The 60948-nt window shown below is 41.9% G+C and overlaps 3 protein-coding genes across 3 annotated transcripts; all 3 read left to right on the plus strand.

Moving 5' to 3' along the window:
- The first annotated feature begins 5453 nt into the window (after positions 1-5453).
- On the plus strand, positions 5454-12170 carry pyya (peptide YYa). Its single transcript, XM_076264864.1, has 4 exons — positions 5454-5543; positions 6290-6477; positions 10058-10141; positions 11867-12170. The coding sequence occupies exons 2-4, from the start codon at positions 6290-6292 to the stop codon at positions 11889-11891; spliced, it is 297 nt and encodes a 98-aa protein (XP_076120979.1). The 5' UTR covers positions 5454-5543; the 3' UTR covers positions 11892-12170.
- A 2593-nt stretch (positions 12171-14763) lies between these two features.
- Positions 14764-43798, plus strand: mpp2a (MAGUK p55 scaffold protein 2a). Its single transcript, XM_076264865.1, has 13 exons — positions 14764-14805; positions 21883-21931; positions 26899-27002; positions 30267-30419; positions 32201-32359; positions 34515-34742; positions 36607-36738; positions 37444-37543; positions 38326-38394; positions 38678-38839; positions 39146-39348; positions 39962-40090; positions 40245-43798. Exons 2-13 carry the CDS (start codon positions 21901-21903, stop codon positions 40419-40421), a joined length of 1647 nt encoding a protein of 548 aa, XP_076120980.1. The 5' UTR covers positions 14764-14805; positions 21883-21900; the 3' UTR covers positions 40422-43798.
- Positions 43799-45178: 1380 nt separating this feature from the next.
- LOC143102331 (inactive all-trans-retinol 13,14-reductase-like) lies at positions 45179-59477 on the plus strand. Its single transcript, XM_076265845.1, has 11 exons — positions 45179-45344; positions 49206-49388; positions 50533-50774; positions 51167-51362; positions 54254-54451; positions 54736-54855; positions 55109-55247; positions 55462-55571; positions 57095-57261; positions 58192-58351; positions 59329-59477. The coding sequence occupies exons 1-11, from the start codon at positions 45179-45181 to the stop codon at positions 59475-59477; spliced, it is 1830 nt and encodes a 609-aa protein (XP_076121960.1).
- The last annotated feature ends 1471 nt before the right edge of the window (positions 59478-60948 follow it).

Raw genomic sequence — 60948 nt, forward strand, 5'->3', positions numbered from 1 at the left:
ATATAAAATGATACGTACATATATATACAATGATACGTACATATATATAAAATGATACGTACATATATATACAATGATACGTACATATATATAAAATGATACGTACATATATATAAAATGATACGTACATATATATAAAATGATACGTACATATATATAAAATGATACGTACATATATATAAAAAGATACACAGTAAAATTCCAAGAGTTAAAATGACAGAGTAGACTGTTATTGACTCTAATAGAGTTACATTTACTACAGTTGGAGTAAAATGTACTCTAGCATATTAGTTAAAAAACAGAGTTAAAATCACAAGAGTTAATCATCCACCCCATTTTCTCATTTGGACGCCATTTTAGAAATTTCTTGGGAGATGTTTGCCTAATTATTATTTGGATATTATTAATAAAAAATAGTGTTTTTCTTCTGGTTAATTCCAAAGTCATTCGGTAGCTTTAAGATTTTTTTCTGGACTAGGCTACTAAAAAATTACTTGCAAGTTTGTAGGCTAGCATGTGCTACAGTAAAATAGGCAAATACTGCTAAGCTATCACCCATAAACCAGGCTATAAACGGAGTCTCTGTTATCAAGCCATAGCTGTTCACAAAGAATAGTCAAAGCGAACAAACATTATAATAATTATTATTATTATTATTGTATGTTTGTTACATGCAATTGTGTAAGGGCTCAGACAAATTACTAACTGGCGAAACGTGCCCTCTGGCATCTCACGTCAGAGACGAACGTTAGTAGCTTATCACCCACTTCCTTCCATTTGAGACTGCAGCGACGCGACGGAGCCTGATTAGAAGAATGAATCTCTCTGTTGCAGTTGAAGGTGAGTAGATGTTCATCTAAAATACACTTACTAGAGATTTATTTCACATGTTCCGTAGTATGCCGCGAAAATGATAAACGATAAGTGGTGACGCGAAAGAGGAGTGTAACTGAACGTAAATGTATGGTCAAGATATCGTTCTGAAATGTGTTGACCTTCAGGAGCTAACGTTAACGTTAAGTTAACTGCTAACGAAGGTTGAAAGTTAACATGAACGTTAACGTTACCTCTGTGTAACATGAGGTACATGTCAATTCGTGCTCCTGTATTGTACAATGCTATACGTTTTTTTATCATGTTAATATTTACTCAACCAAATATGATACCAGTATAATCGTCTTTAATGGTTAACATTGACTTGGTTAGCCTATCAGCCAACGTAGCTCTCATTGGCAGCTTAGCATAATGCAAATCAGATATCAAATAAAGGCTATGGTTAGCTTAATGAGGTAACAGTTACTGTTGTTAGCTACTTAACATTAACAGTCATTAATAGGGCAAATTAGCTTAAAGGTCATGCTCTACTAAAAAGCTTGTTTCACGTAAAGCAGGCATCCATAAGCATGAATTTGGCCTTCACAAGTTGGTTATTTCAAAACTAGCTGCATTAATTTACTATCAAGGACATGTGTTGATTGCTGAATGTGCATCATTGATAGCATAGAAGACACGTGTTCAGTGCAAAGTGCCAACAGGTGCACGTGCCACATTTACTAGTTTAGTCAGTGTCACTGAGATAGTTGTTACCTGGTTTGTTTTAAGAAAGTGTTTTAAAAGTAGTGTTGATTTTGTCTGAATGTTTGATTTTATGTTTTTTCAGGATGTTGGTGAAAGTTAAATACCAGGCAGACCAGATACATTAAAATGGTGGAAACTGATGCCACTCTAGAGGATTTCTTTAACCAAGGTACTGATTTATTCAATTGTTGCATTGTTTAAGTCTATTGTCAGGTTTTTTTTGTAATGTTCTGTTAATTTTTATTTTAGTGTTCATGAAATTTGATATTGAAGCCAAACACCAAGCTGGGCTAAAATGTATGATGAGTTTGGTACAGAAGATTGACAACTATGTGTCTGAAGATGTGGTGAAGGATCCAAATTGTGGTGTATTAAAGCTGAAGCCTGCAGAAGATGATGGTGAGTTGTATTATGGAATGTAGTTAAAACTTGGTACAAGTTTTGTGAATATATCAACAGCGGTTGCAACACATTGTTTTGATGGAATGCCACTCTGTGGGGTTTGTGGATGTTGATTATGTCCGTCTATGAGCCTTTTTAGTGTTTAAAAATCTCAGTCATCAAAGACTACATGACATACAGCCGTCACAGGTACTGGACATGACTATATTACTGATTTATTCTGTCCTCTGCTTTGTAGTAGATGCATTATGTGATTCAGATGACACCACTGCCTTGTCTCCAAATAAGCCCAAGGGAGATGATGGGGTAGAGCAAGTAAGTGGCATTTTTTCCCTAGTTAAATATTGGTAAAATCTTTATGCTGCCTATTAACACAAAGGTAACCTAAACTGAAACCCACACTGAGGTATTTTTTTTTTCTTCAAAAAAATTCCACACACTCAGATCTGTGCAAAATGATCTTTTTACTCTAGATTTCGGTCATAGACCCTCTTCAGGAATCCTGAAAAAGGCCTATGACCAAAAGCTATATAAAAAGATAATTTTGCACAGATGCGAGTGTGTGGATTTGTCATGCTGTGCTTGACTTTTGACTTTAAATCCCAGTATCTCAACCACCAGATGAACAGTATTTTTTGTTTCTTTTAAATGATTGAACTTGAAATGAAACCATTTCATAAGTATTTCTGCATACAAATTGTAATGAATCTGTTTAAGATCAAATACATTGTTTACAGTGCACTGAATTTCACATTGATCTCCATTTCTCAAGGTCACCGAGAACTGTCGGTACAGGGAAAAAACAAAAAACAAAAAAACAATCGGATTCACTTAGCTCGAGATGCTGCAGCCAGGAAGCTACTGCGCTACACTCTAGCCCCAATGTTCATGACCCCAGAGTGTAGCGCTGTAGCTGCACAGTCGCTTTAGCTGCTGGCTGTAGCAACTCGAGCTATGTAAAACCGATTGTTTTCGTTTTACATACTCGGTGATCCAAGAAATGGAGATCTATTTGGAAAATCGCTGGATTTCCCCTTAATGCTGTAACTCACCCTACTTTATACTGTTTTATAGGAACATTTCTATGATCCAGCCAGCGGATCAGGGTACCTGGCCTGACGCATTAAAACAATTCAGAGGAAAGCCTCAGGAACCACAAAGTCCAGCACACAATGAATATAATGGAGGACCAGCTTCTGAAGATGTGCCCGAGCCAGTCCTGAATGAAGAACAGCTGAGAGAGGCGGTATCTCTAATGAAGCATTCTTCTGATGAAGAAGTTGTGCGGCTGAAGGTGAACGTTTGATTATCGTCAGAAAAAATGGTCCATGACCCTCAATCACCTCATATGCTTGCAACATTCTCTCGATTTGTGGATGTAATGGATCAGATTGAGCAAGACTGTTACTGTTTGGTGAGATTTCAGCGAAGCTTCTTGAGAGGTGGTCAACTATGTTCAAAGAGAAGACTATTAAACAGAGTAAAGGTCTTTCTTCCTCCAGCATCGAACTGCAAAAAAGGATCCAGGTAGCAGAATCACCACATGGGCTGTGTCCCGGTAGAACACTCAGGTTAAAGTATGGTGAGACTGGGTGTTTCAGGGACATTTTCTGGCTTTTAGAAAACATTTGGAAAGGTTACATGAGTATAGCGTTAATAATGTTCATGTTTTGGAAAATAACTGTAGTGAACACACAAGTAATGATTTGGCGGTAGATTTTGATACAGTGGTTCCTGTTATGCATTCTGCTGTACATGAGATACAGGTTGAGGAAACTATTCAGTTTTTTGAGTGATAAGCAAAGTGTTGAGGAAATGAATCATACTTTAAGTCATCTTAAATCTCTTCTAGGCCCCATCCATTGGATCATGCCTTAGGTATGAGCTACACCAGGCGCGTAACTGAAGCGATCTGTTCGCGACGCGTAAAATTCATTTTAAATGAATGGTCTATTTTTTTCAAACGTACGCGCCGCTATCACATCTGGTGTAGCTACCTCCATTGATTATAGTGGCAGCTAATTGTTGCAGCAGACGCTATGCGAACGTAAAGCTTCAGTTACACGCCTGGTGTAGCTTCACTGTTAGAATGTGTGGACTTAAACATGTCGGTGATGCTAGAATGTTTCAGTACAGACTGTAGAGTGAGTAAAATTGGTATGTAAGCTAATGTATCACTAACAACAACTTGATATTATGTTCTAGTGGCTTTGTTCCATTTGATGCCAAATGTGTTGTACTGTACATGCATTTACAAAAGGAAAAAAAAAAAAAAACTTTTTATATTGTATATTGATACATTAACATAATATTTTGTAATAAATATTTTTTCAATAATTTGTCTATGTCCTTCAGATTTTGTAGAACTTGATAAAGGGTAAATAAAGACAAGCAAAATGGTGACTCTAGCAAGAGTAGCTGGGAATAAACTCTGAATAGAGATAAACTAAGATTACCCCATTAAGAGTTAAGATGACTCTGGAAAGAGTTGTTGGCTTATAGAGTAGATTTTTCTTTACTCCCTGTGGAGTTTATCTTGGTGATTTTCCAACTCTCTATAGAGTAAATTTAACTCTGAAAAATGTGCTCTAGGAGAAGAGTCAAATTTACTCTCTGTGGGGTGGGACCAATGGGTCTCTATGACAGAGTCAGAATCGACTCTATTAGAGTCGAAAACAACTCTGTCAATTTTACTGTGTACGTACATATATATAAAATGATACGTACATATATATAAAATGATACGCACATATATATAAAATGATACGTACATATATATAAAATGATACGTACATATATATAAAATGATACGTACATATATATAAAATGATACGTACATATATATAAAATGATACGTACATATATATAAAATGATACGTACATATATATACAATGATACGTACATATATATAAAATGATACGTACATATATATAAAAACAACGAAACAAAGTACAGACTAACTGACGGAAATCTGCGGGATTTGTGCTGTGCGCAACAAATGTCCGACAGATCGTGAAGCTCATTATAACTGCGCTAGTGGATGATAATGCGTAAAGTGCACGTACAACCAGTTGCCGAAGTTTTGTAGCACTGTGTTGCCAGCTTCGTCACGACGCAAGAGTGGCTTCACAAAGGAAATCAATCCACAAGAGAGGCAGTGAGTCATCGTGCCGTCCAAAAGTCTGCGAAGTTACAGGTCGTCATAGGCCAAAGTGTCACGGTCCATAAAAGACCCCATCAAATTGGAATGCGATTTACTGTCAGCAAGGAAGGTTTCGTTTGTACCACCACTGACTTAATCATCAGGTGACGTGAAACTCATTTGGAGGCGGAGTTGCGTCGTCTGTGCGCACCTCTGCCACGGATAGTGGTCCCCCCAGACACTTCTGCCTATATATACCTCTTAAGCGGCAGGTGGAAGAAGACATACCAACACTTGGCAAACAAATCCAAGTTGGACAACATCCCTATAGACGTGTGGCAGAGCCGTCAGACAACCTTACCGGGGAGACAACACCTAACGCAACTTTAAGCAACAACTTGAGACGCTTCATTTAGAAAAGTAAGTGATGCATGTGTTTAAAATGTGCAAATGTATGGCAACGTTGTTATGGGATTAACAACGTACGTATAATTTAACAGACATCTAGGATGACAATAATTTACAAATATCTATTTAGCTATTTATGTCGGTTTTGTTGGTGTAATCGGACCTTTGTATCAGACAGCAGTCGGACAATCTAATTCGAGTAAAAACTGATGTCTGAATCTACCCACTGTTTAAATATACCTGACATAAGATGTTCAACTCGCTTTCTCGCTTTTACTCTTTGGAGTAAAAAGTTCAAAGTTGTGGTTTGCTGTGCGCATTCAGATTCAGCACCAAGGAGAGCGACTGTTTGGAAATGCCCCACTTTTGACGCTTTGCTATTAGATATATGTTAAACAATTTCTGTCAGTTTCTGCCTCTTCAGTCTAGTTGGTTCCAGAAAGAGAATGCAATTATAGAAAATGGTAGTGGTTCTGATAAAGCAAAATGCATTTGGTGCGTATCACAAATAGCCCGTGCGCTAGGTGTGAGTTCAGCGAAGGTTCTAAGTCAAGACTGTTTAGTAAAGCGCATCAACCCATATGGGGAAAGAACGTGAGTGGTAAATTTTGCTAATTTCACAAATTTGAATTGGTATGGATAGCTTTTCCTCATCAAATCTCTTAACAAACCCAAATAGCTAAAAATGTTTAATTTCAGAAGGTAGGCTATGTTATCTGTCGATATGTGTTAACCATAACCTCTGAATTAACTCGCAGATGGCCATAATCCTGAAGCCCTGGACAGTCCTGGTCGCAGTTGTCCTGTGCGTATTAATCTGTCTCGGTACCTTTGTGGACGCGTATCCACCCAAGCCAGAGAACCCCGGCGAGGACGCGCCACCCGAGGAATTGGCCAAGTACTACACGGCACTGAGGCATTACATCAACCTTATCACAAGGCAACGGTAAGCGCTGGCGTTCTGCCATCATAATAGATTGAAGATTTCACTCACTCCATTTTTTGGAAACTGACTGACTTTTTTTGTGAAAAACATAACTTTCTTATGTGTGTCTCGTACTAAATAACTAAATAACTTGGAACTACTGTAGCAACGGCGATTTAACACTTATAACTGAAGCTTCATTCTTCCTAAAAACAATTTGAACTGTAATTAAATCAGACAAAGACCATCACTCACAGAATCACAAGCTCTTAAGTTAAATGCGTAAGAGGAGACTCGGAATTGTATTGATGAAGACTCCAAAATGTGTTCTAGCCGGTGCATCCTGGGGCCCTTAACGTTTGGTGAAATTTGAGTAGGACGCTCATCTTAGTTGAAATTATGTATAGTTATTTTGTGCTCTCTCCGATGTTCAAGTAAAACTACAACGGACTTCCAAATGGTAGACTATCCGTGAAACATTTCTGGATCGCCATTTTGACACTTCAAGTGTAGGCTTTCTTGTAATTTGGTGTCTAAAAGGACTTTTATAATGGAGTGGCCTCTTCAAAGACTCATATGATGATCTGTATAAACATTTTGATGTCGGGTTGAGGATCTGATTCCGTTATTATTTTTAACAGAGTTATATGTCCCGAATAGTCTCGTGTGGCTGCTGAGGTACCTTACAGAATGACGCATTTGTCATGAAAGCAAAAAATGAAGCAGTTTTTTTTACCTAGAAAAGAACACTACAGCTGGGTCACAGCATGAAAGAAACAAATGAACTCATCCAGAAATATGGATTCTAAATTGACATTTACGCTCGCCGTGGAGGGTCATCAGTGAATCATGACCAGAGTAACAAAGTATGATGCTTCTATACGATGTGATACTCCCAGGTAGCAGGTGCAAGCAACGTCTTTCATCGCTATAACCGGTCAGGCGCTCAAGCGCAAACGGAAAGCGGTAAATTGTCTAGCCACTGGGAGCGCCGCATGGACACATGCGGAATGGCGCGCCGCGCGGCGCCCTATCTAGCGAAGCAATTCCGGTAGGAGGTATGGCAATTTAGGAAAGGCTAAAGGACACGCTCGAATGGAAATCTGAGTTGGTCTGTAAGTGGAGCCAGTGATCGTTGTCGGAGTGCAATGTTCTGTATTAGTTGCTGCCCCCTTTTATGCAACTACTGGTTGAGTGGTAATCGGGCTGAAAGTCAAGTGCTCACAGCGCGTTAAAGTATTTCTGAACAATTATGCACAATTTGGGTGCAGCATATATGTTCTAATTTCTACCAACCGATTGGATTAGGGGGGTATATTACACAATTACATGCTGTGGTGCTAGCCTGCTGATAGGTGCTCTGAAACCATCCAGTTTTCAAGTATTAACTTTCACTGTAATAAACACTTGTCCAATGTAACCCAAAGTACCCAACGCCTCCTCACAGGGTCCACCTTTTCATATACTAGCTGTGCACTTTTAGCTAAATATGGCTATACTGAGGCAAGAGATTTAAATCAACAGTTCCTAATGTGTTACTTGTTTTTGGGACAGAAAGAAACAGAAAAGATACAGACTACAGCAGACTGTCAGAACAGTTACGCTCATTTTATGCCAGACAGATGCATATGTTTCTAGCAGTTCACCTTTCAAGGCATTTAACTGGCCATTGGGTCAGATAAATTAAACATGAACTTTTCTAGCATTTAAGATGCATGTCATTGACCTGTTTCAAATTTAACGTTGACAAAAAGGCTTTAATTTGCACCAAGCTGTTAAAAAAAGGTCAGATGTAACCACTAGCGCATTCATAATAATTTGCATTAAAAGATTACAAAAAAAGAGTCCAGCGTCTGCATGCTCCACTTCCCAGTCATGGGGTCAGATGTGGCAGTGAGAAAAAGCATTTAAAATACAGAAGTGAATGCCACCCACCCAGTTAATTACACAGAATAAAGGAGAGAATTGCAAGGCTCTACGAGGCTCTGTTGACAGAGGCAACGATATCCCACCAGGAATTATTTCTTTCAGACAGGCCAAGGGTTAAGTGGAGTATGGAGCTGGCAGTTACACTTGGGGTTAATTGCAAACCCTGTGACACTAATATGTTCCTCTGGCAACAGAAATTGCCCTGGTGTTTCTTATTAATGCTGCTTAGTGAGAGTTTGCGTCCTCATTACTAACAAAACCTCTACCTGAACTGACTGTGGCACTCCACTACAGGTCTTTTATCTGATATTATGAAACTTTTCAATCTCAACAGAAAACAGAATTTTAGTTTTCTCTCCTTACCAGAGTTGTAATGAATTTGCCGTTGTGTGGAACAAACAGGTTTAGTATAAGTATAAGTATATACACTCTTTTGATCCCGTGAGGGAAATTTGGTCTCTGCATTTATCCCAATCCGTTAATTAGTGAAACACACATTGGTAGAGAGTATCTGATTTTGTAAGATATCTATTTATCTCCCAGCATCATGTGTCAGTGTCAGGGATATGTCTGTGTATTATAAAACAAAAATGTTGTGTTTGTGTGTGTGTGTGTGTGTGTGTGTGTGTGTGTGTGTGTATGTGTGTGTGTCTTTGTCCGACACTACCCAACAAAGACATTCTGTAATAATGAAAATAATGGCATATGATTGATTGAAAGGGGGGAAATGAGTTCTAATGGCCGATTTGGCACACCCCTCTCCATTTCCATGACAAAGCTACCTTATAGTGGCACAGGCCCCTGCCAAATTAAAGACTCTTGTATTTACCCGACTTTGAAGTTAGAAATGGCAGAACAAGGATATGAAAGGCTTGTGTTCCTCAGCTGAGCGAGCAGAGCAGAGGAGTGTTGTGGATCTGGTGTCGTTAGATTACCTTCTCTGAAGATCAGAGAACAGCCTGAGAACTGATGGGGGGGGGGGGGGTCTAACTTCCTTTATCCATGGCATCAAGAAAAACGTGATCTGTCAGATAGAAGTTACTGGATAAATAGATAATGCATACCAATAGGAGACACACACACTCTTACACACACACACACACACGCAAACACGCACACACACACACACATACACACACACACTCAAGAAGAAAAAGGAAGGCACTCGATTAGGCAAGAAGAAGGAAGGCACTCGATTAGTAAACATTTTCCTTTGAAAAACATTTTTGACCCTCTTGTGTGTTATAAGCAAAACAATCAGAAAATCACACAGCAAATGTCATGAGAGAGACATGAGTTATGTGTAGAAGAAGCATGTAATTCCTTTCCTTATCGCCCTGGTGTGCTGTGCGGCCTGCAGGTTATCTTCCCTTGTCAAAGGATCCCATGTTGTCTATTTGGCATTCAAAAGCACACATAAAGGATGAAGAGAAGACAGGGTGGGGATTCTGAGAAGCCTACCAGATGGCTCGATGTGCTGCCGTTGACTTGTCAGTGAGACATGTTTATCAAAGACAGCACAAGGACGGGAAGGGAAGGGCAGGGAAGCTGGGCAAAGTCTCAGCGTGGGAATCAAACCCCATTGTTTGTCACAGTGTTGCTCACAACTTGATCTACAGATAGAGTCGCTTCAAAGAATCACAGCGCATTCTTTTGGTGTCTCCTTCTCCAGGTATGGCAAGCGGTCGACACCAGCTGAGGGCATGCTCTCAGAGCTTCTGTTTGGAGACAGCACGGAGCACAACCAGAGATCAAGGTGAGCGGAGAAAAACTCAAACTTTAAGACGAAAACTCAAAATTGCATTTTCCTTTCAAAAATTGGTTTACATAAAAAGCAAAAATTGTTTTGCAATAAAAATGCGGGTGTCGATGAAAATGTGTGATTGAGTTTAGACTCAGATTGTGAATGTGTTGGAGCACCCTGCTGTAATTCGTTTTGGAGAGCCAATATTTCATTATGTTGTTTATGGAAGAGGGGACAGAATAAGTGCTTAAGCATCACAATGGTAAAAACAACAACAAAGAAGTGTTGATGGAGGTTCGGTGAGAACGCAGAACTCAGAGTAACTTATTGGGAAAATCAGACACTCAAACACCCTCAAATGTCTCTTCATCGTGACATTTAAAATAATCCCACTTTTTCGACCTCCCAGCTCCCATATTCCAAAAAAGGCACACCTACGCCTCCCACTCTTTTTCCGTGCACGATTCGAGCTGGTAGGAGAACATGTCAAGTTTGCTCATTGCCAGGGGATGTGCCATACCGCTCCCTCTGTTAATGGGAAAAACAGAGTAGCTCATGAATGTTTCACACTTTCGGAGGATGCTGGGGATAGACAGCATCCCAACCTTGCTCACTTCCTGTCTGGGGAGAGATGTGTGCAGCTGGAACATGACTCATTCAGAATATCTAAACGTGCACAACATTCCACCGTCTACCTGTCCTCAGAGAGGCAGGCATATAGCCTTTTAAAAAGTTTGAGTGAAGGCATAAATAGACACCTACATTTCCATAAATCACTTGGAACTGACTTGGAGAACATGTTGAAGAAAGCATTGAAGAAAATGAAAGCACTCTAGGTGAATCTGCAAGCTAAAACTTAAAATTGTTACCATGTTGTAAGTTGCTTTGGCTAAAAATGCGTCAGCCAAATGTAATGTAATGTAATGTAATGTAATGTAATGTAATGTAATGTAAAGGCTTACGTTCTCATTCAGCTAGAACGACAACCTTTGAACTCTACCCTCAGACCTTGTAAGATATATACAGTAGGAGAGAATCCTTAATGAGCATTCACATGGTGGAGGTTGGCCACATCCCTTGGCCATAACCCAGCTACACCTGAATGACCCATGCAAAACAGTCCAGACATTGTCCAAATCTGACTATACAGTCCCTTACTTAATTCATTCGACTGACGCTTTTACCCAAAGCGACGGACATATGTCGATCATTACCAGGGCCAGTCTCTCCAGAGCAACTCTGGGTTAAAGGCGCTCTAAGCGATGCTGGGTAATGTCACTTCTGTTGACTTTCAAACTAAACAGAGACCCGTGCTGCTCCCGTGCAATTGAAACTCTCAAACATCTCGTCTGTGATTTGCTGGAACAGTTTGTTATGTTTTTATGGGCTAGGTTTGCCCAGGTTGTTTTTGTTGCCGTTTTTGGAGCCTGGGCTGTCCACAGAGATCACATTTTTTTACAGTGTATTCAGGACACAGACAGCCAGCGTTTGGTTAGGTGATGTTTGCAGTAAGTGACATAAAATTTTTAGCCTAAAAAACGCGTGGCATCGCTTAGAACACCTTTAAGTGCCTTGCTCAAGGGCTCAATTATAGCAGCCCTGAATCGAACCTACAACTTCTCTGACTACTGTACACTCGTCCAGCTCCTTAGCCACTACCACCTGCCAAGTATAGAGCCAGTTGATACGGCTTCTTTTTTTCAACCCATTGTTGGATGTTTGTTTTCTGTGTTCCAGATACGACGACTCCAACATGTGGTGACTCCCCCATCCCATCGTTCTGTCGACTGATCTTCACCATGACGATGAGTGAAGTCCACCTGTGCCTCACACCGCAACCCTCCACTGCTGTCCAACAACACATGGCTGTCTGAGAACATTCGTCCTGGAGTTTTACAACAAAAACCTCTCTCTCTCTTCTCTCTCTCTCTCTATCTCCCTCTCTTCCTGCCCTTCCTCCTCCTTTTGTCTTTTCTATCTCTCTTGGTATCATATTCTTTAAATATCTTCATGCCATTCCATTTCATTTCTTTCACATAGAAAATTGTACATAATTTATTATTGAATAGAGAGTTAAAACAAATAATGTAACTGTATCTGTCAACATCTCTATGTCTGACATGTAATCTTTTTTGTTTGTACTGTACAAAATTACTATATTGTGTGTGAATTAAAGTTTATTGGATGAGTCGAACTGGCTTAAGTTTGTACATTCGTGTTCTTTTAACACAACACCATAGCATAACATATACATATAAAATCCAACATTTTTAAAGAGAATTCTCTGTGGCTGCTAACAGTAATGGACTATTAGGGATGGTGACGGTGTTGTCTGTGACATGACAGAACTATACAACAAAACTAATGGGAAACACTAATAGATTGATTGCACAGTCAGATTAAAGTAATATAATATTATTGGTGTGGTGTGACAGACTAAACGGATATTTACAGAGAGTGTGTCCACAGACACAAACACATTCTGCATTCCACATGTGTGCTGTATCACAATCCATACACATCTGAAAGCAAATAATTTGGACTGAAATGAAATAAGATGATTAAATGGATGGTTGCTGTTTCTTCTCCATTGTAATGGCCATTTTAATAGCTGAGCTTTTTATCCTGTTCTTCACACTGCAGCACTCTGCAACCCACGAGGTATAAAGAGGTGCTATTGAACAGAAATGTAGGCTGGAGAACTGGCAATTACAGGGTCGTGATTTTATGGTTTGGGGATTGGCTTTTGCCAGATTGAGAGCTGGCTTGCTGAGGCACTCAAATATGAAAACATAACCACCTCTGTTTCTCATCTATATCTCTCTGCCTTTGAATACTTAAGAGAGATGCAACAACATTATCACATCGAACATAGGTATGGTCTTTTTCAACAAAAAAAAAAAAAACATACCAAAAACAATCTTAGATCGGATCCAGCGAGAATGGAACCCCCCTGGCTCCCTTGATGCTTGTGTTGTCCTGCCTTCCCTCATCTATTCATTCTCACCTCCCCTCTTCTCCACTCTGGCTTTGCCTCCCCTGATGGGCTCATCATATTAAGTTTGTTTGAGCCTCTATTTCCTCTCATCACCAGAAGATGGCAGTCTTGTTGCATTTAATGTCGGATGCCCATTTTAGTGTCGTAGTAGAATATCTTAATGTATGACCTAGTTGCTGTGGTCATGAAATAGAAAGAGAGGAGACAATGACTCATAGAGCCAATTAATATCTATCTATCTATCTATCTATCTATCTATCTATCTATCTATTTGATTGATAGAGGGCCAGTTGTTATTACGTGAGAAGTAGTCAGCAGGTACCTAAAAAACAATTCTGACTAATTGAACTAACCTAACACAGAAGCCACAGATCAAAGCAGTGCTACTAATATCTCCATAGATTCATAACCCCAGTATTAGCATTTTATACATTCTACAAGGCATGAAGAGAGACACTGGCTTTGACTATATACTGAAAAAAGAGCACATCCAGATAAGTATGGACGCTAAAGCCTAATGAATGTGGAGATAGCAGCCAGACCTTGGGAAACCTTTCCACTACTTTAAATCACATTTGGGTTACACCAATACTAGGGAAATATTCACAGAATATCTCTGAACTACAGGTTGATCTCTCTAAAGATTATTTTTAGTTTATGAGGTTCTTATCTCTGAATGAGTTGCGAGTTTGTGACTTCTTATTATAATCTGCTCCATACAAACGTGTCTGTAAGAGTCTCATTGCACTGAAACATCTCTGTTGTCTAGGAGAACTGCACAGATATTGATTAATATCTTGCTCAACCTGTCAGAAATATTTAACAAACTGAATCCAAATTTTCCTAGTCATTTGGTTTAATTATGCTGGGAGTCTGCATCAAGATGCCACACTAACTTCTCAATGGGCCCATGGTGATAGTCCTATTATTAATGATAATCAGTTATTCTTGTTTACTATGATTAAGCTATAGTTAGCCTACTAGGGAATTCATATCATTTTAAAAATCATCCTGACTTTACAAAATACAAACCCATACAAACGTGCAAGAAACGTTTGTACAGCGCCTTACTGTGGCTTGTCTGATATGTTGAATAAACCATGATGCCATGGACGCTGCCTATAGGCCAGTGAACTTAATTTTGATAGCCTGGAGTAGTCTGGTCACAGATCTTACACGTGATTTCCAGACAGACTGTTACTTACCCTGAAAACAACCTTTGATAGATTAGGATACCAATGAATTAATCTGTGAAATGAAACATATAGAAACGTGGAAACCTAATGAAGACTTACAAGGCCAACGGCATCATCTTAAGATCAAAGGTTTGACAAGTTATGTAGCCTATTGAAAAACGAGCCTACATTTTCCACACGTAAATCTACACTTGGACAAAGTAGGCCTAGCTTAGAAGAAAATAAAACATCAACCGAATAAATTAAGATCAATGAGTAAACAATAAAAAGCATCCGAGCACGGACGTGGTGCCTCTTAAAGTAACACGTTTCGTGACTGAAAATGGCATCAGAGATCAGTGGCGCGAGATTGGTGAGGCCAACATCAATGCGTTTCCCCTTTAAGGGTACGCGTCGGCTGGACTGTGGTTTGACGATTGGTGGCGGACCAGGGAGGCTACATCAAATTAAACACAGACAACGACGCGACCACGAGAGCACAGGTTAGTGTTGATAATAGAAATGTGCTATAATAACATCGTCGTTACCTGTAAATAGAGCATTTGGTTGATTTGCTGACGTTATATGCTCACGTGTTATTTCATGTTCCTCATCCTAGTCAACGCAGCCATATGTTTTCCTCCCAGTCAGTCAGACAGACAGACCTACCAGGACGAAACATTGGCATTGTGCATGCATCGCATTGTTTATCTTAGTGCGGAGCGGTTCGTAAATGAGAATCATAATGTTTAGAGAACCAAAATGCCGTGCTACGTAGAAGTTTCCATTGAAAAACATATTCAATGTTCGTTCTTTAGTGTAGGGTGCAAATTAATAATGTATGCTTGGTGGCCCGGCAATGTGTCTACTCTTTATTGCTGCTCCTGCTGCCACAAGGCCAAAATCAGAGCATGATCTAATAAACGTGTAGCCCTTGTTGGCGTATTATGCATGGAGGCACAACAGCACAGGATTCTTACTGTAGTTAATCAACATATAATAACAAACCTATGACAATTTCTGATGACAGTGGCATAATTTAGGCCTGAACATTTGACTGGATAGGTTAAAGAAATGTGGTTGGGCAACAAAGACATGGATATTGAGATAACATTAAGTAACTGTATTTGACATGAAATTGACTAGAAGTTTAAACTATTAATTACTATTTACATTTGATTAATTTCAAACCCTTTTTTGTTACTCCATCCTGTGTGTCTGTCAAGTCTATCCTACAGCTGATCTCTGTGTATGGATCTTCTTTTCCAATTTATAGCCACTATGAACCTCTGCACATTCACACACACACACACACACACACACACACACACACACACAAATACTTCTATGTAACATCGTTCTGTACCAACACTCTATCTAGTCATACGTAAACAACAGACAACCTTTCTGACAGCGAAGAGGCATTTCCTCCCTGTTAGTCCATTTGACTGACTCCAAGCCACTGGAGCAAACTCACGTCAGGTGTATAAATAGTAGTCTGGTTTCTAGAAAATTCTTAACCTACTTTGCTTCATTCTCCCAACATCTCCATCAATCTCCTGAAAACACTGCGCTCAAAAACAGCTGAGATGCCTCTGAGTTGGAATATTTGGCGTATGACCACTGAAGCCAAGTAGGAAAGTAGTGGTATTGTACAAACATGCTTTCCAATTGGCATTCTATCAGTGAGATCCCAAAACTGTCAGTGAAAGTGGTCGTGCATTAGTTCATCAAAATATAGCAGGAAACTGAAACAGAGATTGCTGTGATGTAATGTCTTTGGCTGATGTGACTTGTGGCAAGATAGTAAGCTATTGAATGGTAGTCTGCTATTTTCATATCATCGTTTACATTTAAATGTATTCACTTACCCGACACTTTTATTGAAAGCGAGCGACTTAAAAAAGAGGAATATCATTCATGTTACAATGCTTTAGGAGGAGACCTTGTGCAAACTTTATACCCAGGATGAAATGTTGTGTTATAGCCAAGTTTACAGTCTATAGGCTATCGCCCATCCTTGTTGGTCCCTTATTTTTCCATGTCAGAGAGTAATGTGCTGTTGTGTAGCGTGATTAGCATGCTGTTCTCAGACAGTAGGGCAGGGGTGCCCAACCTTTTTTGAACCACAATCTACTTTTAAAGTTGACAGTGTCCCGAGATCTGCCAAGCCAAATAGAAAGCCATAGTTATCACTGGAACCTACATGTACCGGTATGTAGGCCTCCTACATTCTGCAATTTCAATTCTACTCTTCCTCAGTTTTTCCGCAATTCTATAATCTCAATGCACAAACAGCCAGTAGGCCTATCCCCATGCTCTAAAAAATGATTGGACCCTGTTCATTGTCGCTAGCAGCTATATTTATTAATATTTATTATTATTTTATAATAATTATTGCATATATTAGTAGTAGTAGCAGTGTTATGAGTAGTAGTAGTAATAGTAGGCCACTATTATTATTGACATCATTCTGTTGGCTACGTGAATGGTAAGACTCAGCTCAATGTGAAACAAAATGTTAAGTATTTTTTCAAAGCTGTTAATTTTTCAGCTCAGTGTTGAATATAAACACACAACCTTGTGTTGCATTGTTTTACGCAGCGTCAGTTTGGAAAAGCATTTGCTGCGCAAGTGACTGATCTAGCCTACTGAAATTATATGTTTTAATGCGCATTCCGAGAGTTTGGGGATATTCTCGAATGCTACACAGGGGGTTGTGGTTTTTCAACCTGTTGTCACTCTTCAGGTCAATAAGCTGTTCCTTTCTACAGAGAGATGTCAGACGTCAATTCTGATGTAGCCCAAATAGTGCAAATAACTCAGGTCGTTATTGTATGTGTGAAGGTTTCTTTATTTGGAAAGTCAAATCAGCACTTTCCCCTCGAGTTAAAATTATGCTTGTCTGTGTCAAGGCTATGTAGCCTATTGGTGTGATAGGCTGTAAAGTGAAATTAATAAATATATGAACAAGAGGCTACAAGTGATTGCATCTTAATAGCATTGCCATGACCAAAACAAGAGTGGGCGATGACTGGTTAAAAAATTAAAGATTGAGTAACTGAGTTACTGAGTTTTTATATTTATGAATAGACAATTGGCAATCTCTGGACTGAACAGAATAAGGGAGAAAGAAGCTAGAATGACAAACGTTTATGCGCCTTTTATGAGGAAAATAGTGTTTAAAAATGTCCATTTAAATTGATGTCTTGCATGTTTTACATCCGAAATAAGGAGGATGCAGTTTGATACATCAACCGCAACCAGAACCTCTCTATCCATCCTGCTCTCTGCCATGGTGTTGTGGACACCCCTCATTCGGACACAGCCTGGAGAGTGAGGAGGCTGGGCAGTTGGCTGGCCGTTGACAATGAGTGTTAACTGTGATATGAAGATGACAGGAGCGTGGCTCCGATATGCTGTGAAGATGTCCGTGTTAGGTCCCTGGCGAAGCAAGAGGCATAAGGCAGGAGGCGGACTCTGCACTGACACACACACACACACACACACACACACACACACACACATATACACACACATATGCATACACATGCACACATAGACACACACACATGCATGAATATGCATATACACACACACAGACACACACACCACTCACATGCACACAAATACACACACACACACATACACACACACACACACACACACACACACACACACACACACATAGACACACACACACACACACACACACATATACACACACACACACACATATACACACACACACACACACACACACACACACACACACACGAATATGCATATACACACACACAGACACACACACCACTCACATGCACACAAATACACACACACACACACACACACCATACAACACGCATACACACACACACACACACACACACTGGCACACATACCACGCATATACATACCACACACATACACACACACAGACTATACACACATACACACACACACACACACACACACATTGGGCGGGTCTCGGCCTCAGTCCACACCATGGGGGTTGATACAGCAGATGGTGAGTCAGGGGTGTGTGTGTGATGTCGTAGGAGGAGTGGCCTGTCGTTAGCACAATGTCATAAAATGACCACAAGGAAGGACCCGTATATGTGCACAAGGGACTGTTGAAACCAGGAAGGAAAAGTAAGAGAAGGGGGGGATAGAAAGAAGATGGAGAGAGGGGTGAATTTAGGGAAGGAGGAGTGGAGGAATAAGGAAGAAATGGATGTTTATTGGAGGGATGAAGTGATAGTACGCAGGTGAGGGAAATGAGGAAGGAGCTAGTCATTTGGGAGATGGCTGGTGTTCAGATAGCCAGCCAGCCTAATTACACGTCCTCAGCTGCCACTTTAGGGAGGCGTGTGGGTAGGTAGAGGGGCCGGGGGGGTAGGAGACCCCCCCCCCCCCCCTTATCCAGTCCCAGAGGGGGATGCCACTGATGCTGAGCTTGCAGTCTGTGTGTGTATATGCCACCACGGGAGCGAGTCTAGTCTACCTAATGGTGAGAGCCAGCCCAGGACAGCACCTGACTGGAACCACATTGTGTCAGAGAACAATAACAACTCCTCACACTGATACAGCTGCATAAGACATTTGTTTTTGTTTGTTTCCGCAAATGATGAGCAATTACGGTGTGCATAATTATGTTTTCTTTGTGGAGTTTGGGAGGTTGTATTCATATCTTGTTTGTTCTTTTTCATTGGATATTTTTTAAGAAGTACTTTAGTGTCTAATGAGGTTGTTTTGTCATCGCTGACAGACCAAATTAGCAGTGATTTCTTACTTAATTTCTTAAGTGTTTGTTCCCCTTTTCTCCAAGATCCAGAGAAGCCCTTTGTCTTTAGCTTTGGGGATGTGTTGGCTAGAGCTGTGTAAATAAATAAATCAACTCTTGGGGGTAGAAATGCTAATCAGCACTGACCTCAAATCCACTAAACTCCTGGATACTCAAGCCTTTATTTCATACATATTTATATAAACTGAGGCTTCACCAAAGGGCTGGGGACTAAAATCATCTTCTGTTAGATGAATCATCACCACGGCAATGCCTCAGCAGTCTTAATAATCTCTGAACTGTTTGTGAATATAAGTCATGTAGGATCTATTCATAATCTACCCATAACCACTAAGAGAAAAGTGGATGCAGATTTTGTGTTCAGACATTCTGTTCTAACCCTATCCAAGTTCCAATTCAAGTTGTAAGTTAAGGTTCTGGCACGTCATTGAGTAGCCTCCTCCATGCTGTCTGAATATAGAGCTGGGATTTCCCATCCATCAAAGTCCACTTGCCCTCTTCATCCCAGGAGGATCTGTGGGGGATTCTGTGTGCTGACTGAATGAGTTAATGAGTGACTGAGAGGCATCCCTGCTCCTGAATGCATAATATTTATTGTTCAGGCTATTCATTTGTTTGTTTGTTTTTGCTTCAAATGTTTTCCTAGATGTAGAGGACTGTAAAGCCAATGATAAAAAATAAATACAAATCACTTACTTTTGAGAGTAGGCCCAAAGCCATGATGTCTGCACACAGTATCTGCCTCAAATCATAAAAAGTGTGCTGTCTCACTCTCACTGACAAACAAGCATAAATATTCATGTATGTTTGACTAAGAGAGAGCAAAGCCAAGTCAAGCCAAGCCAAGCCAGCCTGTCAGTCCAGAGGCTCTCTGTGTGATTCACCTGTGCATCAAACAAGCAATTACATTTCCTAATTGACATTGTCCCTATCCTCCTCTCATCAACATTCCGCACGCGCAGATGCAAATGTCAGGTTGTTAACACGCAGGAGAAGGTGAGGAGCGAGAGATGGCCTTCTGGGCCTCTTAACACATCCTAATGGATGACTGAGATTCACTTCCTCAGAGACCAGGAAACCGGGAATCCATAGTGACCCAGAGTGGTTATTGGTATGCATTACCTAAAGTCCCTCAAGGAAGTAGGGCATCCAGAAAGGTGTAGTAGCCTTTCTAGTAGAGCCCTCTGATAAGTAGGTGGAGATCTGGTAATGTATTATCATACCATGCATATCTATAGTCCTATCATATTCAGATGATATCCTTAACTAGTTGAAGTGTACAAGTAGTTGAGTGGTAAAATTCCATTGAAAGTTTTAGGAGTTTCTTTGGTCAGGAATGTTAGTTTTAGGCGGTTTGGACGAAACATTAACGATAATCTTTACAGGATAGTCATTAGGTCTGAATGAAACAGCATCAATCCGCTGTTCAGATGATTCCGATCTTTTCTATCACAATGAGTGGTGTGTACATCGCACTGGATGTGCAGTGCTTCTAACAGCACGGCTAACATCAGTGTCCCCATAGCAACAGGCTTGGTCATTATAAAAAATGTGTGTATCTGTGTCAGCATCATGAGTGTGTCCAGGGTAATCGATGTGTTATTTACTTGGGGATTTCTGTTTAAATGGATTTCATTGCTAAAAATGTTGGAATCCATTTGAGCTGATTTCATTATGAAACTGACAAGGTTGAAGAGTTAATTAAAGGCCTCCGTAGTGTGAAAATCAACTGCTAAAAAAATTGTCTTAATATTGGATTTTTTAAATTTAGACGCTCTTTTAGATCTTATGTCAGAATCAATGGGACCACTAAGTGAGAATATTTGACAGCCTGGAGATATTGGAGGATTGTGGCTTGGCTTGGCTGCTTGGTATGTGAGAGACTGTGTTAATGTTGGCCTAGTGAGCCGAGACTTCCTCTGTCATCTCTCCACTCTCTCAAGCTCTCTAGCTGTCTCGCTATTTATACTCTAATTCCAATACCTAGTGCATGTACACTCTCTGTGGTGTGCCATTTATTCAAACACAGGAACTATTAGAGTGGGAAGGGGGTGTGTCCGTGTGTGTGTGTGTGTTATTTTGCCGTCCTCCTCCTCCTCTCCAGTCTGCACCTGCCACTGTTTCTGAGGCTCCTTTGGTCTTATTGTGCACATCTACCATTAGAATGGTTGGGGCACGTTGTGGCCTTTTGTTTTCTCAACGCCCCCTCAAGCCCTGCACCCCAACACAACACACACACACACATACACACACACCATTTTTCATGTATAGACCAGGCTATATGTAGTCATAGCAACCACAGATTAACATGCCCAGATGCTCCCTCCTGCTCGTTTCACCCCCCCCACCCTTTTCTTTTTCTCTCCCCCTCCCTTTCTCTCTCTATATACCCCCTCTCTCTCTCTTTTTCTCTCCCCCTCTCCCTTTCTCTCTCTATGTACCCCCCATCCTCCCTCTCTCTCTCCCTCTCTTTCCCTTTCTCTCTATCTAACCCCTCCTCTCTCCCTCTCCCTTTCTCTCTCTATCTACCCAATCCTCCCTCTCTCTCTCCCTCTTTCCCTCTCTCCTTCTCCCTTTCTCTATCTACCCCTCCCCTCTCTCTCTCTCTTTGCATAGATTATGTGCCCTTTTCTTGTGTGTACCCCGCTAGTGCATCTGTGGCAGAATCTTATGATCCTACATACAGCAAGAACTAAAAAATGTTGAATCAAGCCCTTGATCAGTTGTCTCTGTCTCCCTCCTCTCTCTCTCTTCCTGCTTCCCTCAACCTGTCCAGTCCAGGGATTCAGTCAACATGCCTGTGGCATCAACCGGCACGGAGCCTGGTGAGTTGGATTCAGTCGTGACTCAACATCTAACCATTACTGTCTTGCTCTCTCTCTCTCTCTCTCTCTCTCTCTCTCTCTCTCTCTCTCTCTCTCTCTCTCTCTCTCTCTCTCTCTCAATTCCCTTAAATTCAGTAGGCTTTATTGACAAGCAGTTTAAAGGGAAATAGTGTTACCAAAGCATAGAACATACAGAAATATAGTAAACCCAATACAGAAATATGATAAGCATAATGTCTCTCTCTCTCTCTCCTTTAAAAGCTCCTTCAACTAATCTACCATGACAACTACACTGGGTATGAATGGGCTATGTCAGTATTAATTCATTCATTCAGATTCAACGTTATTTAAATGTAGAGTAAGATATTTTGGTTGTCAAAATATAAAATGTCTCCAAATATTTTATAGGTCTAGAAGAATGATAAAATATTAATTTATTAGTTAATGTTTCAGGTCCCATTAAATTGTCTACACACAAGCATAAAAATACCATACAATATAAGAATAGCGACAGAAGAAACAGGAACTCTTTTTCAGAACTACATTATTGTTGCACTAGACCCAAACCGGACTTTAAAGCATGTCAAGAGTCAAGAGACTGACAGGAATCAAGTGGGAGAGAGAGATGGGGTGGGATTGGAAAAAGACTCAGGTTTAACTTGAACCCGGGTCCCCATGGCCACTTGGACCTGAGTGTGGTACGGGTGTGCCAGTTGCACCACAGCGCCCCCAGCATGTCTTTTACAACGAGATCACTACTGCTCCTTTAAAGGAATGTTCCGGAGCAAAAACAACCTAGGGTCTATTTTCAGAAGCTAGCAAGTTCAAAATGTTGTTTGAGACCATAATTATAATGATTGGTGAAGTTTTGAGCAAGAATGTCGTTTGCATTAACATGAAATTGGCTTACAGTAAAAGCGAACCGGGCATATGCTCACGTCACAAACAAAATATTTTACACCACTAACAATGTTCAAAATAGAATGACACTTCTGTGGTAGTGTGGTAAGGTTTGTCTACAGACAAATTTAAGTATTGTAAATGTTGTAAGTGTTTCAAAATGTTATAAAAATGTTATTTTATAAAGGGTGTGTTTTAGGCTACCTTAGCTGTCTTCTTATCACGGCCACCTTTAAGGCCATCCTTAAAAATATTTTTGTTTGCAGTAACCCGACCGACCCTGTCAATTTAGAACCGACCCAAATATTTATTTTTTTCGCCTTTTAGTCCGACCGACTTGCCGGTTGTAAACTTGCGTTAATACCGACCGATTGTTTTTTTTTTACTCTAAACAACCAATACAAATGCAATAAAATAATATTTCTTTTAGTAGGCCCAAGTATTGTGAATATAAATTGCCTACATGCAAACGTGGCTCACTTAAATAAAACCCTGTGGCGTCATCTCTACACCATTGGTTTTACGCATGTCACACTATGGCCTACGCTTCGTTTCATTCACACAAACTGATAACGCTTTTACTTGGCACGAAGTTCTGGAAGAACTGTGGCCAGATCTTTTCTCATCCCTTCTCCCCCTAGTCTAACGGTGACCGTGTCGGAGTATTGAAATTGGTTGTGGTCTATTCAGCATTTCTCAAAATATGGGTCCGCAACATGGAGACTGCTGGTCCGCGGAGTCGTGGAGTGAAATTAGGCCCGGTGCTTCATCTGATAATTTGCTGCGCAGTTGATCAAGAAACCGCGGATCGACGAAAAAAGAAAACAAACGTTTCTGCTATCGATGTCATTAAACATGGAGCCCTACAATTAAGTGGTGGTATGAGCATTCATTCAATGCGCGTCTGCGCGAGAGAAACTGAAACTAATCGATAACGTTGGTATCAAAGCTCCGCTTCAACCTGTTGGAAGGCTATTTATGTAACGAAACTTAATAGAACGACGTTGTTTTTTGGAACTTCCTTAGAAACAGAGCAGAGACTGTATAATACACTGTATAGCATTGAGTATTGTATAGTCAAATTTCAATATAACGTGGCCAAGAGCTATTGTAGCCTTCTTTCTGGGTACATGTAGATGAGCCCTATGACCCCAAAGTCTGCCATGACCGGGCCTCAGGTCAAAGAAGTTTGAGAAAGGCTGGTCTATATAACCTGCATCAGAATGAGGTTTGCAATGGTGCGCCTGAAGGCACGGGTTGAAGACCCAGTCAGTTACGTCACGATATGCACATTTGTGTAAATTCATTCTTACATAATCACCATGACCAAAATTGTACTTTTTTTTTTACTTTGAATCTTGGAAAAAAAAATATTGACCTACCTACCGACCCATTTTTATTTTTTTTTGGCTGTTACTGCAAACAAAAATATTTTTAAGGATGGCCTAAGGAAGGCATAACAAGTCGCTTAAGGAATGCAGCGTTCATTGTTCTTGCTCAAAACTCTACCAATTAATGCTCTCAAACAACATTTTGAACCTGTTAGCTTCTGAAAATAGACTAGGTTGTTTTTGCTCCGGAACATTCTTTTAATCCTTTACAATATTAACACAACATATATTTAACTGTATTAGTTAGCCTAGCGGTTAGCTGTTGCTTTAATCATTTACAGTATTAACAAAACATATATCTTACTGTATTAGTTAGCCTAGCGGTTAGCTGTCACTTGATTGCATGCACTAAAGGCACGTCATGACAGTAATGTCCTAATTATAGCTGATCCTGAAGCAGAACCCAAACAGCAGCTCTATTAATACACTGTACATATTATTAACCACTTTATTTCACTATATTTGCTGTATAGAGTGAAGGTAACGGTGGCAGAGTAACAGAGTAACAGACATGTTGGTACTTTACCATTAAAATAAGCCATTTGTTACTACCATGATTTCCCAGATGAGCAAAAGTAGCATGTAGCTTCCCCTTTATGAATCTGTAGATTATATCGTCTCTAGGCTGTCCTTAAGGACGGTGTTTTAGTTATTTAGCTATATCACGACCCGGCTGAGAAAGCGTTTTGTATTGGATTTAATCCTCTCCTGATAGCTGCTGAAGTGCTGCTACTTAGAGCTCCCAGTGGCTCAGTGTTATCAGTCCACACAGAGATTAGAGGACAGGGGATGAGAGCAAAAGCCACAGCGCGGTCGTTTGTGTTGTCACACCGCTGGTGGCATGGGTCACGTGGCAGGCAGACCCCGGAGGCTCAATCACCAGCACTCTGATCTGACCCGTCCCTGGCCCCAGAACCTGGAGTGTGTGTATTAGAGGCGGCCATCGGCCGTCAGTCTTGATCTCGAATATTCGATCAAGAGGATCAAACACAGACGAGACACACACACACACACACAAACACACACACACACACACACACACACACAAACACACACAGAGTATACACAAAGTACACACTCTGAAAATTAACTGCTACATGGACTCCTAACTTTATAAAGCTTAGCATAGTAGGCTCTTAGGACACTATTATCTCCCTGCCATCAACAGCCCTGGGGTATAATCTTCCTTTCTTTCACATCTGTAAATGAATAGATATTTCATTTGAGCGTCCCTTAACCATTTCTAAGTCACAGAGAGCCATCTAAAACCCTCGGTTCACTTCAGCGGTCCTTGATGATCCTCTGGTCATCATTTTTTCACGCCGACTCGATAGAGATCATTTATGCTTGGGGCAGAATATTGACTTTTCTCATGTATGGCTCTTGGTATTCACTCTAATGAACCTGCTGGAAGCACAAGCTCAGTCAAAGGGAATTATACATTGATAAAATGGTAGACGGAAGAACTGAGTTGCTGCTTTATAAATGAGGGTTCTACTTTCCACTTTCCAAAAAAACACATTAAATGCTGATTCAATGACACTAGACTAGATGTTTTAAAACACAGAACTGATACTAAAGGAAGTCACAACTGGGAGGCATAGGTGTGTTTTATGTGAATCTCACAGTCTATGGTGGACTAGTGAAACAGGTGGAAAATGATGATAAAGAATGATTTATCGGTTTCATTGCATCCCACAGTGCGGCAGCAGTACCCAGTAAAACATGGTGGGCTTGGGCTTGCTTACAGGAGTGGAACAGTGTCTGTGGTTCTGTCAGAGCCTGCCTGTTTGTGGCTTTTGGGGTTTTGCCTAATGGATGTTATTTTGAATGCACTCAACTCAGCATAAAAAACAGTGCAAGCGTGTTAGATTATTCTGCAGTTGTAGCGTTTTACTTTGCAATGTCTAAAGTTAGTGTTGGGTTTCATGCGTCACTGTTTTTAAAGCTACAGTATGTGAACTCTGCCACCTTTTTAGATAGTATGTTATAGGTAATTACATTTTGTATCATCTGTGTCATAGACATTCGAAACACTTGCATTGATTTGCAAGCTAGCTAACTTTTTATCATTGCCAACTCTGCTGTTTTTTGTAATTGCAAGACATTTCCATTACAGCAGGTAAATGGCATGTAGTAGTATTTTTACTTTTTAGTGTAATAGCATTGGGAGATTTTCAGCACAATATATAATATCCATGTGGCACCAAATATTGCAATATGTACAGTACTGTATTTAATATCCTGATTTGATAGTCCTCTGCAGTCTACAATATGGTACAAGACCTTATTCTTCTCTTGTGTCAGAGCGGAAAATGGTAAGAAAGTCCGTAAAGGACAATTTTACTGGGCCAAGATGGCTGCAGAGACTCCATACAAAATGTAACCATGTATCGCAGAATCGATTGAATACCATATGAATTCTAAAATATCATAATTATATGTCATATTGTCACCTATGTTGCTATGCCCTAAATTCCATAAGCCTGCTATATTTATACAAAACTCCTTTCTGTTAATTTGAATAGTTTATTGTATGTCAATGCCATCATGGAAGCTCAAAGAACGAGACATATTGCATTATTATACTTCATGCTTCACTTTCTCTCTTTCTGTCTCTTACTTTATCTCTCTCTCTCTTTCTCTTTCTCTCTGACTCTGTGTTCTCTCTCTCAGCGGCTGTGCCTCAGGTTCTAGACACCCTGAGCGATAGCAACAGCTCCACCACTGCCAATGACCTCGACCTCATCTTCCTCAAGGGCATCATGGAGAGCCCTGTGGTGAGTTTATCCTTCCCAGGGCCCCCCATCCACACACAGCCCCATTACCCACACACAAACACACACACACACACACACACACACACACACACACACACACACACACACAGCCCCATTACACACACACACACACACACACACACACACACACACACACACACACACACACACACACACACACACACACACACACACAGCCCCATTACACACACACACACACACACACACACACACACAGCCCCATTACACACACACACACACACACACACACACACACACACACACACACACAGCCCCATTACCCACACAAACAAAAGACACCCCATCCATACACACCCCTTCGCCCACACAAACACAAGACACCCCACCCACACACACACACATACACAGCCCCATTACCCACACAAACACAAGACACCCCATCCCCCCACACATACACCCCTTCACCCACACAAACACAAGACACCCCATCCCCACACACACACACCCCTTCACCCACTCAAACACAAGACACCCCATCCATCCACACACACACACACAGCCCCATTACCCACACAAACACAAGACACCACATCCACACACACACACCCCTTCACCCACACAAACACAATCTACCCCCATCTACACCAAACTGGTCACGTCAGCCACACTAACACAAGTATGCCCCATTCACACCAAACTGGTCACGTCAGCCACACTAATACAAGTATGCCCCATTCACACCCAACTGGTCATGTCAGCCACACTAATCGTGCGTTCCGATTGTACGTGCTGCCAACTTGTGACAACTCGTAACTATTGAAATGATGTCACTTCCTTGTGGGACCGAGCTGTATGCATTCTGGTTTGCGTTTACGTTCTTCACAACACAACGAGCCAATTGACGCCTCCCGTTGCGGCAGCGCTTGTTTTTAGCAACACAGCAACATTGCTAGCATTGCAACACCAACAGATAAACAACACATTACACGATATTCCACGCACAACAAGACAGCATGAAGCATTGCAATGTGTACTAGTAATTCAAATGGACTCAAATTTGCTAAGCAGTAAAAAGAAGAGTAAAAGATCACCACTAATTACAGTAAACACAGGGCGGGGCCATCTTTGGTTTTGAAGTAGTCAGAGCTCGTTGTAAACTGGAGGTCCTCTGATTTGTACGAGAATGCTTCTCGTCAGACAACCTGACCTAGCGTTCATGGGCATCGGAAAAACCTTTTTCCCAGTGAAAACATCATCATTCCGCATCATTCAAGTCATGTAATGTGTGAGTCAGAGGTCGGAAACTAGGGCTAGATTTTGCTAACAGAGTTGCCCAGTTAGGGGATCGTCATCACTTTTGTCGTGACTTTGTAGTTAGTTTGTAGTCAATGTGGCCTTTCATGTCCAACAGTTTTAATGTGAACTTGGGAATTTGCCGTTTTTGTCACTTGAAAGTTGCACATCTTTCTTTCACAAGCGTCTTACACTATATTTTAAGCAAATAAAGTTGTTTATTTAGGATTAGTGAGCTTATGTTTAACCTTTGTTGTGGCATCCGTGTTTGTCACACATTCCGACGGCAAAGCACATAAACACTTGCCGTGGGAAAAACAAAGTAGCCACGGGGGCGGTCCTTGTCATTCCCAAGTGCCATGAATGCACCATTAGGGGGGCTTGCTTTCGCGTAATTTTGCGCAACTTCCTGTTATTCAGCCTCTGTACTACTCGTAAGGCTAGATATTTCCACTGTGTTTGTATGTATAAGGAAATACGTTTCAGATATTAGCCAAAAGAAATACACCTATATTCACAAAAGTTTTAAAGTGTGTTGTGTTTCCAAAGGGGAAATGTTAAAAATGACTGGGAAAAAAAGCTTGAAACAGACAGAAGCAATCAATGTTATTTAGCAACCAGCTTTTGAACTCACATACACACGCACAACCAATTACTCGCTCATCAGCACACAAACATTCAAGCTTGGCCACTCTGCATCCTGCAGCAAGTGTCTCCATGTCAGATCCACTTCCCTCTGGGCAGATCAGAAGTGACAGTTGGAGTTAAATATAGCCTCTAAAAATGAGGAACAGAAGATCAGTTTGCATGCAGGACTCCAAAACTCCTATCAAACAGCATCTACAGGAGCAACAGTTACATGGCCCCATGAACGACACAGTAGTCTGCAGCTCTCTGTGCTTCAAATTTAAATTAGCGATTAGCGAGTATCTATCACAGAACATTTTACTAATGCCTTGTGACTAAATTATTTCTATTTTGTTGATTGCTGGATCGAAGGACATATCACAGTATAAAGTCTAATGATCACCTTAGATGAAGTTTGTCTTAAGCTGAAGTTGTGACACATTTGACAACACCTGATGACACGTGATGTCTTGTGATGAGGTTAATCTGAACTTCAGCCTCAATGCTGTGTAGCAAAAACAAAAACAGTAGTGCAAACCATTAGCATAACAAAATGTGTATTGACTTCCCTGGAATTCACATATCCGTTCCCACACCACAGACTCCCTGTACCGTACGCCACATTGAGTAAAGTTTACAAGGCTAAACGTAAGCACACCGTACTCTCGGTCACTTAGAACAGTCATCCGTTCAATGAAAACAGTAAGCGCAGCTCAGCAGCTCTGAAAGCGTAGCTCTGTTTAACGTCTCTCTTCCGTGTGTCGCTCCTGATGTTTTGCATCAGGCCCTTAGAGTCCGTTAATTGTCTGAGAGTGCACTTCAGAGTGTTGGCGCTCCGCCATAATCACATAGAGGAGACCAGGCCCAGACAGTGATCTGGCACATCAGTGTGTCTCCGTCAGTGTGAAGACCCATCTGTTCCAAAGGCTCCCGTGCCCCAGTTGCTCAATTAGAACATCAAACGCTGTCACAGCACAGAACTGGACTGGCAAAGTACTGCATGGTGGAGTGGAGATATAACAGGGACCCGTTTTTAAATAAGTACATATTTGTGTATGTGTGTGTGTGTGTGTGTGTGTGTGTGTGTGTGTGTGTGTGTGTGTGTGTGTGTGTGTGTGTGTGTGTCTGTGTGTGTGTCTGTGTCTGTGTGTATATGTTGGGTGTGTGTGTGTGTGTGCGTGTGTGTTTGTGTCTGTGTGTATATTGGGTGTGTGTGTGTGTGTGTCTGTGTCTGTGTGTGTGTTTGTGTCTGTGTGTGTGTCTGTGTCTGTGTGTATATGTTGGGTGTGTGTGTGTGTGTCTATGTCTGTGTGTATATGTTGGGTGTGTGTGTGTGCGTGTGTGTTTGGACACACACACTAGGAGCCGGAGAATCCGGGCGAGCCTCGTCTGGAGGCGGTGCGGGACAACAACGTGGAGCTGGTGCAGGACATCCTGCGGGACCTGAGCCCCTTCACCCACCGCAGCAACACAGTGGCCGAGCTCGCCAGCATCCTCAACGAGCCACACTTCCAGGTACCACCGCACCGCACGCACAGACACACGCACGCACACACACACGCACGCACGCACGCACGCACACACACGCACGCACGCACGCACGCACACACGCACGCACACACACACACACACACACACACACACACACACACAGTGAGTGTGAGGACATGAATTGTAGAGAGCTTGAGTTGAAGCTTGAATACTTTGTTGTGGATAAAAGCATCTTCAAAATCTTTTCAGATGGTCTGCTGTTCTACATAGGACATAGTCCACACAGATATGCCACATGCTATATTTATCTCACACAGATATGCCACATGCTATATTTAGCTCACTTTGCTAACTGCATGGTTTTAAATTTAGCTTACTCTGCTATTTGTAGTTATTCAATTCATTCAAAACCTAGTGTCCTCGTACAGACATTGGACATACAATATGGAAAAGAACTCAAGTCTTTATACTCGTGTAGTCACCAGCTCCAACCTCTAGACCTTATTCTTGCACTGTTGCACACTTGGACTACTTTTTGCACCTTCACCATGACACTCACTCTCTTGAGCACCTTACCATGCACACAGAACTATAGGCCAGTCCCGGCCCTGTCACTGCAAGGGTCTCATGCTTGATCATCCTCAAAGCACACTGTGGATTTTTTTGATTTCATTTATATAGTATTTAGTTTTCTTAGTTTTTCTTATCTTCTACTGTCTCTATTGTACAGTGGAGTCTTGTTATATGTATATACTTATATTTACCCTTTCTGCTGTAAGTGCATGTTGTGTGTGATGTCTGTATGCTACTGAGACCTTGAATTTCCCCTTGGGGATCAATAAAGTATCTATCTATCTATCTATCAATCTATAATCTATCAGGGGCGCAGCTACCCATTTTTGAGGGGTATGCAACAACAAATTAGCGCCCCCCCCCCAAAAAAAAAAAAAAAACACAAACAACTAAAGTAAAACAAGAAATTCCGCCAATTTCAACTTGAAGTATTGTTAAATGGTGCATTGTCACTTTAAGAGAGTCTAAACAGTTCTCATAACGTCCTTTTGCCAGCTGTTCACAAATAAAAGGATAAGGCTGATCCAACTCTAGTCTTTGTTTGCCACATTATCAGCACAATATTAAGCTATTAATATTAGATTTGTTAGGAAATGGAAACATGTAATGAGTTTCTGTTTGCAGTTTGCCATTAAAAGTTCAGTATGAGCTTTTTTGCTGTATCCATTTTTTTCCATAGACGAAAACTCACTACTCGTATCTGCTCACTCAGCGCTCACGGCGCCCCCACTCCCTTTCCTATAAATTCTATGATGGAATCTTATAAGATAGGGCGCCTACTCTAGCCTGTTAGTCCTCTAAAATGTTATTTAACATTGAGGAAATGCAGAAATCATTTAGAAACGTACAACAGTAGCTACATATAGAATATACCAAATATGTTATTATTATTATTATTATTATTTTTCATTGCTTTGGCGCCCCCATGGTGCCGCGCCCCTATGCGCCGCATATAGCGCATACCCACTTTTTGCGCCACTGCTATCTATCTATATCTAGTAGTGCACTTCCCCGCCTTGTGCTTGCTGCCTTTGGCCAGTTAGTAGTGTATTTCCCCATGTTGGCCACTTGGCCTTGTGCTTGCTGCCTTTGGCCAGTTAGTAGTGTACTTCCCCATGTTGGCCACTTGGCCTTGTGATTGCTGCCTGTGGCCAGTTAGTAGTGTACTTCCCCATGTTGGCCACTTGGCCTTGTCCTTGCTGACTGTGTGTGGTGTGGTGTTTGATTGGCAGTCCCTGCTGGAGACTCACGACTCGGTGGCAGCCCAGACGTGTGAGACGCCGCCGTCCAGCCCGTGTACCTTCATCGAGGCGCCCGTCACCACATTGCCCCCGGTGCCCGCCGACGCCATCAGGATGGTGGGCATCCGCAAGGTGGCAGGAGAACACCTGGTAAGGCTGGGATCTATTTTATTTAAAGAGTGCTTTGCCTGAGGTGTGTGTCAGTTTCTCCACGATTGTCTCTTTGTGTGTGTGTGTGTGTCTGTCTGTGTGTGTGTGTGTGTGTGTGTGTGTGTGTCTGTGTCTGTGTCTGTGTGTGTGTGTTTATGTCTTAGGGCTGCAACTATCGATTGTTTTCATTTTTGGTTATTTTCTTAATTAATTGATTAAGGTAGTTGTTTGATCTATACAATGCTAGAAAATGGTGAAAAAACGTTGGTCGAACAAACCCAAGATTACACCCCAAACATATTTAGTTCACTGTCATAGAAGAGCAAGTAAAGCTGAAAATATTCAATGCTGCAATCAGAGAATTTTGAGATATTACCCAATTACCAAAATAGTTTGTGATTAATTTATTAGTTGACAACAAGTCAAGTCTAGTGTGTGTGTGTGTGTGTGTGTGTGTGTGTGTGTGTGTGTGTGTGCGGCACATCTATACATTTGGCTTGAAAATGAAAATAATACTCCTGCTGTAAGGTAGAACTTTTACCATGTAGGAGTAGGTCATGCTGTCCCAAATCAAGTGCAACCCAAGTCACCCAAGAACCCATCTGATGATGTAGTAGTTAAGAAACAGAGGAGAGTCTGACCCCCCACTAAGTTGCTCTAGGCTGGGGACTGCCTCTGCAACTGATCTCTCTGAGTCGCTTTGCATAAAGCCATCAGCTAAATAAATATAAAATACTTTAGTAAAACATAAAGTAATTTTCTCTGCCCAAGTAAAGTCACACTTACTGAATCGGAAGTGAAATGTCATCATCACAAAAAAGTAGAGACTGCTCTGTCATTATATCTTTATACTGTACCTAATATACCTAACTGTGCATCAGACCATCTGTTTTATACCTAATATACCTAACTGTGCAGACCATCTGTTATTTGATGGCTCATTTTCAGTGTTGTAATATTTTGTCAGTAACCCACATTCTTCTGGTCTATGTGGAATGTCTGGAGATCAATATCTCTAGTCAGTGTGTGATCATTACATCAACAGCTAACAGGGCCGTTATGCAAGATATGTTTATGCGTAGAAAATAAATAATGATGCAATTATCTTGAATTTGTGATATCCAAAGACTCAAAGGGGACATTGCTTTAAAACTTAACTTAAGCTGGGGCAGGCACCTGCACACCTAGCTTCACTGACAGGTAAGGTGGTTATAAAGCAGAAGTCTGGTCTAGTCTAGTCGTCCGTTGTTATTGCAGGTGAGGTGATTGCAGGTGGGTACTTCAGTGGCTGCTGGTGTGTCAAATGCCATGTGTGTTCATGAGGAACTAGGCTTTTGTTTGGAGAAATTAGCCCTGATGAAAACCACAAAGGCTCTAACACCAGGCTTCATTCATTAGAGTTAGGCATTATGCCCACACGCATCAGGCGGCACCAGAGTACCTGCCAATTTATTTACCTCCCCACTTGACTCGCTCGGATAAATAATGATTGTTGAATGATAACTCTAATGGGTACCATTGTGACTTTCAGCAATTTCAAAATAAACTCTCTTTATTCGAAACAGTAGGAAAACTTTCAGAAAAACTCACAAGAGGTCTCTTTCCATTTTTTTTAAACACCCTCAAGATATACTTGAATAGAATCTTTCTTACATTCTATATCCACAAAACTGTCACGACCTGGAGAGCGTGTTGAGAGCCTGCAGAGTTTGGAGTGCAAGTCAAACTTGCCTTGAAAGTAAGACAGGCCATTTTACCCTGGGGATTCAGTGAAGTCCTTTAAGGATGCACACAAACAGGCATCTCACACAGGTATCCCATCATGCATTGTGCTGTCAGGCATCGTTATCCAACTGATCTGCCACTCATGTGCGTTATTTTCCTCACTTCCTGCTGAGTGTGACGTGTTTGTGTGTGTGTGTGTGTGTGTGTGTTCTTTATATTTGTGTACAGTATGTGTGTGTATTATGTGTTTTCTTCATATTTGTATATGTGTTTGTGTGTGTGTGTGTGTGTGTGTGTGTGTGTGTGTGTGTGTTTGTGTGTGTACATATAATCTCTGTATCGGCTGACTCCCACGTAGAGACCAGCAGGAGGGTGGCCCGTGTGTGTTGATGTGTTTGTTTATTTGTTTGTTTGTTTACCTCCTCCTCAGGGCGTGACGTTCCGCGTGGAGAAGGGCGAGCTGGTGATCGCGCGGATCCTCCACGGGGGCATGATCGACCAGCAGGGCCTGCTGCACACGGGCGACATCATCAAGGAGGTGAACGGGCGCGAGGTGGACAACGATCCGCGCGTGCTGCAGGAGATGCTGCAGGAGGCCAGTGGCAGCGTGGTGCTCAAGATCCTGCCCAGCTACCAGGAGGCCCACCCGCCCCGCCAGGTGACCCCAACACACACACACACACACACACACACACACACACACACACACACACACACACACACACACACACACACACACACACCAGCGTGGTGCTCAAGATCCTGCCCAGCTACCAGGAGGCCCACCCGCCCCGCCAGGTGACCCCAACACACACACACACACACACACACACACACACACACACACACACACACACCAGCGTGGTGCTTAAGATCCTGCCCAGCTACCAGGAGGCCCACCCGCCCCGCCAGGTGACCCCAACACACACACACACACACCAGCGTGGTGCTCAAGATCCTGCCCAGCTACCAGGAGGCCCACCCGCCGCGCCAGGTGACCCCAACACACACACACACACACACACACACACACACACACACACACACACACACACACACACACCAGCGTGGTGCTCAAGATCCTGCCCAGCTACCAGGAGGCCCACCCGCCGCGCCAGGTGACCCCAACACACACACACACACACACACACACACACACACACACACACCAGCGTGGTGCTCAAGATCCTGCCCAGCTACCAGGAGGCCCACCCACCGCGCCAGGTGACCCGAACACACACACACACACCAGCGTGGTGCTCAAGATCCTGCCCAGCTACCAGGAGGCCCACCCGCCGCGCCAGGTGACCCCAACACACACACACACACACACACACACACACACACACACACACACACACACACACACACACCAGCGTGGTGCTCAAGATCCTGCCCAGCTACCAGGAGGCCCACCCGCCGCGCCAGGTGACCCAAACACACACACACACACACACACACACATACACACACACCAGCGTGGTGCTCAAGATCCTGCCCAGCTACCAGGAAACCACATTGTGCAAATAAATTACTACTACACACACACACACACACACACACAAATGCACTTAACAGGTGATCCTACAGGAGATTGTGGTCCCACCTGGCCACTCAGGAGTGAAGTTCTAAACTTTTTGTGTTTAATGTTTAATGTAAGGATGCTGTGAGCACTTCACACAGGCTTCCATGTGTTATGTTGTCCCCTGGCCATTTAAAGAGAGGTATGCTCTCTGAGAACAGGATGCCCGTGATTCACATCCAACCTAAATTAAACACTCTTGTTTACTCTAGTTTTTGGCACAGACCATAAAGATTTAACAGTCTGATCTCGAGACCTCGAGAATCGTGAGGTTAAAGCCAAGAGCTCCCAGCTCTTATCCCCACGGATACGGTTTGTGATGTCACTGAACGCATCAGCGCACTTCTCCGTCTCACTCCATCTCACTTTCTCTCCTCTGTTGTCATGGATACCAGTTCTGGGAGCTGAGCAATCCTGGGAGCTGAGCAATCCCAGTTTTCCTTTTTTGGGCTTTCCGTTTGCTCTTCGGGCGGATATCTGCACATAGGAAGGGGAGAGAGAGAGAGAGAGAGAAAGAGAGAGAGAGAGAGAGAGAAAGAGAGAGAGAGAGAGAGAGAAAGAGGGAGGAAAAGAGAGAAAGATGAAGACGTCAAAAGATGTGTGTGAGCTCCGTGCCTCCAGAGGTGGTGTGGTCCAGAGGGATTATGTTAAATCAGAACGTGAGGAGAAAAAATGCCCTTCCCTGCCATGATGCCTCTCTCAAAATATCCCCATTTCATTTCATGACGTTTTAATCTGCGTTCCATTTCTGTTTCTTTATGATTCTGTGAATGGAAGCTGTTGCTATTCAGGAGAAAATAAAAACCTTCAATGCTCATATGTTGTTTGTTATTTGTAAGGTGTTTTCAGTATCAACATCCAGTGCTTTCATGAGTACGACCCGTCAGGAAATATGCAGTTGTGTTTAACATGACCTGGTCCACTGTGCTTATCCCCCCAGGTCTTTGTGAAGTGCCACTATGACTATGACCCGGCCAATGACAACCTGATCCCCTGTAAGGAGGCCGGCCTCAAGTTTGACTGCGGTGAAATCCTCCTGATCGTCAATCAAGAAGATGTGAACTGGTGGCAGGTGGGGAGTTTGTTTGCATCTTTATTTCGTTTGACAGAGTCCTCCATACATATAAGAGAACAGTGGGTTCTGCATTTACCACAATCCCTACTTTTAGTGCAGTCTGAAAATAGGACTTGTAGCATTTGTCTATATCAGTAAAAAAGGCTACGAAGGTCTACTGTTTGTGAGAATGATACAGTACCTCAAAACATAGCATCGCAATATTGAATCAATATTTTCCTACGCCCCTAATATATGTTTACATAAAAACAAGTACATTCAGGGGCACTGTGGCACAACAGGCTACAGCGTTCATACCATGTACGGGTCCAAGTGCCCACGGGGACCCAGGTTCAAATCCAACCTGCGGCCATTTCCCAATCCTACCCCATCTATCTCTCTCCCACTCACTTCCTGTCAATCTTCACTGTCCTATACAAATAAAGCCAAAAAGCCCAAAAACTATACTTAAAAAAAGTACATTCACACACAAAACTCTTCCCTCCTGTTTCCCTCACATGTTTCTGCTTCACCCTCTCAGCACGTTTCTCACCCCTCTTTGAGCTCATTTGAAAATGAGAGCACATATCCATTTGGAGCAAGTGAGAGCAGAATCATCACCATCACCATTAAAACTCTCCCGAGGTTAAGTGTTTGAGTGGGTCAAGAGCTCTCAGACGTCCCACGCTGTGCTCATGTCAGTGTTTGCTGTATCCGATTCAGGCACGGCGTGTGGAGGGAGGCTGCACAGGGCTGATCCCTAGTCAGCTCCTGGAGGAGAAGAGAAAGGCCTTCGTCAAGACGGACGTGGCGCTCTCAGCAGGTAAGTGTGCTCTCCTTACACAGGTAGAGTACTCCAAAGGCTAATGAGCATTTTATAGTTTTAGTTTTATAAAGAGTGCTCCTTAATCAAGTCAAAGTGTTGGTAAACGTCTGGCTTGTACATACTGCCATCTAGTGGAGAATAAAGTGAAATAATTTTTTATATTGAGAAAAATCCTGTTAAATAGTTAGTTGAAGTAGGCAAGCATTCTGTGTTGGCGCTAAAGTTATGTTGTCCAAACAACAAATGAAATAAAAAATAAAAATAAAAAGTTTCACAAAGGCTGACAGTCAAAAAGTTTAAATAGAATTACGGCAAACAAGCAATAGTTTTTTTTGTTTGCGGATAATGCTTGCAACAACCACATGGATTAGGTGATGTAACAGGCCACTGGTGGGGTCAGGTGTGATGTGGATGCTGACGGAGCCAAAGTCCCTTTAGGCAAGTCCCTCCACTCGGCGGCCATATTGCAATGCTTTTTGGGCACTTATCTGGCATCTATTTTGGGTAGAACTGCGCGTGCGCAATGCTTCATGAATCACGACACACCAACCTCGCTCCAGCTGCGAGATCACATGATTGGCACGATGTATTCACAACATACCGCATGATTGACACAACATATTCACATGTCAGCTTTTGTCGGCGGAAGGTGCGGAATATGTGTAGACGACAAACACGTTTGCGTTATGAACTAACCCCACACATTTCTATGGGAGATTCTTTGAGTGCTGTGTCTCCTCATTAGAAAGTCTCTGACAGAGCTCACCTGTCTCCCTCAGGTGCGCTGTGCCATGGGATAGGGGGGAGGAAGAAGAAGAAGATGATGTATGTGACCACCAGGAACGCAGGTAGACTTTAGTGCTGTTTTTATTCTCTTTGAATGCCTCACTTCACTCTAATCTCTTTAATCTTCTAGATCTCTCAAATCTTTATGTCTGTCTGTCAATCTGCTGTGATCTCTCTCTCTCTCTCTCTCTCCACTTCTATGCTCTCTATGATTTCCTATTAATCTTTAAAACTTTTCTGACATTTCTCCATTCCCTAAACTCTTTCTCTCTCTCCTCATCTCACTCTCTCTCTCTCCCCATCTCCACCTCCCTCTTCCATACCCCCCGCCTCCCCCTCTCTCAGAGTTTGACAGGCATGAGTTGCTGATTTATGAGGAGGTGGCGAAGGTGCCTCCGTTCCGCAGGAAGACGCTGGTTCTGATTGGAGCTCAGGGGGTGGGTCGCCGCAGCCTCAAGAACAAGCTGCTGGTGTCCGACCCACAGCACTATGGCACCACCATCCCTCGTGAGTCACACACATGCCACCAGCCTCACACATAACATCTCACACACAACTGTGTGTCAATGCACACGTCATCACCGGTGTGTGTGTGTGTGTGTGTGTGTGTGTCAGAATACACAACGTCACAGCCATCAGACTGTACATATAGCAGAGCTGTCAGCTTTTTTGGTATTTTTACTGAATTGCCATGAATGGCTGGACTTAACAAAATGACAATCAACAGACAATCAACACACACACACACACACAAAGACATGCACATTGTGCATGACTTAATACTGTATGTTTTCTGCGTGTCTCTGTCCACAGACACGTCCAGGAAACCCAAGGCTGGCGAGAAGGAGAGCCTGATGTACGCTTTCACCACGCGCAGCAAGATGGAGGCCGACATCAAGAATGGACGCTACCTGGAGTACGGCGAGTACGACGGCAACCTCTACGGCACCAAGATCGACTCCATCCACGAGGTGGTGGAGGCCGGCCGCATCTGCATCCTGGACGTCAACCCACAGGTGAGCAGGATAGCGCCACCACACCAGTGCACAAACAAAACCCCACGCAGGAAGTCTGGTGTGATGGGATGCGCCATGGAATGCCCTCTGGTGGATTGCACGAGTACTGTAGGAAGCTTTGAAGTGGATTGCGAAACAATGTGAAAATGTGCTCCAAGTGAATGACAAAAACAACACAATGCTGAAGAACAGAGATATACTCTAGTTATTTGTTCACATTAGACTCAGAAATTACATTTTGTATTATACATTCAGGCCATTCATACATTCAGGCAGCCGTGGCCTACTGGTTAGCGATTCGGACTTGTAACCGGAGGGTTGCCGGTTCGAACCCCGATCAGTAGGCACGGAGCGCCGCTGTTGTTGCAGGCAGCTCACTGCGCCGGGATTAGTGTGTGCTTCACCTCACTGTGTGTTCACTGTGTGCGGAGTGTGTTTCACTAATTCACGGATTGGGATAAATGCAGAGACCAAATTTCCCTCACGGGATCAAAAGAGTATATATACTTATACTATACTTATACAATAGCTTGGATATTTTGAATTGTTATATTGGGACCAAGCTGACCTATTCATTAAGAGATGACCTTCTGCATGTCTCTGTGTGCTGCAGGCTTTAAAGGCTCTGAGGACATCAGAGTTTCTGCCGTATGTCGTGTTCTTCGAAGCCCCAGATTTCGAGGTCCTCAAGGCCATGAACAAGTCAGCCCTTGAGGCCGGTGTGGTGACCAAGCAGCTGACGGTAAGAGAGCACATATCTTTATATATATACATATATGTATATGTATATATATACATAATTTTATATTTGTATATATGTGTACACGTCTATTTTTTATGTGCGTTTGACATGGGCTAGCTAAGTGGTCCGATGGTTGTTTCTGTGTTTTCTGCAGGATCTGGAGCTGAAGAGGACTGTGGAGGAGAGTGCCCGGCTCAAGCAGGCGTACGGACACCTCTTCGATGTCACCATTGTCAACGAGAACCTGGACGAAACGTACTGCACTCTCAAATCCTCGCTGCAGAAGCTGAATGGAACTCAACAGTGGGTTCCGGTGGGATGGGTCTTTTAAGGGGTGTGTGTGAGTGAGAGTGAGAGAGAGAGAGTAAGTCTGTTATTTATTTGGTATTTTCATTATTATTTTTGGTGACCAAATATTCAACATTCCCAGCCCTGATATTTGTGTATATGAGAGAGAGAGAGTGCGAGAGGAGGAGAGGAGGGAGGGATAAAGAAAGCGAGAGAAAGGAAACAATGTAACAAATTGTTTGTATTTTCTCTCATGTTCTATCTCTCTCCCCTTTTCTCTCTGTATGCATGTGTGTATTTTAGAAAGTGTGAGTGTGTGTGTGTGTGTGTGTGTGTGTGTTTGTCAGTAAGAAAGAGCGAGAGAGCGCGCAAGAGAGATATGATGTGTGTACATGACAGACTTGTATTATTTATGCTGGCAATATTTTGACTGTCATATTTTTGGAAAATAGTTTAGATTGAAACATATAGGTTTTTGACAAATGCCAGAAGGATATGATCACTTAGTGCCATACTTGATGTTCTCCCACACACACAAAAAAATGCCAACTCTTGCACGCACCTGTGAAAACACAAACCACATATGAAATGTGTTCATGACGTATAGGAATGATTTTATTTATTTGGCTCTAACAAAGGATGGTACACCAATGTTTGCCTGAATATTGCCTGATACATCCCCCATCGAAACAATCTCATCCTTCTCTTCCCTTCATCTTCTCCCCACAGTCACACTTGCACCTGTGACAGATGAAGTGGTGATGTGTGTTGTCACACAGATGATAATGAGAAAGTGGAGTGGTGTGAAGACAGTCTACATTGACGATTGATGGCTAGTGTTTGAGCATTTGAGTCACAGTGAGCCATTGAGTCATGTTGGCATAGCAAAGTGCAGCCTGGCCAACCTAAAACAGTGCAGAGGAGTTTGAGATGATTGTCTCGGCCTGAAATGTTTTTCAGTGTCTGTGAGATTCATAGGCAGCATAGCAGGGAAATGTGACATTACATCACGAAGGAACGAGGCCAAATTTTCCAAACGTGCATATTACCATATTCAACTGGGAGTTGCAATAGTTTTACAGTTCTTGGGATGAGAGTAGATGAGATGCCATAAAATATGCACAAAAAATAGAATAGGCTACTCCTTATATGGTTTCCCTCACACACAGACAGGCAAACACAAACACACACACACACACACACACACACACACACGCACACACACACACACACACTCCTTTTTGCAAATCCGCTGATCAATAAAATACTATTAGTAACAGGGAGCACATCACTTTTCAGTAGCATTCGACCTTCCCTGAAGCGACAAAGGTCATCATATATGTGCACAGGCTGCTTTCATCATCACGATATCGCTGTGATTGTGCACAGGCTGCTTTCTTCATCACGATTTCGCTGTGATTGTACGCCTTTGCGCTCCCGTCCATCGTCTTTGGACAAAACTCAGATTCTCAGAAAAGACACATTATTTCTCTCAAAACACTACGTCTCTCACTGAGCCAGAATACACACACACACTCTCTCTCTCTCTATCTATCTCTCTCTCACCTTTCATGTCCTGCAAATGGGACACAGTGGATGCACATAACCACCTCATCTAACGGGTCCCCAAGTGTCGCACAGGGAGTCTGGCCCAAATGGCGACCGAACCAGCTCAATCATGGGGGTGATGCATCAGTGAATGTTCTGGCAAACGGCTGAAACGTCCGCACTGGTTAGAACCCAACTAACAGCCAGTCTCATGACTTTCTGAGCACTGGCCAATGTAAACACACACATTTCCTGGGTTTGTAAGCTCTGATGTATTCTCTCGGCCTAAACGGTTCTGCTACGTAGTAACACGTACACTGCCACTTTTCTTTTTCAGTCACCTTCGTTTTTTAAACAGTGCTGTGAAACCAGAAGGGAATTCAGTCTTATGGGGCTGTAGCTTTTATCCACTCAATGTAGTCATGTAATATAATACTACTGTACTATACTATTCAATACAATCGAGGATTTCTGCAGTCGATAATAGGGAATGGCCACATACAGTAACAGTGCTATATTATATGCAATACACAATAACTCTTACATTTTGTTATCGTGATACGTTCATAGAAACAGCATCTGGGGATTGGATGATTCAAGCAGTGCATTTGAAATTGCTTGAATTGAGACTTTGTTGGCTTGCTGAGGGGAAAGAACATACGTTACGCTAACTGTTAATCAGATTCTATTTTTACAATGGTGTTTTTGTGTGGGTTATATCAGCTCAAGGGCAGTTCACCACCAGATAGAATATTTTATGGTTATTATTCAGGAGGGGTTGGAAAACCTTACCTCACCACATGCTTGGTGCCATAAGAGAGGGGACAGTACTGTAGGTTTTTGGATTAGATGCTTAGAGTTGACACCATTTGTGTAGATAGGCATAGTTATGTGGACACATGCTTAAATTAGTTGAATCTTGCGCTTGGTATATACAAAGGCTGTATGTCTGAAGTTGAACGCTCAAGTACTCTTCATTTGGTGTCTGGAAACAGAACATTGAAATGTCTTGTCAGTGTATCACACGTGGCTGTTTTTCTGTCACATATGGTTTTCCTAGCAGTAATCTCTGTGTATCCTCACAATGAATGTATGGCATTAGCTTAAATCTGCATGCTGTGAGAGATCATTCAGTATTCATTTTGGCCATTGGTGATAAGCGACACTCCCGCTGAATTGCTCTACAAGATGTAGAAGAGAAGGCATGAGACCGAATGTTCATGGTGACATGATATCTGGCATGTTTAAGATCGGCCTCATTTAACTTGGATGAGAGGTTCTATATATGTAGAGTGCCATAGAGAAAGCGCCATATGTCTGTGCTAATATGGGTTCCAGTGGGCCGCTTGTCGGCTCCCTATATACTGTAGCCTACGTTGGTGTCTTTTAGCATTTGCACGCGTCTCTGAAGCATTTTTCATCTTTTTTAATGCAGCACGGGTCTCATTATCTGCTCTTTGTGTCATCCACCGACTGTTCTCACAGAAGTCGTTATACCGTCACACGGTTCGATATTCTTCTGGGACTTTAATGATCATTCCGCATTCGCTTAGAGTAGAGTTAGTCCAAACCTTTTGATAGAAATAACTAGAGAAGTGTTATTGTGAGCTTCTCCTTCCATCGACAACATTTCAACACCTTGGTTGCCTACAATTACAATGGACATACCTTAACATCTGAGGCTATTCACCATACGCGAGTTACTACTGATTACCATATTTTTTGAATATTGGCAGCTATTGATTGAATGAGGTCATTTCTAGAAACACATTGCCTTTATTTAAGTCATTCACATTTTGTATACCTAAAGTGAAGGTAACATACGTGTGTAGTCTACTTACTTCTGATTATATTGTCAGTGTGTGATTTTAAGGGATCAAGCTGTACAGATTATGATGTCTAAAAAATAAACTGTTTCAACATACTTACTCTTGAATCCTCATTTCTGATCTAATCTCCAGCTCTGTACATGTGGCGTGAATGAATGAATGAATGATTATAGGCTACTTATTTAGTTAAATTATTATTAATCTGTTAATAATAAGCTATGACGTTTTCTAATGAAACACAAAGTTTTTTTTTTTAAAGTATATTTTTTTGGCCGTGACAGTGGAGAGTGACAGGAAGTAAATGGGAGAGAGAGCAGGGATGGGATCCGGAAAGGACCACGGGGCGGGAATCGAACCCGGGTCGCCGGCGTACGGTGCAGGTGCCCCAGAAATGATAGGCTTAAGCAGGACTTTAAACATAGAGCAGCTTTATTTATAACTCTACAAAATAACATCAGCTTGTTTGTCATTTGTCAGAAAATAGTAGGATTGGCTCATAGGATTGACTAAATCCTAAAGCCTGGGCCTACTGCACACATGTTGGGGGATTAGCATCATTACTGTCTTACTCCTTAGCCCTTACTCCTACAACTGAGGTATCAGGTATCAGATTCCCCAACCTGCCCTGAGGCCCCAGGTGACATTCCATACAACCATAGACATAGGGCCTAGGCTATATGAATCATACAATCAATGCATACAACCATAGACAGTAAAATAAATATAGTAGGGGGGTGTCCATTCTGATGCCTGAATATGTTAAAATACCATGAAAAATGTCATCATAGAAAGGCATAATATAGCCTTCATGTTGAGTTTCTCATTTATGCTACACTTCCAAGTTTAAATTAGGTCTTTTTGGACGTGCTACGCATGATTCAGATTTTGCACGGTATAATGGCCTACTAAGCTAACGGCAGACTCAACTTTTTTTTTTTTATTATTATTATTCACATCTAACCAAAAAGCCCCACTGCCCCCCCCACCATGACTTCCAATAGCCTACGTTAAGCCAGTCGGCCGGAAACCACTGTGTCGAGAAGGAATTGGATTCGTGACGTCTCTCCCGCCAATGTGATCATTACAATTCCCTCAGTGTTGTAAGACGAGCCTTTCATCCGTGTTCGTGGATGGGACATAAAAGGACCCCATGCATATTCTCTCATTCCCTTTCTACTCAACACATTCACCCGAGCCTCTGGGAAAACGTATGAATTTATAAACTCAATTCGCAAACTAGTCTACGTCTTGCATACAAAGTGCAATTTTCACTTCAAATTCACTCTTTATCGGGGGTGTATCTAGTTAATACATTTAATTAGTCTTACAGCTGCTGTTCATCTGGCCTCACCAAAGACCTGTCTGGAGAAGTGAGCGTGCTGACTCTTTCATCACTGCCCTCGATTCCTGCCGCACGTGGACAATGTGGTTGTTTTTCTTTGCCGCGTTCACCGCTGTGGTAGCTGTTGGCGCGGCCCTGATCATTTACAGGTTTTTCAAAAAGCCCCCCATCTTCACTCAGGAGTGTCTTCGGCCGCCTGCCCCTCTTGTGATGGACCAGAAACAGAGAGACCAGGTGCTGAAGAAAGGTATGACTAGGGTTCGGAGAGCACTGTAGGATGTCTGCTGTTTCTGACTATGGCATGTAGCCTAATGTGGTATACCCAATTTATAAGCCTAACACCACACCAAAATTCTAAAGGCACTAGGAGCCAAATCTGTAGCCTACCGTAGGGGAGACTGGGGTTCGGGTCACAGTTCATCCACAAGGATATTTCAGGAGTAAGAAGAGGCATAACATTAAGATGAGAGGATCTGAATTTTCTTCATATGAAAATGTAAATGGGTGGTTGACGTTTTAGGCCGAAAAAAATAGTTTTTGAAAAAAAATTCAGATATTAGGCATGGAAATCTCTTAGTCCTGTTGTACTGGCCCTTCCATTACCAAAAATAGGCCTATGTATGGTCTTTTAGATTTTGTGTTGAAATTAATTTTTATTCACTAATTAGTTGTGGTAGTGACTACAATTGTCATATGGTGTGACATGAAAGTTATTTTTTGTAAAATAATAATGCGGTATTTTGTTTTTAATGTGAGCAATGTATTATAATCTTCTATCATTACTTCATCAAGATGTAGCATTTCCTTGTGCAAATTTATTACATTTTACAGTATATTTCTTCATCAATACACAGAGTAAGGCATATGTCCTCAATCTTTCAATAAACGTCATTCATTTTGACATACCTTGATATAAAAGAAAGAAAATGCTTGTGACCTTTGCTGACCCTATTTTCTATCTGTTCCATTGAGATTTGTATGATTTAGACCCCAAAAGCCTTTTTATTTTCATAATTTCTTGATGTCACACCAAATGATATGGTGTCACGCCATATGATAAATAACACCACAAAACAATCTGTTAATACAAAAATGTGTATTATATGTATTTCACAAGCAACAAAAGACAGTTTAAGACAGGTATATCATGTAAAGGTTCACTTTCAGAAATCACAACTATGCAAAATCGAATGCCACCAAATATTGTATAGCTCAGGTTCCCTGAGTCCCTTTCATGTTTTTCTCTTCTCAATGGTGGGCTTCAATCTGAATGTTTGTAGTTCCCCTTTGAGTTTATTCTCTTTATATCTGTTAAAAGACTAATTCAAAAATTTATTCAGATAATTTAAAACGTTTTCCTGCATTATAATCAGATTAAATTGTTGCAATTACTTATAGTGCTAAAGACAACATTAATATTACTGTTTTCTTTAACACCAGAATTTATTTTCTCAGACTGCTATTGATATTTAGAATGTCAAATATGTATCTTTTGTATCCAAGGCTGTAGAGTGAGTGAGTGAGTGAGTGAGTGTGTGTGGGGTTGATTTCTGTGTTTTATGTGTGTGTGATTCGCAATACATGCAATAGTTGCACATCTTAAATAATAAATGTTAAATCATGTTAAATATGTCAAAATATATATTACACTTAATTATGAGTTAAACATATGTATAAAAAAAACATTATTTATGCAGGAAAATGCAATTTCTATCATACAGTGTGACAAATAAATCATATGGTGTGACGAGAAAACCCGGTCACACTATATGATATGGGGTCACACCATATGAGGTTTCATGTACTTAGCATGACATTAAGCAAGTAAATGTAGTAAAAAAAAAAGTAATATGGCGTCACACCATATGATATCCATTTCTGGGACAAAGTGTTTTAGTTAAGGGTGGCTTCACAATATTATGCCTGAACTTTTAGTCAAGCAAACTCACAAGTAGGCATCTGGGTTATCAATATATGATTGAATAAACAGAAAATGAATTCATTTTCTTGTTTTTATTCAAAATCAAAATTTGTGAAATGTGACTGGGACAGTCACGCCATATGAGCTTTTTCTGGTTTGACTGAAAATTAATCCCATGAATGCTCTGTATGTTCATATAAAACAGCATTTTCTGAACAATATCACCATAGTTTTTTATATATTTTTTTATAATTTACCTATCTTTGACACATTGGACCAAAAAAAGGCCATGTCATGTCAACCACCCAAATATGAAGCACTTCGGGGTTTCTCTTCTAGTTTTTTTTTACACAGTGGGTATATAACAAAACCATTCTTAACATTAAAAAGTATGAAGGGAGACCTACAATTTAGATTGGTATTTTCTTAGCTACACTACAACGTGTGTTTGTTATTCTCAACTCAAAAACATCTCAGTTGGGGTTGCTTGTCACACTGTCTAAGGGGTTAGATGTCACATGTAATATTATGTATTACAATGGAAATTAAAGGGAGTATAATTTAGGAAATGCTCAAGATGTATTTGATGGTCCACATCTTTTGAACAGAATACGCTTGAGCTGAGTGAGGTGACTCCATTCCTGCCTGACACTTTAGACTTCCATTGCACATTGAAAGGGAATCTATTAAGGCAGTGGTTCTCAAACTGGGGGGGCGTGGCCCCCTGTGGGGGGGGGGGGGACAACACATCGCAGGTGGGGGGAGTGACAGCTCACTCGCAAAATTAAGTAGCCTAATATTTCTGTGGCACGTGCCATGCCATGGAACTCACCGCAAAATGCAAGGGGAATGATTTTCACAAACAATCGGGAGTATCTGAGTTTCGGTTGATTTGACCATCAGTTAACTTCGAAACAGGCCCCTTACTTTGGATAGACAATAGCAAATATCATAGGAGTGATTAAAGTCAAAACATCTAGACTGTCTGGAGTAACTCAGCATTAGGCACTTCCGATATGTTTAGTGTTCTAAAGACGTCAAATAGCTTGTTATAGTTATAGCAAAATGATATCTAAGGAGCCAGAAATTAACACACATGGATAGCCCTAAAAACCTGTGCTTTCGTTAAAACTAAACACGGCAAAATACTTTTATAACCCTTGAGCCAGCTCCTTTCTATGTGATCTCAATGGCGATACAGCTTTTGTTTGCACCTCCAACAACATGGCATGTTACTATTACCGCCCACAAATATCCACAAATGGTCATATGTTTGTGTGAAAGAATAAAATAAAAAAACATAACAGTTAACAGTGTTAAAAAGTTGACTACATTAAGGAAAACAGCAGTAATAATAATGTCAATGCAATCAACAATCAGTAATGAAAATAAACAATATACCATAAATTAACAAACCATAACTCATAAGAACCACTTATTTACTCACAGACACAGGCATACACACATTTTCAAAGAACCTAATGCGTAATCATCTCTTGCTGGTCACCCAGGTTATTATGGGTGCACCAGTATGCTATATGAGTGTTTATGTCTCCCAAGTAAACAGACCCCTGCAAGCCATTAAGTTCATACAGGATTAAAAAACGGTATTGAACCTGACCTTTTTGGATTTCTTGCCAATTAGAGTCAGTCATGTGTCAAAAAGTTTGTGCTTGCCCCAAGGACTATTTCAGCATTGATAGGCTCAGCTACTAGGTTTGCTTGTCATAACTCATTTCTGTCACACTTTTTTTATGATCCTCGTGCTCCTGCTACATCTTCATTTCAAAACCTAATACGGGGAGTTGTAAGGCCTCGGGCCCGTCACATTTTCAGAGGTTAACACAACTGCCACCTTCCACTGTCACCATCCTGCTAATGGATTGTATGTGCCCCAACGCGCCCCTGAGCAAGTTTCTCAACCCCACTCAATCTAATCGGCTATTCCACGGAGCCCCAAACCAGAGGAGAAGGAAGAAGAGAAGGATTCATCTTTGAAGACCGTGACTCTGGGGAAAAGGGAGTATTATTGACCCAAACAGAAAAATAAGAAGAAAATGGGTCACTCACTGAATGTGTGTGTGTGTGGGCTGATTCATAACACTGTAACCCCCCCCCCCCCCCCTCTAAGCCAAGCACACCATCGGTTAAAAGAGCTTATCTCGGCATCGCATTGTTTCCCCAAAGGTTTCCGTAGAGATCGCATTCCGGACCACTTGGATGCAGTTGTCATTGGCAGCGGTATCGGAGGCCTGTCGGCAGCAGCTGTGCTAGCTAAAGCTGGGAAGAGGGTTCTAGTGCTGGAGCAGCATGACCAGGCTGGTGGATGCTGCCACACCTTTGAGAACCAGGGCTTTGAGTTTGATGTGGGTAAGACACTAAATGTGAACATGCGTGTTCGCTCCATTTTCTTGGTCAGCTTAATTGCATTAAAACCCCCAGTGATCCTAGAGGCATACTTCAGTGCAATCAAATGTTGTTATTCAACAACCTTAACACCATAATTGCCCTACAGTGTTTTGGCATTTAGTACATATTTCATGCATAGTGACTTGGTCACAGTGTTTAGTTCATGTTCTGTAGAAAACCTAAACCACAGTGATGCTGATCTACATAAAACAGAACTACAAAGTATGCAACAGAATAAAACATCATCATACAGTTGTGCTCATAAGTTTACACACCCATGCTAAAGTTTACTAAAAAGAGGAATAAAAAAATAATCTTATGGAAATGTATCTTAATGCCTTAATTAAAAGCATGAGGAAAAATCCAACCTCTAAGGACACCAATTTTCTTTGTGAATGAATAATGTATCGTAAATAAATAAATAAATGTTCTTCCTTAAAATACAGGGGGCATAAGTATTACACACCCCTATGTTAAATTCCCATAGAGGCAGGCACATTTTTATTTTTAAAGGCCAGTTATTTCATGAATCCAGGATACTATGCATCCTGATAAAGTTCCCTTGGCCTATGAAATTAAAATAGCCCCACATAATCACATACCCTTCACCATACCTAGAGATTGGCATGGATTTATTTCAGTTAGCCTATTAGCTGGTTTGATTTGCATTGAGAGATGATCTTATGGAAAGTACCCCATGCCAATCTCTTTCATGTCAATCTCTGATCCTTATGAAGATACATTTCTAAAAGATGATTTTTTTATTCCTCTTTTTAGCCAACCAGCATGGGTGTGTAAACTTATGAGCACCACTGTATCAAGCGCCATTAGGTACCATCCTTATTTACCAATTCAATATATGATTTCTTATCAATTTACAAATAATGTCATATATGGTAGGTGGGGAAAAAGTTATGATGCTTGCGGTTTGAAAGGTTAGGGTCAGAAAGGTATTATTAGTAATAGTATAGTGACTGCATTACCAATCACCTCCTTTAAACAAGATGTAGTATCTGAGAACATCTACTATCAAGCAGAACTCATATTTTATCTTTTGCCCTCTACCCTTGCCTTCTACCCTCTCTCCTGCCCCACCCCACGACAGGCATCCACTACCTGGGGCAGCTGCATGAGAACAGCCTCCTGCGTGTGGTACTGGACCAAATCACTGAGGGCCAGTTGCAGTTCGCCCGCCTGGAGCAGCACTTCGACACGGTGGTCATCGGACAGGGCGAGGGCCGCAGGGAGTACCACATCGTCTCGGGGAAGACGGAGATGCACGAGTGCCTGAGCAAACAGTTCCCAGAGGACACGAAGGCCGTGGACGAGTTTATGAAGCTCATGAAGGTATTTCCACTGTGTGTATGTGTGTCTATTCTGATTTCTCTAGAGGGGCATTAGAAGGCTGGTGTTGGGGTTGTCATGGAGGAGTTGTGCGTCATCGTGTGTAATTGTGGTTATTGTGCTCAGTGACCTTGACTACAAGCACATGCACAGGCAGGTGACAACAGTCAACAATAGAGCAGCACATTACAGCCATACTAAGACATTCCTCTAATTAAATCTAATTAAATGCAGTGCCCTGATCTAATCAATCAGTGATCTGTGTGTGTTGTGCACACTTAAGCTCACAAACCTTTGAGAATTTTACACATATATTTTATTTATTTTTTTGCTTAATTTAAATGGTATACCCACACAAACACACAAACACACACACACCCTGCCTCTCTCCCCAGCTGTCGGCCCGTCACACCCCTCTCTTTGCCATGCTGAAACTGCTGCCCCTGTGGCTGGCGCGACTGGTCATCCGCTGCGGGCTGCTGGGCATCCTCTCCCCTGTCTTCGGCCTCTCCTCCACCAGCCACTCTCTCGTCATGTCCAGCCTGACCCACAACAAGGACCTGCACGTCCTCTCAGCATACCTCTTCTACGGTGGGTGGTCAAACAGAAGCTGTTTTCAGACATGACCTCTGGACAATGTCCATGCAATTAGGTCTGGATCTCAAACAGACTCGAGTGTTTAAACATGATCCACCCGTGCGGACATTGCATGGGTGAGACTTGTTTATACCTGGAGTTAGGGCTGCAACTAATGACTATTTTCATTTCCGGTTAATCTGCCGACTATTTTCTTGATTAATCGATTAGTTGTTGGATCAATAAAATGCCAGAAAATGGTAAAGAAATATTGATCATTGTTTTCCAAAGCCCAAGATTATGTCTTCAAATACCTTGTTTTGTCCACACACCAAAGATATTAGTTCAGTCATAGAGGAGTAAGTACAGCTTAAAATACTCAAGTTTTGAAGCTATAATCAGAATTAGAAGTATTTTCCTCAAAAACATTACACAAACTGATTAATCGATAATCAAAATAGTTGCCGATTAATTTAATACTAATACTAACAACTAAGCGATTAATCATTTAATCATTGCAGCCTGGATTAATGTTCTGGGTGGTTTAATGAAGGAAGGAGCCAGAGTTGACGCACAATATGTCAGGGTAGGATGCACAATATCTCAGTCAATAATGATGATAAGCAGTGGCATCTGGCCATACAGTATATAGCCTAGGCCTACAGTTAAATCACTATGCAGTGGTTGCTATCTTGGCTTTCTTTTCACTGTGTTCACATAGTGGATGTGCATAAAACTTGTAACAAACTCAAATGGTTGTCAACAAATTAACGTCATGGGTACATTAAAACACGCATTCAAGATGATCTCTATAATGCTTGGCTTTATTTAGAGCACTCTCGTGAGGGTGAGGGAAAAAAAGCGAGTGAGAGAGAGATAGAGAGAGGGAGAGATATCGTCCAAACGCCGCAGATGCGGCACAACAAAAAAAAATAAGCATCCAGCGATGCGCTGAGTCCATTAAACAAAAGTAACGTCAAAAAACTCTGTATCTTCTTTCAGTCCCAAAATTATAGTATTCCATGAGTCCAAGGTTGTCGCAAGACAGTCTTTTAAACTCCAGCGAAAAAAAGGGAAAAAAGGATCAATCTCACCTCCTTGAAAAAACAGCTGTAGAGTCAGATATTCCATGTATCGGGTGTATACGAGCAGGACAATTCATTATTAATTCCATGAAGCGATTAGAGGATATCAGAACGCCATTAGACTTCTACCCCTTCCTTCATTCATTCATTTCCCCCCTAGCTTTCTCCCGCGTCCCGTTTAAAAACATAACGTGACTCGGTGAGCGCAGCCATAGGGCAAGAACAGGAAAAGTGGGTGCGAGTGAGTGAAAAGGTGACTGTTGTGGGCCCTATCGTCTGCTAAATGCTTACTTGTCCTGGATCACTGATGCCCATAATCAAGATAGCAAGAGATTTACAAAGGTATAGAAATAGAGCTAAAAAGTACCTGGCCAGGTTTTAAACAGTATAAAGAGAGATAACCTACTAAATATTTAGTAACACATCTGATATGTTACAATAAATAAGATCTGTCTTAATCAAATCATATACCCATTTATGTGGCTGATGCTACAAACTCAGGGAGAACAGTACAATGGTTGTTCACGGGAACTTCCCATCTTTGCAAATTAGTGCCAGTCTGTCATGAACGAGAATTAATGGATGTACTTGATCATGAGGGTCATAAACTTATAAACTGCCAAGGGGACACCATCGGTTTTGCACGCAACATTATCAACACGCCCCCTCACCCGTGCTCTAGATGTTTAGTGTGTTCAGATATATGCTCACCCGAGTGACCTCAGGACTTTGTATAAGGGGGCTGGTAGTGTCAGACCCGGGTGATTTCGATACACACACACACACACGCGCACACACACATATATACTATACACTACCAAAGTTTGGAGACACTTACAAATTTCCATTCCACTCCATAATAGACAGAATACCAGCTGAGATCATCTCAGTTAGCCTTTTAAAATATCAGATTAGTAAACAGAATGTGCCTTTGCAACATTGGATGAATGGTTGCTGATAATGGGCAATGTAGATATTGCAATATTGCATTATAGATCAGCCATTTCTTTCTACACAGTCGAGAACCCTTTTGCAATTATGTAAGCACACATAATGTAATCTGAAAACTGCATCCCTTAAAAAAACAATGCTAATGATCTTAGCTGGTATTCTGTCTGTAATGGAGTGGAATGAAAATTTCTAAGTGTCTCCAAACATTTGACTGGTTTAATTCCCGGATCATGTCAGGAGTTTAGTGCATGTCTGAGAGGGGATAGGGACAGATGGTACAAGCTGGCATTCAGACTGTGTGTAACCTAGGACATTTAGACTGTGTGTAACTTAGGACATTCAGACTGTGTGTAACTTAGGACATTTAGACTGTGTGTAACTTAGGACATTCAGACTGTGTGTAACTTAGGACATTTAGACTGTGTGTAACTTAGGACATTTAGACTCTGACATTCACTGTAAGTGTGAATGTGTGTGTGTGCGTGCGTGTGCGCCTTCCGACTGTGTGTAACTGTATGGCTGCTGTGTGCTGTGAACTTTCTAGAAGGAGATGGACATGGATATCAGATCATAGGTTACTGAGACAGGTTTGTTACACACAGTATGGTTAAGTGCCCTGGGAAAGTTTTGTTTAGCCTGCAGCAGTGATAAGGGTGTGTTAGTATATTCATTTTACTCTCTCAATGGAAATTCTTAATAAAATGGATGGCACAGCATTTTCTCATTTCATACCACAGTATTTGCTGATAAACTATTAGCAATGTAGATCTTGCAGCTTTTGTCTTTTTTAATTTCTATGTACATTCCATATACTCTAATTGGTCTGACCACCATCATATACCTCCATGTCTGTTGCTATGGTGATCACAGGTGTGCCGCCAAAAAATTCCAGTTTCCTCATGAATGCACTACTCCTGCATCACTATAAGCGAGGGGCTTACTATCCACAAGGTGGCGCCAGCGAGTTTGCCTTCCACATCACCCCAGTGATCCAGCGAGCTGGAGGATCCGTACTGGTTAGAGCTCCAGTCCAACGCATCCTGGTCAACCAGGAGGGCTCTGCATATGGTGGGAGAGGCCTTTGGCCACAGTATTCCTTGCATCATCAAATACATGATTCTAAGAACAGATTGTCCATGAGTGATGAAATGAGTTTTCAATGATAGTTAAATGTTCTTCTTACTATATATATATATTTTTACAACAGTTGGAATACTTCTTTGCATGTATGATATTGTAAAGGCACTTAATGTTTTTTTTGACCTTCAATGCCAGGAATACTTTTATACGTATGTCACGATTAAGCCGCAGGTTTCTCTCTGTGATGACCTTTGACCTTCGTTGCTCTCCAGGGGTGACCGTACGAAAAGGTGAAGAGGAAGTTGAGGTGTTAGCCCCAGTAATCATCTCAGATGCTGGCATGTTCAACACTTTTCAGAAATTCCTTCCTTCAGACGTGCACGCCAAACCAGGCAAGTGTTTGTTTTTGTTTTTGTTTTCCTTATACAGTGCAGTGAGTTGCCACATTTGCTCCTACTAATGCCTCCCTCATTTATTAGCATTCTTTTTAGTCCATGTAACTGAGTCAACAATGACCAATAGCATCCAGTCTCTCCTATACTGGCAGAATGGTCACTGAAAAGGAGAAAAGTATTAAAGGCCTACATCAACCAGAAAAAAAAAGATATTTCATATTTGTCATCAACCCCATGTTTGGCTGAACAGAAGTGCGGAGGCTGCTAAGCATGGTTCAGCATGGAATGGGCTCCTTTCTGGTGTTTGTGGGTCTGGATGGTACAAAGGAAGAGCTCGGTATCGTCTCCACTAGTTTCTGGATGTACAAGCACAATGACCTGGACCAGCTGTAAGGAACATACAATTTTATGTAATTTTAACATCCATTGATCATTTGTTTACCTTTCAATGTAGTTGTACATTCTTATTTTATTGTGCCTAGAATTTGTTGTTCATTTTACAGATGGTGGAGTATAATAAACAATAAAACAAAAAGTTTGCTTGTCTTGGGCGAAGACGGATGTTTGACTAATGGATTTCTTTGTTGCTCTCATGTTTTCCAGAATGGAGAATTACAGTTCTCTTGGTAGAGAGGAAGTACTTGGAAACATCCCAATGATGTTCATAACTTTCCCATCTGCCAAAGACCCAACGTCCAGCATTCGCCATCCAGGTATGGGATGTTCTGATGTTCTGACATGTAAAACTCATAACAATCAGCTTAGATTGCAACAATGTTTATGAGTGGATACAAGTGGATGCTTTTTTTAGAATGTTTTTGCCAAAAATAAGCATTCCTTTTAGGTCAACCTTGTCATATTTGGTGAACCAAAACCTGGTCCCAGGACGACAGCAGGATGAACTATAACTGAAGCTTTTGTGCCTCCCGCTTCCCAGTCTTTCCTGGTGTCTCAGGACGACAGCAGGACGAACTATAACTGAAGCTTTTGTGCCCCCCGCTTCCCAGTCTTTCCTGGTGTCTCAGTGGAAATAAAAGGATGTTGTCTGTGATCTTCCATTCCCTCTTTATGACGGAAAGCTCTTGTAAATAGCTTTGCTGTGTGTGTGTGTGTTCATAAACTATATCATAAAGTTGTTAAAAAACCTTATTTTACGAGCGTTACACTGAGGTGGGTGTATCAAAGTGACTCTACTTTTGTCGAGATTAGAAGGTCTCATGCAAGGGAAAATTACACCATCGTGAAACAGTTTATTAGAGAAACTAAACATTCAGGATTGAGTAGGCATGTCTTTATGTTTCAAGTAGAGTTGACTTTTCTAAGCCAGTGCAGTAAGAGCAAACTTAATGCAGTCCTTTAGCTGTCCTTTTAGTAAGTCTGCCCCGGAAAAAAAAATCACACACCGACCGGACTCTGTAAATGGGAAAATAAACATAGTGGCTCAGACCAAGTCATAAACATTTCCAGCAATTCAACACCTTGCGTCTCCTGCTCGGAAGAGAGTGATGTGATTTAATTGGCTCTTTATTGAAATCAACAACCTTTCACTAGGCTGGCAGACTCTGCATTCAAATCCGTTGCTGGAGCATTGATCAGAGTTGTCCTTGTCACTCCTTGTCACCCTCCCTGGGCACCTGAGGGAAACCTTTCCTCCATTAACTCCCATGCTAAAGCTGTCTCCACAAGCCAAGCCTTCAGCTTCAGGATGTCCATAATGTTGGAACCCTCGCTCTTAAGGGGGCAGAGGGCATCGTAATCTGGTTCTGTTCGTCTATGTGTGTTTGGGTTCATTCAACTTATCTGAAAAACGAATGGTCCGATTCACTTCAGATTTTCATACAAGGGAGAGTGTCACATGTAACTTATATAGCTTAATATCTCATGGCTGAGAGTTGTGATTGGTGACATGATGCCTGACAGGATTGTCTAGTTCTGAATCTGAGTCTGGATGTGGGATGCTGAAATGTTGTCATTGTCTTTAAAAATTACGAGATTGGTCTGCTGGAAGCCTTCTGGTGCACGTCGTTGATTATGTCACATGAGAGTCATTAGAGTCATATGCTTTTCTCTCCCGCTCCCACCCCCTCTCCCTCCCTCTCTTTCTTTCTTTCTTTCTTTCTTTCTCTCCTCCCCTCCCTCTCCCACCCCCTCTCCCTCCCTCTCTCTTTCTTCCCCCCCCCCCCCCTCTCTCTCTCTCTCTCTTTCGGTCCCCCCCTCTCCCTCTCCATCCTGAAAGGGAAGTCCTGTATGACACTGCTGACCATGGCCAAGTATGAGTGGTTTGAGGAGTGGGAGGACACCAGGCTGGGCCGGAGAGGCTTGGACTACGAGGACTTTAAAACGTGCATGGCCAAGGAGCTGCTGGAGTGGGCTCTTCAGATGTTCCCCCAGCTCAGGGACAAGGTATTTCCCCCAGCTCAGGGACAAGGTATTTCCCCCAGCTCAGGGACAAGGTATTTCTTTCCCCCAGCTCAGGGACAAGGTATTTCTTTCCCCCAGCTCAGGGACAAGGTATTTCTTTCAGCTCAGGGACAAGGTATTTCCCCCAGCTCAGGGACAAGGTATTTCTTTCCCCCAGCTCAGGGACAAGGTATTTCTTTCAGCTCAGGGACAAGGTATTTCTTTCAGCTCAGGGACAAGGTATTTCTTTCAGCTCAGGGACAAGGTATTTCTTTCCTTTTTCGTTTTTTCCCCATCACAAGTCGTGCTACAACTACAGCCAGGTCTTCATTTGACCCCCCCCCCCACCCTGTGAGATAGAACTCAGATAATATCCACTTGCTCTACCACTAGCATAGGTAGAATATAACAGTAACAACAAACTAAACTAAATACAGTTCCGTAGCCTCCCTACTGTACAATGTAGTGTACAGTACAATTACAAGGGGTGGTTGGCTTCTCAGTGAAAGGCATGTAATTATGGTCAGAGGCACAGCGGATCGTTTAGAATAGATGCTCTTAGCACTACAAAGGCACAGAGCTATAGAGCTCGTTGTGTGCCTGGGAGATCCAGTAATTAAGGCATCAGGTGTGCTGGGTAGGAAGTGTCACATTTCATAATTGCAGACTGTAACAGCGATGTAATTAACTTGTCATTTGATGAATCAATATGTGTGAGAGTCTAACGGAATTGAGTTGTGTTTACCTTCCACTGAGCAGAGCTGTGTGCCATTACCCACTGAGAGGAGAGAATATTGTATTCATCCCAGGGGAAATTTAGGAACAGCAATTTTAAAATGGGTCCTGCTTACCTGTAGATGTGGCTACCCTTGTTTTGTTTTGCTGTGCTCTTTCTTCCTCCATCATGGCGTGCTGTGTGTTTCCCTTACTGAGGTGGTGTTCATGGACGCTGCTACCCCACTGACCAACGTCCACTACCTGGGAGCCCCGCGCGGAGAGATGTACGGAGCGGAGCATAATCTCGGCCGCTTCAGCCCTGAGGTCGTGGCCAGCATACGAGCCCAGACGCCGGTCCGAGGGCTCTTCTTAACAGGTGAGACCCACCACCAAACATCAAATGAGTGACAATAGGCCACGGACACACATCTAATCATTTCAAGTCAAGTTATTTCATCCATACAAATGGAAATCACAGTGCTTACTCCCACATTCTTTCCTACAATAGCAAAATGACATTGGTCATTACAGTATAATATATCTCAAGATGTACGTCTAACTGCAAAGGGTCATCATAATGTCATTTTTTTGTCTCCATTGCAGTCATAATAGTAACAGACAGAGTAACAGTGTCTATGTGGTAGGCTACAGTAGGCTGCTGGAGTGGCTTTGATCTGTACAAATGAACAGATAAGTCTCCAAAGGGAGATAGATAGGGCTTTATCTCTCTCGCTCACTGAGGATTCCACTTTGTAAAGGAAGACATGTCGTCAGATGACCAGCTCACAGTGAGACGACTGTGTGGCTCGGACAGCACAAAGTCAGAGACTTCTTCAACTTCAACTGACCTTTTCCTATTACACTCATCCCCAGTAGGGGGAAAGAGGATATTATAATCAGGGGTGTCCGTCCATTTCTCTCTCTCTCTCTCTCTCTCTCTCTCTCTCTCTCTCTCTCTCTCTCTCTCTCTCTCTCTCTCTCTCTCTCTCTCTCTCTCTCTGTGTGTCCGTGTCCGTGCCCGCACTCACATAACATCAAAAGGATGCAGATGCTGGAATTCAGCTCCTCTGTGGTTAATATTGCATCAGCGATGAGCGTCTGCAGTCGCCTGACGGCTCTTTGCTATAATCTGTTCTAAACGTGTCATGGAAGGACTGTTCAAGCTGTTCTGTATTTATTTATTTCTTTTATCTGTGGCGTTGTGGTGCCCTGCAGGTCAGAGTGGGCTGTTACAGGTCATGGAAGGACTCTCCCAAGCTGGGTTTTTATATGTATTTGTGGTGGTGTGTGGCCCTTTAGGTCATCACGAAAGCACTCTCCAAACTGCTTTTTGTATTTGTCTGTGGTCTGCAGGCCAGGATGTGTTCTGTAACGGGATGGCCGGCGCGCTGCACGGTGGCCTCATGTGTGCCTCGGCTGTTCTGGACCGCATCCTCTACATCGACCTGCTGATGCTGAAGAAAAAGCTGAAGAAGCAGCGAGCCCTGAAGAGGAGGACATAGAGCTTAGCCTTTACACACCCATTTCTAACATGGTAGGAGCCTGACCAGGGCTGACTGGATCGGCTAGTTTTTCCCCTGAAAAAAGAAAACCTTCTCCATTAATGGCTACTCGTAAGCCTGTCTTGCTCCCCATTTAAGGTCCAGTTTGGGATTTGTGTCGTTTGAATGGTATGAAATCAATGGATATTAAATAACCACACTTTCACAAGCACAACTTCAACTTCCTCATAGCTATTTTAGAACATGCCATGGAGTGAAATGAATTACACCATTACATTAACATTTACATTCGTTCATTCAGTTAGCAGACACTTTTATTCAAAGTGACTTGCAGCAAGAGAATACCATTCAAGCTATCGTAAAAGCACCAATTTCCACCCCTTTCTTTTGAAAATTCTAAAACAAAGATGTTTTTAAATATTGCAAAATAACACTTGATAAAATAACCCTACATTTTTCATTAGCTATAGGTGTTTAGATTTAAACAAAATCTGTTTTGGTTCTTAACGGGAGCATTTACTGCCTTAAAAATCCGATTTTGTTTACAGTGCTCGGAGTTTGGTGCTGGGCTGGTGGGTGCCCTATTTTCGCCCACTCACTCGGCACATAAGTGGTTAGACCGAGAATTCTTGTTGCGAAATCAAAATTCCACTGTAGCTCCAAGCGGACTGAATACAGCTCTTTGAGTCACGGTAAAATGTAATTTTTGGTAAATAGCTAATAATCAGGATATTTATGGTGTGGGTGCTTGCGTTTCTTTAGGAATCCGCCATCTTGGTTTGTATAGAAATGAATATTATTAACACGTAAATGGGCGGAAATAGGGCACAGGCACAAATAGGTGACCCCTCTCACTCACACACACAATTACACACACACACACACACACCAGTGTTGCGCGGTCTGCCCGAAATTAAGCGGTCGCCCGCGGATGACCGCGGTCACCCGCGGTTATGAGTCATAAACAAAATATTTTAATGATATTCGGGTCATTTGCGGGCGAGTCAGTAATTAAATATATATTTTCTACAAATAGGCCTACTTAAAATATCACGAGAAAGCTAGCATCAATACAGTAAAGCATCAATACAGTAAAGTCAACAGTAAAGAAGCAAGACGCGAGTTAAAATAATAAAGACACCCCTTCAGGAAAAGCGATATAGGCTATGGTTATGGTCTAGGCCTACTTCTTGCGAAGCCATTTAAAAGTATGACAGCCAAAACGGGCAGCCTGCAGGAATAAATGTTATGGCACAGACTACACAGCCATATCTACCGGTATAGGTTCGCGCATGCATAAAAGTTACCTTAGTTCGTTGTGTTTGTGACTTTAAACAGTGGATGTGCTTTAGTAAAGCTTTGTGTTTCATTCAGCATTATAAACCAGTTCTTACGCTAACGTTTTGACCAGCAATGTATCTCTCTTGCCTACCTCGCCTCACCATTTCTGTTTTCGAAAGAAAGATGTATG

This window comes from Alosa pseudoharengus, unplaced genomic scaffold, assembly GCF_046254945.1.
Source record: "Alosa pseudoharengus isolate Yale_2024_CS ecotype anadromous, Long Island Sound unplaced genomic scaffold, YU_APseudo_1.1 YU_APseudo_1.1_scf_4, whole genome shotgun sequence".
Classification (NCBI taxonomy): domain Eukaryota; kingdom Metazoa; phylum Chordata; class Actinopteri; order Clupeiformes; family Clupeidae; genus Alosa; species Alosa pseudoharengus.

Coding starts and splice junctions, on each gene's coding strand:
- pyya (XM_076264864.1), top strand. CDS start 6,290: ATGGCCATAATCCTGAAGCCCTGGACAGTCCTGGTCGCAGTTGTCCTG. Junction 6,478..10,057: donor AACCTTATCACAAGGCAACG/GTAAGCGCTGGC, acceptor CTCCTTCTCCAG/GTATGGCAAGCGGTCGACAC. Junction 10,142..11,866: donor GAGCACAACCAGAGATCAAG/GTGAGCGGAGAA, acceptor TCTGTGTTCCAG/ATACGACGACTCCAACATGT.
- mpp2a (XM_076264865.1), top strand. CDS start 21,901: ATGCCTGTGGCATCAACCGGCACGGAGCCTG. Junction 27,003..30,266: donor GCATCATGGAGAGCCCTGTG/GTGAGTTTATCC, acceptor CACACACACTAG/GAGCCGGAGAATCCGGGCGA. Junction 36,739..37,443: donor AAGATGTGAACTGGTGGCAG/GTGGGGAGTTTG, acceptor TATCCGATTCAG/GCACGGCGTGTGGAGGGAGG.
- LOC143102331 (XM_076265845.1), top strand. CDS start 45,179: ATGTGGTTGTTTTTCTTTGCCGCGTTCACCGCTGTGGTAGCTGTTGGC. Junction 50,775..51,166: donor AGTTTATGAAGCTCATGAAG/GTATTTCCACTG, acceptor CTCTCTCCCCAG/CTGTCGGCCCGTCACACCCC. Junction 55,248..55,461: donor CACAATGACCTGGACCAGCT/GTAAGGAACATA, acceptor CATGTTTTCCAG/AATGGAGAATTACAGTTCTC.